Below are 71283 nucleotides of genomic sequence, written 5' to 3' on the forward strand. Positions count from 1 at the left end.
TTCGTGTCGTGTCTAAAATTGACACCCCTAACTCGAACCATTTAATAAACAACTCAAAAAGACTAACTCAAACTCGACCCCTAGGAGCTGAATGACCTGAACCCAACTCGCTATTCCGTTTTCATTAAAATAAAACTTTATAACTCCTAAATGCATTTCCAGTCATTACTTGCAATATCAATGTATTTCATGACCAATAAATCCACTACATATTATCAACCAACTATGATTCTTGATGTCAACACAAATAATATTATACTATAGTTTTTGGTCATTGGTCATCTCTCAAATGAGAACAACCTAGCAGCCAACTTGCTGCCAGTTTGGGGTGTTAATATCTGACACGACTCGAATACCTAACTCGAACTTGACACGAAAATTTAGGGTTATGGTCAACTTGTTTCGTAAATGGGTCGGATTCGGATTCCTGGATTCGACCCGTTTGGAAAAATGGGTCGGGTTCGGGTTGACCGAAAGCCCGAACTCAACCTGGGCTAACCCGAGAAAAATGTCGTTTCGTTCGCATTGTCGAGTCACGTGATGACGTCTCGTTGAGTGCCGTCGTTAGCCCACCATCCTATCCAGGTTGACGAGTTGCTGCATCGCTGGCCTGCGTGGCCGGTGTTCTCATGGAGTGTCATGAGGTTGGACCTCGCCTTGCCGTCCCGCAAACCGGTATACCGTCCAACACCTCCTTCGACGACGTTCATTCCACAATATTATAGAAAACAACATGCCTAATTTCAATGACAAAAATAATTTCAAATATTTTTCCATACCAAACATGACTTATTTTCATATAAAGAGTTAAAACCAGGCTGAGTTATATGCCCTTGAGTGCGCAACCACTTTTGAAGATCATCGTCTTTATCTTCGATCGACTATTTTCCTCTCTACAAACAGGACATGATGTTATAATACTAAATATCCATGTGTTAATATCTAATATAAAATTTTTGTGATGAGATCTTAAAAACATTATTTTAAACAATATATATATATATATATCTAATATTTTCCTCAAAAATAAATCTCATAAATTGCCATTTAAAAAATTAAATGGTAGGAATCAGCCCTACGGAACTCGTTTACCGTTTGCCTGGTTTTGCGATCCAATATTGCGGTGTAAATAACAACGGAAATGGGATACGCTTGCTCTTTGACGTTATCTATGAGATCCGGCTCGCTTCGTCGGACGGCAAGATGCGATACACGTGTCACTGTTTAAAAAAGGGATGTCGCAATTTGGGCAAAAAAAAAAAAAAGTAAAAGATTTTGGGAAAAGAAGCATTGACCAATTCTGCTTCCGTCATCCGAGATTCGCGTTTGAACTCTAATTTGATCGGATCGAAGCAACCGCCGGCGAGTCGAGAGATAAGATATTGAGCGGCGGAGGACCGGAGGGAGAGGAGCTTATCGACGGAGATGAGGAAGAAACTCGGAACTCGATTCCCGGCGGTACGTTGTTTCTCCGATCCTGTCTTTCTGATTTGTGATTTCTGCGAGATCGATTAGGGAGTAAGGCATCTTGTGTATTTATTCTGTTATTTTGTGTTATTGAATAGAAGTATGCGGATGTGTGGAAAACCTCTAGTCCGCTGGGGGCTTTAAGCGCTCGGATTGGACGATCCGTGGTTTTGGAATCGACTTCCCCTCCGAGATCCCTCGGCGTCTTATGTCGATACCTTGAACTGAGTATATGTGCTTTGGTGCCCTGGTTCCAGTCTTTTTAATGGCACTTTACTCTGTTTTTGGTTAGGAATCTGGTTATTAGATCTCCTCTTCGATCTAATTTTTGTCGCTGATGACTTTCGTTGGTTTTAATTCTATTATTTAGACGATTTCAATGTACGAAGAAATTTTGAGTTCGATTGCTTTGTAGCTTTGCATGATTTGTTGTTCAGTATGCTTGATGGATATTCTTCCATTAGATTTTGCTTGTTTATCAGATAGAAGCAAGTGTGAACTGTGCCGTGGTGAAACTAGGATATACGAGAGAGGCGGTGAATAAAAAAATCTATTAAATAAATTAAAATTAGAAGTTTAGCTTTACGAAATAAAATAAATGGACAAAAAAAAGAAGATTAAATTTAAAAAAGTAAATAAGAATAACTTACAAAAAAAAAAAAAAACACATATATTTAAAAAATCCAACTGTTGCATCGTGGAATATTCGCGATAGTATATAATATTCGCGACAATATAGAGATATAGAGTTTAGCGTTTTGACTTTGTACGAAAATCCAGCAAACACATAGATAAGAGCGAGTGAGGTGTCGTGTTTATAAGAGACACCAGAATTTTTATGCGGAACCTCCTGAAAAGGGGAAAAAACCATGGGGCTTGGCCCAATTTTACTGAATGTATTAGTATTTGTAATTGATTACAAAAGATGTCCTTCATCGAGGAAATGCGTCAGCTCAATATAGCACATATACATCATAAAGAGCACTTTAAATGGATGGAATAATCCAATGACATGAGAGATGCCCCCAAGAGAGTGTCAGCCTGTTCATCGAATTGGTAGGACTGTATTTTGACGATAGATGTCGGAGGGACTATAATCAGTGAATAACAAAGGTCGGAAGGATTGTAGTTAGGCGACAGTGGTCGGAAGGACCGTAGTCAACGGGCGACAAAGGTCAGAAGGATCATAGTCAGACGACAGTGGTCGGAAGGATCACAGTAGGGCGACGGTGGTCGGAGGGACCATAATCGGCAGATGATGGTGGTTGGAGGGACTGTAGTCGGCGGGTGATAATGGTCGGAATGATCGCAATCGAACGACAATGGTCGGAAAGAGTGTAGTCAGGCAACGGTGGTCGAAGGGCCAATAGTCGGTGGGCAATGGTGGTAGGAAGGATCGTAGTCGACGGGCAACAGTGGTTGGAGGGGTCGTAGTCGGCCGGCAACAGGGGTAAGAGGAAGGCCCCAAGCTCTGCATCCAACAATAGCCTGAAATGACTGCTAGCCTGAAATGCACAGCAGTCGAGCAATGGCCAAACTGAAATCTAGACATTGATAAGTAGTGAGAACAGATAAATGATGCAAGGGAGAGGAAACAGGAGGATAAAAAAAGCTGAGTTGTTGCATTTCAAATATAAATGTAGCAGTTCTACAAGAGTTTAAATATAAACGACTTAAAGAGGGGGAAGAAGTACTCATACCACTTGAGAGGTAAAAGGAAGCATTTTATCTGCCGGCATGCCTGCACATAAAGCTGGGAAGGAAGAAGAATAAATTTCTGCAGGATTGTAAACATAGAATAGGATACTGAAATAAGCTTATGAAGCATTTTGGATCTGGACTGACCTTAGTGAAACATGCATTCAACGCATTGTAAACAATCAGATAAGCAAATCTCTTTTTTTTTTTTTCTTTGAAAATCTTACTTTTAGTTAGGTTTGTTGTGGGATTAATTAGTCTTGGACATGAATGGTCTTTTGGGAAGTGAGGCTTAGTGTTTAATGAAGTTTGACCTTAGAAGAGGATTTGACTGTGGCTTGATTACTTGGACCAACAATCAAAGAGTTTAGTGGGGAGGTGAGTGATTTGATGATGAGTGGGCTAATTCGAGCTAAGGTTTGATTTTGGTGGCATTAGTGACAAGATGTATATGGGGGTAGAAAGAGTGTGATTCATTAAAACTGTTGAACACGAGCATTGTGGGGGACTTCCACAACAAAGCAAACAAAAAAATCATACGAAAAAGAATGAGATGAAGAAGCTTAACTTGAAAGATAATTGAAGTGGAGAGAGCCAAAACACAACAAGAGATCTGCAATCTTTATCCTAGCTATTAATCCACATAACCACTTGCATATAAAATGAGGGAGAAATCCAAGATAGGCCAAAGTTCTGCATCCAGCAGCAACTTGAAATACACAGCAGTCGAGCACCAAAATTTTATGTGGAAACCCATGAACAAACTTGAACATTTTTATGAATACTTGATTGTTAAACAAACAATCTTGAACATTCTGTTGCTTGATTCACTTATGATTATGAATAGTTTCATATAAAACTTGTAAACAAGCTCATTAAGAAGCTCGATTAATGCTAGATAGAAAGCTCGATTAAGGCTTGATATAATACTTGATACTACGGCTGAAGCCTTGATTTATAAATATACATAGATATAAAATTATTATAAATGTTAAGAAACATGAAATAATTCTATTATATGCATGTAACACATTTAACACTTAAAATTTTAACTAAAAATATGTTTTAATTCAAATGGAATATACTAAAACTTAATTTAAAATTAAATTATTTTGTTTATATAAAAATATATAAAAAGATTAAATAATATTGACTAATTAGTAAAAAATATAGTGTATATTTATTCATATATGGTTGCAACACAATTTTAATACATCATATAATAAAAAAATTAGCTCATTATATAGTATTTAAATATGTAACAAGTAATCAAATTTTCGCTATAGTAATTCTACCTGGAATGCTTCCAAATTTTTTTTTATGAAATAGTTTGGGTCTTAACATTTAAAGATGTAGCTATACCACCAGGATTATAATCCTATATTTTGTGGAGCTAAAACTTAGTATTGCTTAAATAGAAAGAAAGAGAAATACTGGTTATAAATTTTGGTGTGGTTGGGACATTCGAAATAGTTGAGGGGTATTCATACTTTCTTGCAGAATGAAATAAATGTGAACGTGGGGCCAAGTTCCATCTATTGAAAGTGCTATATGAAAAATTGGTTATCTAAACAATTGTTTAGCGGCTTGAGCATTGCGTAGATATTTATTTATTTGCTTTCTACTGGATTCATTAAGATTTTTTTTATGGAAATTCAAGAAGGGAAAAATCACAAGGTGTTGCCTAGTTAAATAGCTTTTAATAATGTGAAGGGCGTTACAAGGTTCTGCCTTTCCTCCTAGAATTAAGATGGCTTGACTATAATGCATGATGATAGCTTGTTAGAGCTGTCTGCAGATTGGGTTTAGGATAGTGGTTGGTGTACTCGAAAGTTAGCTATGTTAGAAATATTATTACAAGAGATGGCCGTGGCAGAAGTTGTGGGAAGATAGTTCAAAAGATGATTGTGACATAGGTTTATGGGAGATGGTAAAGGCTTAGTTTTGAAGGACATAGCTGCGATGTAGGTTTATTAAATGACGGCTACAATGCAAGTTTTTCTGGAGACGGTGACATAGTTATTGTAAGAGAGGGTTGTGATGTAAGTCTTGTAGGAAACAACTGCTTCATAAGTCTTATGGGTAACAATTATGATGTAGTTATTATTGGGGACAATAACAATACAAGTTCTATGAGAGATGATCGTGATAGGTAACGCTAATTCTCATGAAACTTATCAATATCGGAAGAAAACAACGAAAAGTCACCCAAAATCTCCCTCCAAATCAGAAAAAACAGTAGTTCTCTTTTAGAAACGATGGAAACGGAAGGAAAAATAACATGATAAAAGTGATCATCTTTTCGAGAGGAGGATCTATCTCTACAAAATCTCTAGATGCCGCTGGAGCCCAATACGCCAATCACCAAACAGCAAATTCAGCAATATTCAAGATGCCCTAAACCTAAACCAAAACACCTACAACAACAACAACAACATCAAGCCTTTATCCCACTACGTGGGGTCGGCTAGATGAATCCTTTTTCTCCATTGTGTCCTATTAAAAGTCAAATTCTCGTTTAAATCTAATAAAGAAAGGTCATTTCTAAAAATAAGCCAAAAGGACTAAACAACCCCCCTTTCTCTCTTCCCTAGGCAGTGGACTCCAGCCCCAAGGGGGCGGGATTTGGAGCCTGCGGCACCGCAGGCTTCCGCCTGCTCTATGTGATGAGCCGGCCCAAGGGCTGGACCGGTCCCTACGAGACCGGTCTAGGTGTATTAGCACTCCGCTCCCAAAAACCCACTTTGTCCTCAAGGTGGAAAGACTGGAATTAATGTTGCACCATGTCGTAAGGCACCCATGTAGCATCATTATCTGGAAGGTCCTCCACTTGATCAACACCTCCTTCATCCCTCCTTCTCCTTGGCGCACCCCTTGTAGCTCAAGGGGTTCCAATACCACTTCCAAATCTTTAGTCAATGTTGCTGAAAACTTTGAACTCGCTGTGTGATCCCCTACAACTCTCCTCAACTGTGATACATGAAACATTAGATGTATGGTGGCGGTAGGGGCAACCTCAAACGATACGTCATTGCTCCAATTTTCTCTAATATCTTATAAGGGTCAAAATATCTTGGAGTTAGCTTCTCATTTCTCCTATTAGCGACCATCCTCTATCTGTAAGGTCGAAACCTCAGTAACACCCTATCCCCTAATTTAAACTGAATGTTCATCATGTGCCCATTCGCCTGTTTCTTCATAATCTTATGAGCCCTCAACAGATGCTTCTTCAATTCTTCCAACACCCTATACCTCTCGCCCAAATACTCCTCTATTGAAGAAACCGGGGTGCTATTATGCCCAAAATGCACCAGGTAAGGTGGATCAAGTTCGTACAACACTTTGAATGGGTTCATATGAGAGGTCGAATGATATGAAGTGTTGTATCAATACTCTACCCATGCTAACCACTTGGCCCCACAGTCGAGGTTTCTCCAACACGAAGCATCGTAGGTATGTCTCCAAGCTTCTATTGACCACCTCCGTCTGCCCATCTGTCTGCGGGTGGTAGGCGGTGCTCCTCTTCAGTACTGTCCCTTGTAGCTTGAATAACTCCCTTCAAAAGTGACTTAGGAACACCTTATCCCTATCGTATACTATAGACTCTGGTTTTCCATGTAGTCTGACCACCTCCCCGATGAAAGCTGATGCCACTATCACTGTCGTGTAGTGGTGTCGTAGGAAAATGTAATGAGCATACTTGTTCAGTCTGTCTACTACCACTAAAATCACTGTGAATCCTTACGATCGGGGTAATCCATCAGTGAAATCTATGGATACCTCCTCTCACACCTGATCTGGTAGAGCTAAGGGTTGCAGTAATCCTCCTAGAGCTATGACCATGTACTTATTTCTCTGACAATCTCACATCTGGCTACGAACTCCACATCTTTGTGCATCCCTTTCCAGTAAAATTATGAGTCTAGTCTCATGTATGTCTTATGCACTTTTGAATGACCCCCAAAAGCGCTCCCATGGAACTCCTGGAGCACGTGTGAAATATGGACTGATGTCCTAGGTATCATAAATCTCCTTTGGTGCAGAAGCCTTTCCCCTTCTAAAGAATAGCCCAGGTAGCTACTCCCATCTTTCAATAAATCTGTCATAATTCTCCCAAGCTCCTTAGCCCGTGTACTCTCCTCCTTAATGCCCCCCATTCCAGCATCAGTGATATTGACACAGTTATCGTCTGTAACTCCCTCATACATCTGGACAAGGTATTTGCTGCCTTATTCTCTATCCCCGATCTATACTGGATTTTAAAATCATATCCCAATATCTTTGACAACCATCTCTGGTACTCCTTTGTCACCATCCTTTGCTCCAACAAATACTTCAGGCTCCGCTGGTTTGTCATGACAATGAAATGTTAATCCAACAATTAGGGTCGCCACTTCTGGATGGCTAGCACAATGGCCATCAACTCCCTCTTATAGACTGACTTAAGCCTGACTCTAGCTTTCAACACCTAGCTGAAGTAGGCGATGGGTCAATGGCTCTACATGAGTATTGCTCCCAATCCATACCCTGAGGCATCTGTCTCCACTATGAAGACATGAGTAAAATTTAGTAGATACAAGACCGGCATGGTGTTCATGGCCTTCATCAATCTCTCAAAAGCTGTCATGTACGTCCAATAGAATGTTGTGGACATGTGGGAGAAAGTTGCGGTGCTGGTCTTATGGACAAGGGCCACAACATAGGTCTTGCTTACCTATTAATTGGTGCAACTAAAGCCACTGCCACCCATTGCCTCCTTTTGTGCTGTACGAGTTGCATGTGATGAAGTCTATAATCTTAGTTGGGTTAGTTGGTTTGGCCTAGATTAGGTTGGTTCATTCAGTTTAAGGCTTCTTGATTGTTTTTTTAGGAGACTTATGGCATCTATAAATTCACTTTTATAAGCTAGATCTTTTACACGAGTTTTCATATTGTTACAAGCTGATTTGGTTTTTATTTAATCTAACATGAGAAAAAAAATTAGAGAGTTTCCTTAGATGGTTTGGTCACATAAAATTTCGGACTTCCGATGATATTGTTAGGAGAGCAAATGTATTGGATCTGGTCTATACTAAGAAAGGTAGAGGTAGACCTAAAAAGTCTAGATTAGAAGGTATTAGAAATGGTATTTTTATTAGATTTAAACGAGAATTTAACTCTTAGTAAGATGGAATGGAGAAAAATGATTTATGTAGCTGAATCAACATAGTGGGTTAAAGCCATAAAGGTTTGTTTGTTGTTGCTGTAACATGAGAAAAAATTAAGCACTTGATTTGCCTTGAGATGCGCGCTCTACATCGATATTCATGCACGGTTACATGTGTGTCTATATGTTCCCAATACTCTACTTTTTTTTGTGTTGACTTTGTACATCATTACAATTTTAATTTTTGATGTGACGTGGGATTATTAGTCAATGAGTTTAAAACTAATTTCGCGTTTTTCATGCTCAGCCACGAATAAAGAAGATAATGCAAGCAGATGAGGATATTGGCAAAATCGCGTTAGCTGTTCCTCTTTTAGTTTGTAAGTTACAAAATTAATTTCTATATTTCTAAGTAAAAGGCTTCATGCTTCTGAACTGTGACATTTTTTTAAAACAGTTATTACATGTGCATAATGTTTTTCTATATTGAATAATACTTTTTATTTTCTTTTTTATTTTTTGAATTAGTTGTTTTATGTTGTCTTTTTTGTTTTATATTGTCTTTTTTATGCTATTGTTCGGATAACATTTTTTACAAGTGGTGTTGATTGCTTAAGCTCATCTTGTTCATATTCAACAATTGTACTGTACAGTACCTAGCATGCAATTTACTAAGCTTAAATATGACTTAATTAAGATTGCTTTCATTTATGCTTTTCAGATAATTAAAATGACAGAACTTTAATGTTTATTGCTGTTAATTTAGCTCATATTGTTTCTTCTCTATATAGTGGTGAACCCTTTTATGGCACAAAACACATGGGCATTGTTGCTTTACATTTTCATGAGGAAAAGGTTCAAATAACTGTTATGAATTGATCCGTTGGTTAGTATTCATAGAAGTATCATTTAATATTACTGTGTTTTTTGTCAGAATTTTGCGTAGCTGATTTGAGCAATTTATGTTGACTCTATGTTTTAAGAAAGTTTTCCATACTCTTGCAGTGGGAGATGAGGTGCTTAAAACTGTGGTTTCAATGTTGTGATGCTGCAGAGGAATAACCTTGTGGGGGCTAGTCAAATTAGTTGTGTATTTTTCTACTTCTGGAAAATTAGAATGAGAAAGGAGAAAAATAAAAAAAAATGGGAGATGGTATGAATGTGTTTTATTCCCTCATTCTATTAAAAAAAAGAATTATAACAAGTTGTGCATAGATAGGTGAAGAAATAACTATTTAGAAAAAAAAAAAAACTTAAAACTAGTCTTTCATTCCTGGATCTAAATTATTTACACGAAAAAAATAGAAAGTTGTTGTCTGTGTAGTATTGGATTGTTGTAGATGGAAGGTTGCTGTCCATGGATTTTTAGATGATGTTCATTGTTGTTTGATTGCTATAGATGAAAGGTTCTTCACAAATTGATGGATTCTCTTACATAAAAAGGTGATGACCACATATTCATGATTATTTCGATAAGCCCCCTTATGATAGATTGTATATTTTGATTATATCCAGCTTATTGATTAGATTATCGATTTTGGGTAAAATTGTTGTGGATAGTTGAAGTTTGAGAGTTTGTTGGAACATAATTTAGTTAGGCTAGCCTTTTTTTTTTTCCGAGATGAAATATCCGTCTACTTCAATGTGCTTAGTTTAGTCATGGTGGATGTTTTTGTATTTTACTTATGTCAATTTGGTTGTTATTATCTAATTTTAAAGTTTTTTCACTTGATAATTTAATTATTCTAATAGTCTTTTCAATCATATCGTTTGCTAATTCCCCGTGTGGATGTCTTGTATTCAACTTTAATTAGGACTGCTTCTTAAAGCCAAAAATTGTTTCTTACTTTTGCATGCTACTAGGTCTCCCTATAAATACAACAACCAGATGTGATTTTTTGGTGCATCTTCAGGCTGATTTATATATGTGAATTTATTTCTTTATAACATGCCTTCTCATAGCGACATCTTAAGGTACCTTAAAGAATGTAATTAATAGCTTTCATATGGTTTTCAGCTGGGTCTGTTCTCTTATAACACTAGCAAAGAAGCCAATATTTCAAGATATATGAGAGAGAGGTGGCCCTTAAAGCGTTGATACCTATCTTTATCAACATGCATGTGAATGGTGATTTTAACTTTTTTGTTTGTTTAATCCATTGGAGTTTATGCGGACTTACACCCGAGCCTTAGTGTTTCTTGGAATAGACCAAGAATATACCTCCTCTGAAATAACACTATATTGTTCTTATCGTGCCACCTCCATATCGAGTATTTTAGATTCTCCACGCATTTTTCTTCAAAATTTATTGCTAAAACCCTTTTTATGGGTTAGTTCTTTCCATAAGCCTGCTTATTAATATAATTTTATCAACATAGAGGATTCATATCAAGGTTTTAAAAACTGGACTAGACCGGCTGGTTCGACCGGTTCAACCGCAAACCGGCCACAAGTCTAGTCCGATCCAGTCTGAAAACCGTCTCTGCATAGAACCACATTGAACCGGTTGAACTAGAGTTGAACTGTCGGTTCAATTGACATACTTTTTAAATAATTAAATAAATGATGTTATTATATTTAAGATTAAATAAATTTATTTAATAAATAAATGAATTATAATAAATATTAAATATATTTTAACATAAACTTATGGTAGAATTAAAGTTATATTAAATATGTAATATAAATTAGTAGCATAAAAATTAGCATATTTAATTATATGTAAAATATATTTAATCATATAACACAAAAATTAGCATGTTATTATGAGTGTAAATTCTTATAATTATAAGATTAAATTTTTTTGCTCTTATATGAGATTTTCAAATAATTCTTTTACTTAATTATGTAAGTTTTATGCTTTATAGTTTTTATTTCATTTAGTTTTTTTCTCATATTTGGAATGATAAGATTATTATTATTGTAATGTTATTAAATTTCAATAATATTATTATTTATTATATCATCTGGTTCTACCCCAACCCTGAATCTCTATTTCTTCCGGTTTGTTGTCCGGTCCGATTTTCACGACCTTGATGTATATATATAGAAAAATAAATAGACTTTTCTCCTTTTATGAGGGAGAATGACTATACACCTCTCATTGTTATTTTTTTATCTTCTATTTTATATAGTACTCAAATTCAATATCACACAATTAATTGTGCTCTACAGCTTTTAATTTGCGTCGCTAATTTCATTAGTTTTCATAAAAATTTAACCATTTACCAAGCAAGTAGAATAATGAGGTTTGTTGCATGACATAATCAGCATAAAAATTTAATTTATTATGCATTTGATGGTTTTGATTGGTTACGGTAGGTCTGATGAATAGTAAAATTATTATAAAATTGATGAAAATCTATTCATATGTAATTGCAAGTCATTGATAAAAATCAATAATGAGATTATTAGTTGGAAAATTGTATAAGGTGATAATACAAAGTTAATATGAGGAGAATGAACATTGACCTCTTAGGAAAAGCAAAATCCAATTTTCCTTCTTTCTCTCTATCTCTCCGTCTGTTTCTCTCTCACATGCACAGATAAATTCTCTTGATATATATAAAGAAAGAGAAACTAATATCCTCTTCTGTGGAAAAAGTTCATTCCCCACACAATTAAAGATCAATATTATTGATGTTGCTCTATGACCTAAGTCTGACTTGGTTATCAAATTTGATTACTTTCTATGAATATTTAATCATTGATTAAACTAGATGAACTAGACAACTTATAGTGCCCGTGCTACTAATTTTTGTGAAATTAAATTATTGAAAATAAGGTTTTCAACATCATAACCTGTATATTGTTTTATTTCATATTTTGTACTTGGCATATCGAAATGCAGAAAATTCTTGAGATTTATTTCATTTTATTTTCAGTAATATAGACTAAGATGATCAACAATCTTGTTTTTTAGTTATAAAAAGGTCCTCTTTGCTAAGGATTAGATAAATGATGCTATTCAATGAAGTATTCTATTTAAACAAGTTAAATGCACCTGTGAAAATATTTTACCATCGCAAATAGTCAAACAAATAATGTCATTCTAACAAGGCTATGATGCTAACAGTGAGCATGCATATGTAGTTGTTTTGATGAATAGGGATTTTTTTTTTTTTTTATTTGTAATTTTAGTTTGTGTTCCCCGCTGCTTCTTTTCTTACCTATTGTATTAATTGTCTGCTTGCAGCAAAAGCCCTCGAATTATTTCTTCAAGACCTATGCGACAGGACTTATGAAGTAACTCTCCAAAGGGGTGCAAAAACTTTAAATTCTTTGCACCTGTAAGTTTTATTTTGTAGTAATTGGTGTTATATATGCTGCTTAATAATTTTCAAAGAAGTCAATGTTGTTCTGTAGAGTTCTATTTTTTGTTTTTCATGGGATTTTTTTTTTTTTGAGTTAAAAATTAACTAATTTTGTTATTTCCATATATATATGTAAGCTTTAATACAAACAAGATAAACATGAGCTTCTAGGTGAAATGAGTGAATGAGAAAATCACGCGACGCTAACAGCTAATGTTAATATTTTGATATTTCTAGAGTTTAATTTTTTCTGCTTTTGTTCGAATAAACTTGTTATTTCATATATTGTTAAACTTGCTAATTCTAAGTTATGATATTTTAAGTAATTTTCTTTTTTTTCTGAGTATTAGAAAACAATGTGTGAAGATGTATGGTGCATTCGATTTTTTAACCGATGTTGTCAACAAGGTACCGAACCTTGGTGGCACAGAATCATTTGGTGATGAAAAGGGAATATGCCGAAGAAGGTAACTTAAGAAACTATGCTTGCAGTTGTATTGATCATTTATATATTTTAAGAATCCACGACTGATCAGATATTTAAAACTGGCAGAAAAACTATTGAACATGACGGGGATACAACGACAGATGAGTCAAGGTTTGCCAAGGTGGTAAGTTGCTCAAAAACTTTGTTTCCCTTGGTAAATTTAAGATCTTCTCGTATTCTATTTGCCTGCTCTGGTCTTGGTCTATATTCAGGAAAGTGTACTATCTGCGGTAGCATCAACATGTATCTGACTAATATAGGTGAAATTATTAGGTTTGGACACCGTACTGAGATAATCATCCGGATTTCTCTCTATCTATAATAAAAGCGCAACTGCTATAGTAACTACGCTTTTACTGTTGGCAGAGAAAAATCCGGATGATTCTCTCTGTCCGGTATCCGCACCTAATAATTTCTGTTAGAGGCCAATAATAGATAATCTTATGACATATTTGCATTTATTGTTGTACGGGATAATCTTAAATCATGAAGATCTGATATTATGAAATTTCTGATATGATAAAGGCTCAAAATCTTTTAGGCTAACCCCAGCATCAAATATTGTTATGTTAGTTTCAATCGGTCCAACTCTTGGACTTCCCTACTCTTATTTCAACTATTTTTTCTTTGCTTATTATCAAGTTGCGAAATTACCAGCATTTATATGTATGAAAGAGATTGAATGCTGTTGGAACTCTTCAAATTTGCAGCTAACCTGACAAAAAATGTTAATAATGACAGGCAATGACAAGCACAAATATCAGTCCCAGAGGGCGCGGGAGAGGCCGAGGACGGAGTAGAGGGCGACCGCCATTAAACAGGAACCTTGAGAGAGAATCATCTCTCATGAAATATGAGGACGAAATCGACTTATCACCAGAACATGAAGATCCTATAACTGATTCAGACGCAACAGAGAAGGCCAAAGATAATATTACCGATTTCACAAATCCTGCTTCCATTTTGAGCACAGAGGCCAACCCAGGAGAGTACTCTGCTTGGCCTTTACCTGACGAGGTTGTAAAACTCGGTATAGAGCCATCAAATCTTGCAAACATAAACTTGCATCTGGATGAGGACGAAGACTACGATAATGAAGATTGAAATGATGGGTGAACTCTGTGTTCTTCTCTTGCCATTGATGAAGCTCATATGATGTAATTAGTTTGTGCAAGTAGCTTTCCTAACCTAGTGTTCAGTCTCAAGTTTCTTTCTTTCTGGTCTTCTTCTTCTTCTACCTATTTCCCTTGCCTCAATTCAATTCAAATGTATTGAGAAATGTTGATGTATATAAGTTTAATGTGACAAGGCAGGGATCTTATTAGTCTGTAACCAACTAATCATTCATGTTGAGATGTTTCTTTCACTGCTGCACACTTAAGAGGATAATGACAGGTGAAATAAAAAATCTTCATTGGGATTTGAGTAATTAAGTTTGCATTGTTGTTGTTATATCTATCCTATCTAAAGGAGAAATTATTCTATGCGAAATTTAGATAGGAAGAATCATTCAGACTGTGAGTGTATACACTGTGTATATAAAAATATGATACACATTATGTATAAATTGTATATACTCACATATCCGGATGATTTTTTCTGTCTGAATTTCGCACAGAATAATTTCTCTATCTGAAGGGTCATAGATTTACGTAGATTAACATATAGCTATTTTTATGTGCATGCACTCATTTTCAATTTTGAACCAGTGTAATTTATATTGTGAAGTATTTTAAATTATTATAATTAATAAAATATGGCATAAGAGAAATTAATTATGAAATCAATTTATGGAATTTATTTGTAAATATTTTAAAGTTTTCTTTTGTGGTAAGAAAAATAGTTAGTACAAAAAAGAAGTGTTTGGAAGATAGTTTTTTCATTATTTTTTAAACTGTTGCCTTTTCAAAAAGTAAAATAAAAAAAGTTTAAGTTGCTCTAAACAAAATCTAAAATTGTTGAAAAATTTTATTGTGTGAAGCATTTAATTAATATCATGCTAAATTTTATAATAATATAAATAGAAATTAGTCAATTAATTAGGGAAAATTATTAATTCCAACATAATTTTATTCTTAACTGTGAAGTTTGAATGTTATTAAAATTGCAATAATAATATCGATCTCCTTAAATTTCAATCCAACAAAAAAATTTATTTCCAAAAAATTATTAATTTCGGCTCAAATTGAACGGCCATTATTTTTCTTTCTCAATTTTTAGTACAATGATAGAATATCTATAAAGCCAACATCATAATAATGAAACTTTCTAATTACAATTACTAACTAATAACAATACATGAAGCACATCAAATTATGCTAAACCAACAACTCAGATTTAGTTTGGGATGTCTTTTTTATTGCTTCTTAAAATAATTTTTTTGAACAAAAAAATTTAAGAAAGATGCTTTAAGATTCACTAAACTTCATTTGGGACGGCTTTCTTACAGCTTCTTAAAGTGATTTTCTAGTAAAAAAATTAAAATTTTTATACTAAAAAACTATATTAAAAAGCAGTAATAAACCCGTTCCAAAATAAGCTTAAGAAAGTCGTTCCAAAGAAAGCTTTAGGCTTCATTTGGGACGGCTTTCTTTCTGCTTCTTGAAGCAGCTTTCTAGTACAAAAATTTAGCTGCTTCAAGAAGTGGAAAGAAAGCCGTCCCAAACCAAGCCTTAATGCATCTTAAAGAAACTTTCTTATGACTTTGTTTGAGACAAATTTATTACTTTTTTTTTTAAGTAGCTTTTTAGAAAGTCATCCTAATTAAAGCCTAAGTTTTTTGTACAAAAAAATAAGTAAAAAAGTCATCTGAAGCCTTAGACAGGTTCTCCACCTTAACGTCAGAGCCATAGCAGCAAGGGAGAAGAGCCACTTTGATGTAGTGGATCGTCGGAAGACTCGACCTGCAAGAAGGATTTTGGAATCCCAATCTAGGGAAGAAGAAGAAACAAAAGCACTAAGGCTTCAAAAGAGTGTATATATCATTCAGTGTCTCATTCCTTACAATATCTTGAATATATAGCCATAATAGAAGACTCTAGAACCATACACTTAAGCTAATAAAGGATAGACTATTCCTAAGGATTAATTCTACTAAAGATGTTCCTACATCATACTCTCCTTGCTTGAAAAGAGCTCGACTCCGTCGAGGCGCATCATCGGAAGAGGGACATCATAATGAACCCTCCAGGGTCGAAGATTTTGCGTCTTCGATGCATGTCTGCAAGCTCATTCCTTAGATGCGAGAATGACTTGGACCTTCCACAATTTCGCATACCTCCATAGGTAGAAATCAGAAGTTGGCCAGCTCTTGCATTCCTTGATCCTAAACGTTGGATATAGAGTTGGACAACCCGGACATCTTGAAGTCTGTTAGAATTGATTGCATCAGTACTGAATAATATATTGTGCATATTTGAAATAAGGATGTTGAGAGGATCAACTAAAGGTGGATTCAGCCCTTCAATATCAAAGTGTTCTGCAATCGACCAAGTCAAACGGGCACATATCCACATATCCTTGAGCAGTTGTAGCTGTAAATTTTGTAGCCTTGTCTCATTCAAAATCTGATCCTCCAAGGCTGTTTCTGAAGCACTGGCTCTCCTTGGAAAAGGTCTCTGACCTCTTTGCACGGTCTTCTTTGCAAGAAGATCTACACAAATAAATGCATGACAATTGTTTGCCAAATCATACTTGATGTCTGACTCTTCCCTTAAGTTTCTCGCCCCGTCCCAAAGAGTGAGCATTGTAACAATGGAGGCAGAAATCTATCAGCTTTCGTCCTCTCTCTCTCCATTAGCGCGCTCTCTCTCTCTCCCTCTCGATCTCGTCTCTCTCTCCCAAGCCGGCTCTCTCTCTCCCTCTCTCCTCATCCTCTCATCCCCGTGGTCCATCCCTCTTTCATTATCTCACTATATAATTAAGCTAAATGCGGCAAATTGTTTGGGACATTCATAATGTGTCGAGCTATTTGTCGCATTCTGAATGCGTCAAACTCTTGCGAATTTGCTCGTATTTAAATTTTAATTAGTATTCGGTTCTCCTTTTGCTAATTATGTCAATTTAATCACTCATCTTAAAATAACTCGGTGGTTATATAAATAACATGATATAAAATGGTACGTATGTAAATTCTAAAAAAATGGATATATTTATTATAAGTGAAACATGATTAATGAGAAATTTATTTTATGATCAATTGCAAGTTGATAATATAGCTTGTAAGAGACCTGAGATATTTTATGTGAAAATTTGGGTAAAGGAAAAAATCATTATGTTTGATTCAGTTGAAATGATTTAATTATTTTGACTCATCTATAATTTTTTTTTTCGGGGCCAAATTCTTCTTAGCAGGAATTCTGCTTGTAAAGATACTGCTCATGGTGGAATTTTATCCAGCCACAAATGCAAAAAAATGATCATAGTGTTTTGATTAATGAGTTTGAGCGAGATTAATGAATTTGAGTCAAGATTTATACTTGGCCTTCATTTGAGATGACTTTCTTACTGCTTTTAAAATATTTTTTTAATAAAAAAATTAATTTTTATATTAAAAAGTTGTTTTAATAATCAGTAAAAAAGCTGTTCCGAACGAAGCTTTACTCAAATGAGTTTTAATGACATATCAAGAGTAAAAAAAAAAAAAAGTGTAATGCGTGTTTCCAGATGCCTGCATACTTTCATCACACTAAGGTTTTGTTTGGGATGACTTTCTCACTGCTTCTTAATATAGCTTTTTAGTACAAAAATAAAAATTTTTGTACTAAAAAGTTGTTTTAAGAAGCAGTAAGTAAGTTGTCTCAAACAAAATCTAAATCTTCAATTGATAAATCTTACATGTAATAATTTGGTTTTAAATTTATCATATTGTTTTTTTTTTTAAATAATAATGTGCATTATGTATACGGGCATTTAAGGGTTGTTTGATATGCGGATTTAGGCCTGATTTGAGGCAGATTTGAGGCGAAATCTAGCCAAACGGCCTAAAATGTAAAACCAAATCTCACAGAAAATGAAAGCCGCCGTAGACGGAAAATTCCTCCTTTTCGTCCTAAATCCTGAATTTCTGAAATCCTCTGACTCTATTGGCGCGGGAAGGATGAAACTCCGCCCAAATATTTCAACCTCCTTAAATACTGAATGGAATAGCCAAACAGTCACATGATTTATCATTATGGTTACCAAACAGTTTTTATGATTTAACCCCCTCAGAGTTTGATAAATTCGAATTTAAAGAATTTATAAAATTCTACTTAAATGAAATTTAGATTCTACCAAACAGCCTCTTAATTAGTATCTATAAAATTCATATTGTAAATATTTGAAAGTTGTAGAGTTCCCTTTCTACCGAAAATCATAGATTTCTTCGGTCTTCGAAACCCTAATTTTTCTTTACAAATGACCTCTAAGCGATCCAAAGGCATCAAATCCCTCACGTCGCCTTCTCCCTCGAAGCGCCCGAGGACATCTAACAACTCAGCTCCACTTTCATGTTCCAGCTTCTCATAATCCCATCAAACGACCCCGAACAATCCTCCCAAAAGAGCTAGGGTAACCGCAATGCCTTCGACTTTGTCGGAATCATCCCAAGCTCATCTGTCACCACGCTCAGCTGCGGTGCAAACAGTTTGGGATTACAACACTCCTCATGATACGGGATATGATGTCCAAAAGTTGCTAAAAGCGGTCGCATCCTTTCGTTTGAGGAACGGGATTACGCCGATGATGCGTAGAACCATACCTGACTTTTTGAAGGAGGTGAAGGATTTTGTTCCTGAGGGTCTGTCGGAAAGGCGGCTCTTTTTGAAGCTCCGTGCTCTTCAGGAACGTTTCCGGAATTTCCCTAGCCCTGGACCCAACTGCACAGATTTCGATCGGAGTTTCTATGAACTAGGATTGAAGGCATGGAGATCTCCCTTATTAAGAGCCCGGAAAGCCAGTGGCTCTGTGAAGTGTAATGAGAAGTCTGTTGGAATGAAGAATAAAAGTAAGGGTGCTGAGGAAAGTGAGAATGAGGACGATGATGATGCTCAACGGGAAACAGAGGAGAGCATGGAGCTGGGCATTGATGAGGAAGATGAGCCACTTGAAAATGGTAATGTCAATTTGCCGGACCAAGATGAAGCTGATTCTCCTTATAAGAATTTAAAGCATGCATTGGAAGATTTCTGGATAGCAAAAAACCTTGACTTGAATGTTTTGCAGCTTGCTCTGCAGAAGGTGGATTCAGTTCAAGCTAAGTATCTTGATGAACAATTTATGGAGATTGCAAAGGATGAGCTTAGGTTGAAGGTTAAAAAAAATAGGTTGTCCAATGAGATTATTAATTTTCTTTGCAATGCTATGAAGTAATGATAACTAAAAACTTAAACTCTTGATTAAGAATTTTTTTGTAATCCCACCAAGTCACCAATTAACTTAGATTAATAGACTAGTTTGCACGAGTAAATTTCTTGATTGCAAATTTTCAAGCAATGATTGATTTTTATTTTTATTATATTTTTATTTTTTTTTTGGACTTTTTCAAACACAAGGTGATTTGACCAAGTATATTCCTATTTCAGTTGGATAACATCAAGGATCAGCTGTAAGCCCATATCTTTTTGTGCTGGTTATGGATGGTTTACTCAAAACCATGGTGAGGAATATCCAAGAGGTGGGGGAAGGCTATTTGGTGGAGCTGCACATATTGGAGAATGTTAAATTGGAGGATGTAGGGGACATACCCCTCTCCATATAGCCATTGATCCATCAATTTCATATGGTGTTTCAGCCGCTTCAGGGATTTCCTCCACCTCGGGAGCAAGAGCATGCTATTATCTTGAGGGTAGGTGTGTCACCCATCAACGTTAGGTCTTACAAATATCATCAATTTCATAAGGATGAAATTGAGAAGTTGATTAGAGAGATGCTGGAGGCAGGAATTATCAGACCCAATATCAATCCTTTTTCTAGTCCAGTGTTAATGGTGAAGAAAAAAGATGGCAGTTGTAGGTTTTTTGCGGACTATAGGGCGATCAACAAGGAAATTGTACTACACAAGTTTCCTATTCTAGTGATTGTTGAACTATTTGATGAACTCAATGGAACAGTAATGTTCACCAAGATAGATCTGAAATCAGGATATCATTAGATCGTAATGAAGAAGGAAGATGTGCCAAAAATTGCTTTCAGGACTCAAGAGAGGCATTGTGAGTCCCTGGTGATGCCTATTGGCCTCCGGCCACATTTTAGTCACTCATGAACAAGGTTTTTAGGCCCTATCTCAGGCGATTTGTTTTGGTGTTCTTTGATAACATCCTAGTTTATAGCAGGATAGAGGAGGAACATTAGGAGCACTTGAGGGGGTGTTAGGGGTGCTGCAGGAACATCAGCTGAGCGCCAACCTAAAGAAGTGTTGTTTTGCCCAGACCAGTATGGAGTGTTTGGGCCATATTATATCCAAAGAGGGGGTGGCAACTGATCAATAAAAAATTGAGGCTATGTTGAGATGACCATTACTTAAGAATTTGAAGGAGCTGAGGGGATTCTTAGGATTGACAGGACACTACAGGAGGTTCGTAAATGGGTATAGCACTATCGCTTGACCACTAACAGAGTAGTTAAAGAAGGATGAGTTCCTATGGGGGAGGCATCTACAACAAGTTTTGAGAGTTTGAAGAAAGCTATGACCACTATACCAGTCTTAGCTCTGTCAAACTTTTCTGACAGATGCTTCAAGGTATGGATTGTGGGCAGTGCTCATGTAGGATCATCGACACATTGCCTACTTCAGCCAAGTGTTGATAGCTAGATCCCGATTGAAATCAGTTTATGAGCGTGAGCTGATGACTATCATATTAGCCATCCAGGAGTGGTGGCCCTACCTATTAGGTAGTCATTTCATTGTCAGAACAAACCAGCGAAGCCTGAAGTACTTGAAGGAATAATAAATGGTGATAGAGGAGCATCATAGGTGGCTGTCCAAATTGCTGGGATATGATTTTGAAATCCAATACACATCAGGAGTGTAGAACAAGGCGACAGATGCCTTGTCCAGATGTATGGGAGAGTTGCAGGTGACAGCAGTAGCGATCCCATTGATGTTAGATTGAGAGACCATCAAGGAGGAAAGTGCCAGAGATGAGGAGTTGGGGAAAAATCATAGCTAATTTACAAAAGGAAAGGAGTAGCCACCCGGGGTATTCATTGGAGGGGGAGACTATTATATCAGGGAAGGTCTGTGATGCCTAGAACATCTGACCACATTTCACACTTGCTCCAGGAGTTTCATGGGAGTCACTTAGGGGTACAAAAGACATGCATGAGGCTAGTATTAGAGTGCATTGGAAGGGTTGCATAATGATGTGGAGGAGATGACAGTCAGTTGTGAGACATGTCAGAGGAACAAGTGCATGACCATGTCTTCAGATGGATTACTACAGCTGTTATCTTTACCAGGGAGGGTATGTGAGGAGATATGTATGGATTTCATTGACTGGCTTCCCCAATTAGAATGATTTACAGTGATCCTAGTGGTAGTTGATTGATTGAGTAAGTATGCTCACTTCATTTTCTTACGACACCCATACACCGCAGTGATAGTGGCCTCAACTTTTATCAGAGAGGTGGTCAGACTGCATGGAGTACCAGAGGCTATAGTGCCCGACAGGGATAAGATGTTTCTCAGCCATTTCTAGAGGGATTCAGATTACACGGGACAATATTGAAGAGGAGCACTGCCTACTACCCACAGATAGATAGCTAAACAGAAGTGGTCAACTAGAGCTTGGAGACTTACCTCAGATGCTTTGTATCAGAGACACCCAAGTTATGGGCCAGGTGGTTAGCATGGGTTGAGTATTGGTACAATACCTCTTATCATTATGCTTCTCAGATGACGCCTTTCAAGGTGTTTTACGTTAGGGATCAACCTGACTTGGTGCACTTTGGGCATAGCATCTCTCCAATTAATCAGTGGAGTACTTGGAGGAGAGGGATAGGGTGCTGGATGAGTTGAAGAGGTATTGATGCAGCACACATATGAAAATATGATTTAGATAAGGATTTTGCACGCTTGATGATTAAGAACAAGTTAACTAAAGCTTGATGTTGATTTAGACAATGAAATAAAACAAAAAAGCGATAACAAAAGTTTAGGCCAAGTCACTTGCCAAAAGTAAAAACCACATAACAATCAATTACTCTTGACATTACAAACGAAATGGGTTTCAACAAAAAATCCCTAATTTAACAATAAGAGTAGTGCTATGCAAGATCTCTCACACAACTAATAAATACTAGGCTTTAGCGGGAAGAATCAACACAACTTTTCATGAGTCAATTAATAACTACAATTGAGAGTGACTAAAAGATAAAAGAGTAGGAGGAAAGTTCACCCAAATAAACACAATAAACAAGGCTTTGGTGTGGTGTTTATATGTTTGAGAGGAAGTAGACGACAACCTTTGATTCTTCTCGATGTCTTTGGACAGCAATCTGATTTTAAAACCAGCGGAACAGCAATAACAGATGGTTAGGAATGCTGGACAACAACTTTGACACTTGGGAAATTCTGGACAACAATCTCCAACACTTGTATAAACCTTGGGCAGCTGTTATTAGGCTGTTGGAGGCGTTTGAACAGCAATTTCAGACCTCCCAGGGTGCAGGACAGCAGTTGGTAACGGCAGGACAGCAAGACGAAAATCTGGAATTTCCTAGTCAATGTGCAGATTGTGCCCAGAAATCTGGACAGCACACATAAATCCAGTAGAGGAAGAAAACCAAGAGGTGGAAGGCTTGGGGAAGACAGCTAGGGCTGAGGAGAGTTACAGGATTGATTGGGGAATTAATTTTAGGGAAATTAATGGGATAGGAGAGAGGTAGGGGTGCGGCTAGATGATTGGAGCTTGATTGGATTCAAATTAGGGAAGGGTTTTAATGGGAAAGGAGAGGAAAAGGGGAAGGCTGGCCATGCATGAGAAAATTAATTGGGATTTGAATTCTTTCCAATCATTGGTGATTAAATTTGGAAAGAGATTTAAAGGGAAACCTCTTATTAAATTCAGATTTGGGATAATATGAAAGTTTCCAAATTGAATGCTTCTTAATTTAGGAAAGGATTCAAATTAAAATAAATTTGAATTTGGAGTATGAAAACTCTCCAAATTTAAGAGGATCTAAATTAGGCAAGCTTCCAATTCTTTCCTTAGAGGAGTCTTGGGAGAGAAAAGGAAGGTAGATGGGAAAGGGGCCGACGACATGGGGGGCCAAGGGAGAGTTTATGGAAGCATTTAATACCTTCTTGATTTAAGGAATTAAATTTGGGAAGAAATATGTCATCCCAATTTAATTTAAAATTCAAATAGGAATGGATTTTGAAACTTTCCTAAAATAGGATTTATATTTTAGGTAATAATTTCAAATTTTGTAATTATTTGAGTTACCTAAAATATGTAGAGCTAATTTAGGAAAGTTGTAATGGCAATTGATGAGGGAGGGGCAAGCAAAGTGGTGGTCGGTGGTTTGGAATAGGATTTGGTTAGGGTTTGTGGGTTGAATGGTTTGGTGGTGGGAGTTGGTCGGCGACAAGGTGGATTGTGGTTAGGGAATCCGGTGGCTAGGAGGTTGGGGATTGGATGGGGATGTTGGTGGCTTAATGGGGACGGAGGCAGGGAAAGGAAAAGGAACGAAAGAAAGGTAAAGGAAGAAGAACCACGAACCCGACCGTCTCCAAGGTTGGTGGGTGATTCGATTTCTCTCCCTAGGGATTTCTCTAAAGCTCTCTCCTAGAACTCTCACAACTTTTCAAAGAACACATGTGCACGAATTTTTTTATATTTCATTCATTAATTCTCAAAGAAGAAGAGGGGGGCTTTAAATAACCCATACAATGAGAAAATAAAAAGTATTACAATGCCCCCTAGGACTTACACATACTTAAGCCCTTAAGGGCAAAAAAGAAAAAAACATAATAAACTTTATAAAATAAAAAAAAATAATACATCAATCATAAATATGAAAATCATAAGTAGCGTGATGTAATCGTGGCCGTTGATTGACGACCATGCCTCTAGTATATTTTTCCATGTCTTGATGTCCTCATTATTCTCCCGGGGTGGAAAAGAGCTCGACTCCGTCGAGTACGCATCCCGGGTGCTCTCGTAGAAGTCTAGTGCATCTGGGTCGATGTGTTGAGGCTCCTTGCACTCTAACAAGGTGTCCTACGACTCGGGCTTTTCTCTCCACCTAATCAAATACCTTCATTGACCATTCTCTTTTGCAGAAATAATATCATCACTTAAAATCATGTCAATCTTCTCTGCTATAGGTATTTTAGAAACATTTAGGAATTGAGGTAAGCTTGAGTTCTCACAAGGTACGGTCACATAAGGCTCAAATTGAAGTGGATTTGGCGGGTTACACTCCAGATCCTCATAAGCAACAAGATCTTCTATGTTAAAGGAGGGATTAATGTCGAATTCTGTAGGCAGATCCACCCCGTAAGCATTGTCGTTGATTCTCATGATTATTTTGAATGGCCCCACACTTTTGGCATGTAACTTCTTAACTGTTCCTTGTGGGAATCATTCCGGACGAATCCACACCATCACTGAGTCTCCAACCTCTAAGGTTTTAAATCTTTGTTTAAAATCAATAATAAGCTTATAATTAATGTTGCTCTGCACCATTTTGCTTGCAATTTCCTTATGTAAGTCATGCAGATGCAATGCAAATGAGAATGCAAGAGACTCGGTGTGCATGATGATTGACATGGATTGTGGACTTACACAAAGTTTTAAACGGAGGAAAATTTTGGACGAAAACAGACACACACATATACTGACTCACAAACACACATAGATATGGATAAAGATTGATCAGTCACAAAATGAGAGGACATAAGATTTTCATGTTTAAGGGAACGAGTGTAGGAGAATCAATGAAGACATCCTTAGCAAAAAGGGTATTCTCATAGGGAGTTTCAGCTAGGGTCATGAATAGTCTCCTAGGGGCAGCAGGGTAATCTAGTAAAATTATCCAACTAAGAAAGAGATAGTCCTTAACAAGAAATAACAAGAATATGGAGGACATAACGGAGGAATCATGAACATGATCAGACGATGGTTCCTGACTCACAACCATAATGGGATAGCCCAAGAAGTCACCAGTAGGTATGAGACTCAAAAGATAGGATAGAGTGTCCAGAACAGAAGTGGGCACAATAGATAGAGAGGTGACATTAAAGTAAGGGTTAATACTCTCTCTAACATTAAAGTCGGTACAAGGAATGGTGAGATAAGTCCAATCAAGATAGATACACTCTTTCAAATGTAAATCTAAAGGAGCAACTCCTAAAATAAACTCCAATAAAACAAGAGGATGCTCATTTTCCAACTTAGGCTCAGAATAATTCAGATTCAGTTTACTATCTTCCAAATTCAATTTCAATATGCTCAAGGTCAGATTAGTTTCTTTTGTGATCAAATTAATATCATCCAGGCAGATCTTATCCCACGGGATATCCTTGATGAGATTAGGATCAGGATGGGCTAAGGTATCAACATTCAAAGGTTCTAAATTTCCTACATCATGGTTTAATTTATGCAGGGAGTCTAATTCAATCATTTCAGTTTCATCCTCAAAGAAGTTCTCGTCATCAATGATATCATTAGTATCCACGAAATGGATGCACTTCGTTTCAGGTTCAAGGGACTTTTTCTTTATAATGCATTTTTTGGTTGAAATTACACTGGCAGGGTCAAAGACTGGAGAGGCCAAAGGTCGGGTAGCCTCAGAATTCACATTAAATTGAAAGGTGGCAAGTCACTCACGAGGTGAGGTAAATTGGGTTCCACCACGCTGAGAGGATATGTGCTCAAACAAGGGGGACTGAGATGGCTAGGAGTCGGCCCAAGTGGGAATTATATGGGACCGATCCAACAGAAGACCCAATAGATGGTTGGCCATCAAGGCTAGGTGAAGACCTGTAGGGTGGGGCAGCAACCCTGATGCTATTAAGGAATATGTGATCTTGACCACAGTAATGTCCACGGTTTGTCCCAACAAAAAAGGCATGATAGTGTTCTAGATGAAGATTACTGGGTGTTGGGGTAAGGGGAGTTGGAGGTGGGAGAGGGAGATATTTTAATTCAAGTTCTTGTCTCATGTTTTTCCAATTAGAAGTAGGGTATTCACCACCAGACTCTCTATGATCTTCTACCCTCATCTAAAATTGAGAAGCATGACCGTTTAGGCGAGCCTTAGCAATACTCACCCAGTGGGACTCAGGAATATCATGTGTTTCAAAATAGTATTCTAACTGTCTAACCCATTTCTTAAAGTAGTAAGGATCCGAAGAACCATCAAAGGTTGGTAGACGGTTATGTGACTCTAAGTGAGGTTGTTGCGGCTTCGGCTTAGGACTAGGATGATAAGCTGAGTGAGTAATCTTCTGACTAACATGATTGAACGAATGGGGCACATACCTAGAGTGGGGAGAGTCAACATGTTTCTCTTTCATGGTTTTAGTTATAGAGCCCACTAGGTTAATTAGGTCATCTAACTTCTTTTGAAGTTTTATCGGGTCCATGGGAAGCGCTAAGTGTAACCTAATGAAGATTATGTGCAAGGGACAACACATAGATACTAAGAAACTAGCCTAACATTCAATAGATGTGTGCATGAATGATTTAGACAGCAAACATAACAGTAAGTTAAACTAGTTTAAAAGATGATATGCATGCAACAAAACATAAAAAGGGTTACGAATGCTCCTAGGATGACTTCTAGCACATGTAACGCATGCTAGCCATGCTCTGATACTAGATGATGTAGGACACATATGAAAATTTGATTTAAATAAGGATTTTGCACGCTTGATGATTAAGAGCAAGTTAACTAATGCTTGATGTTGATTTAGATAATGAAATAAAACACAAGAGCGATAACAAAAGCTTAGGCCAAGTCACTTGCAAAAAATAAAAACCACATAACAATCAATTACTCTTGACATTACAAACGAAATGGGCTTCAACAAGAAATCTCTAATCTAACAATAAGAGTAGTGCTATGCAAGATCTCTCACACAACTCCTAATAATTACTAGACTTTTGCGGGAAGAATCAACACAACTTTTCATGAGTCAATTAATAACTTCAATTGAGAGTGACTAAATGATAAAAGAGTAGGAGGAAAGTTCACTCAAATAAACATGATAAACAAGGCTCCGGTGTGGTGTTTATGTGCTTGAGAGGAAGTAGACAACAACCTTTGATTCTTCTTGATGTCTTTGGACAACAATCTTATTTTAAAACCAGATGGTTACGAATGCTGGACAGCAACTTTGACACTTGAGAAATTCTGGACAGCAATCTCCAACACTTGTATAAACCTTGGGCAGCTGTTATTAGGCTGTTGGAGGCGTTTGAACAGCAGTTTCAGACCTCCCAGGGTGCAGGACATCAGTTGGTAACGGTATGGACAGCAAGACGAAAATCTGGAATTTCCTAGGCAATGTGCAGATTGTGCCCAGAAATCTGGACATCACACAAATCCAGTAGATGATGAAAGCCAAGAGGTGGAAGGCTTGGGGAAGACAGCTAGGGCTGAGGAGAGTTACGTGATTGATTGGGGAATTAATTTTAGGGAAATTAATGGAATAGGATAGAGGTAGGGGGGCGGCTAGATGATTGGAGCTTGATTGGATTCAAATTAGGGAAGGGTTTTAATGGGAAAGGGGAGGAAAAGGGGAAAGGCCGGCCATGCATGAGAAAATTAATTGGGATTTGAATTCTTTTCAATCATAGGTGATTAAATTTGGAAAGAGATTTAAAGGGAAACCTCTAATTAAATTTAGATTTTGGATAATAGGAAAGTTTCCAAATTGAATCCTTCTTAATTTATGAAAGGATTCAAATTCAAAGAAATTTGAATTTGGAGTTTGAAAATTTTCCAAATTTAAGAGGATCTAAATTAGGTAAGCTTCCAATTATTTCCTTAAAGGAGTCTTGGGAGAGAAAAGGAAGGTAGATGGGAAAGGAGTCGGCGGCATGGGGGGCCAAGGGAGAGTTTATGGAAGCTTTTAACGCCTTCTTGATTTAAGGAATTAAATTTGGGAAGAAATATCTCATCCCAATTTAATTTAAAATTCAAATAGGAAGGGATTTGAAAACTTTTCTAAAATAGGATTTATATTTTAGGTAATAATTTCAAATTTTGTAATTATTTGAGTTACCTAAAATATGTAGAGCTAATTTAGGAAAGTTGTAATGGCAATTGATGAGGGAGGGGCAAGCAAAGTGGTGGCTGGCGATTTGGAATAGGGTTTGGTTAGGGTTTATGGGTTGAATAATTTGGTGGTGGGAGTTGGCCGGCGACAAGGTGGATTGTGGTTAGGGAATCCGGCGGCTAGGATGTTGGGATTGGATGGTCATGTTGGTGGCTTAATGTGGAAGGAGGACGGGAAAGGAAAAGGAAGAAGAACCATGAACCGGCCGTCTTCAAGTTTGGTGGGTGATCTGATTTCCCTCCCTAGGGATTTCTCCAAAAGCTCTCTCATAGAACTCTCACAACTCTCCAAAGAACACATGTGCAGGAATTTTCTTAGATTTCATTCATTAATTCTCAAAGAAGAAGAGGGGGGCTTTAAATAGCCCATACAATGAGAAAATAAAAAGTACTACAATGCCCCTAGGGCTTACACATACTTAAGCCCTTAAGGGCAAAAAAAGAAAAACTATAATAAACTTCATAAATAAAAAAATAATAATACATCAATCATAAATATGAAAATCATAAGTAGCATGATATAATCGTGGTTGTTGATCGACGACCATGCCTCTAGTAGATTTTTTCATGTCTTGATGTCCTCATCAGGTATCTATTGAGAGTTTAACAGATTATGAAGAAACAGACAGATGAGCATAGGAAGGATATCCAATTTGAGGTTAGGGGAGAAGTTGTTCTTAAAGCTCCGACCATATAGATAAAAGACATTCGCCAACAAGAGGAATGAGAAGCTTGCCCCTAGATACTTTGGGCCATATGAGATATTGGAGAGGATTGGGGCGGTGGCATACCGGCTGAAACTACCACCAACGACTACTATACATCCTGTTTTCTGTGTATCCCAGTTGAGAAGGGTCATTGGAGATTATGCAACCAGTTCGAAGTTATCGGTGATACTCACTGAAGATTTAGAGGTGATTTGAAACCTTTGGAGTTGATGGGGGTTCGCCAGAGAGGAGATGGAACTAAGGAGTAGAAGAATCTCCCGAACTACGATGCCACATGGGAGCCATACGAGAGGGTGAAACATCAGTTTTCTTGTTTTCACCTTGAGGACAAGGTGATTCTTTGGGATAATGGTATTGTTAGACCGGTACCTTAGGGACCAGTTCATTTTTACTCTAGGAGGGGCGATGGCAAAGAAAGATGGAGAAGAGTGGGGTCCTCCAATACTTCAAATTCAAACTCTTTGGAGGGATAGAAGGGGGGCGGCAAGAGCTCCTTAGTCTTTTGGCTTGATTAATTAATTGTATGTTTTAAGTAGGATGAGGGAATTAGGGTTAGGGTTATGTTTTGATTATTGTGTTCTTGTGAGGGTTCTTCTTGGTGTCTTTGGCTCTAGATTCATCTACAGATTGGGAGAGACGATCCTCCTCTCAAATTGAGGATCAATTGTATCTTTGCTTTGTTGTTTCTGTTAGTTCTCTCTTTTGCAATCTAATTTTAATTTGGAGATTTTTCCATCAGATTTTTGTGTGTTTTTCTTACTATTTTTCCCTATTCTTCTTGAAATATTCAAGTATTTCCTATCACACAGCAATACCAGCATGACTCATTATAAGAGAAATGGGTGTATTACCCAACATACAAATGCCATCTCTTTGGAAAAAACCAAAGATATGTGGCCACCAAGATTCAGAATACGCATGCTAAGGCGTATTCAAGCTCCATCCGATAACTTAGTATTCAACATTCTTTCAATGGTAGCGAGCATGTAGATGACGAAATCTAGGATCTTGTTGGGGATCAAAATCACTATTCCTTAAGCTAGATCTAATCGATCACATCACCTCTTTCAAGTCAACAATATCCCTATTTGTTGTTACTGACACCATGAAGTGTTGTGTATTGATCCATTCTTCTTTAAAGATGAATCACTTTGATGGCTATCATATCTCCAGCTTTTCAATGAAGGTTGTACACCGACTTTGCGAAATCTTTTATCACATAATTCACAAATGCTCATAAGCCTTCAAAGAATTCACAGGGCCTCCAAAAATTGTGACGAGAAATGAGAATGATGGAATCTCTCCACTTCTGAAGTGAGAGGCTCGAATAGGCTATGGCACAGCCACACTTACCAATGTCTTAGGGTTGAACCTTTTATACATGCCTTTGGGATGAAGCAACTCCAGTTGTTGGTCAAGTTGTTTGAACTCGCCAACAAGGACATCAATGCTAAAGATTATAACAATTCCTTGTCAAATGAGGCCCCACACACCAAGAACACCCTAGGAGTGTTAGAACTCTCCATTAGACCGATCAAATAGAGGATACAAACACCTTCGAAACCTGGTCAATGAGCTCGTTTGCACTAGTCAACTTAAGGAGTTCATTCTTACGAACCCAACAACAACGCATTGGTGATGGTAAGGATCTCTAATCACTAGCTAAATGATACATATCTCTAGTGAAATACCGACAATTTCTTGGCGGTGCCTGGATCAAGGCATCAAGAAGATCAAGCATTCACCAACTCATGGCAAATGAGATATGTTCCTAAACTTTGTTCGTTGTTGATTTTATGTTTGTCACACAATTTTCTTATGAAGTTTAGATTTTGGGTGATTATTAAATAATCTTCTTGAATAAACAATGCATCTTTGCATCTCTTATATTAAGACAAGTTTTTGTTAAAATTATGAGTTAACTTGCCGATTGTGATTTTTATTGTTTTCTTTTCTTGCATCTCATCTTAGCTTGCGTTAGAAACTCTACTCTAATAAATTATTCTGTAAGGAGACCGGATGGCGAGAATCATCCGAATTGACTGTCATTTAGTTTCCTTTTTGTTGCGCTTTTGCAAATACTCAGCAAAAGAGTAATAAATATGCATTCATAATTGTACTTTTCCTGCCCTTTTGCTGAGCATTTGTAAAAGTGCAATAAAAGGACAATAAATATTCTACTAATTGAATATTTGCTATAATGCATCCTAAATAATTTTGAGATTTTTTTAGATCTTTAGACGTTGAGGTATATTATGAATGGTTCTATTAGGACTGTCACATCTGTAATTGAAGTACCTAAAGAGGAATCATTAATGGTTTCTCTCAAGCATGATATCAAAATAATGAGATGTTGGGTTTGATATTAGGGTTAGCTAATGAATCAGCAAAGGTGTGAGTTTTTTATTATCTTGATTGCAAATTTTCAAGCAATGTATGTGTTATGATTCTCCATGGTTATTTCTTCATCTGAGAGATGCTTATTTCATTTACAGTGATTTTTTATGCCAATACTGATTTCTAAGCGCCATGGACAGTCCTTTTTTATTCCCTCAAGATCATGCATGATTGTAGTTTGTGGGATGGCTGATCCTTCTTTACTTGCTATTGATTTGCATTGACTTCTGTACCATGATTTGCAAATCCTCAAACAACTAGCAAAAGAAAAATAAGTTTCTTGTGCTGAACCAATGGAAATCCAATTAGGCAATTACTAATAGTTTCCCCTTTTTCTGTTGCTGACTATTATTGAGAGCTCTAATAAGATGGATATATTATTGAAGCATATAAGAGCTTGAATTTAGGCTTTGTTTGGGACGGTTTTCGTATTGCTTTATAAAGTTACGTTTTAGTACAAAAATCTCTTAAAAGTATGAAAACAATATTGGTCTAATGCTGTCCCAAACAAAGCCTTAAAAGTGCTAGATAATTTTGACCGTTTGGCAATCTGACTAGTGAGAAAGAAAGATTCTTGTAACCAAAATTTTTGTGCATGCTCTTTATCATTCTTTAATCTTATTAGTCTCAATATGAATATATTATGCGCAGGATTTGGAACTTTCAGTAGGCACAAATCAAATGAACCTGAAAGTCTCTGTTATTCCTTTGAATGAGATGACTGGGTTTGTGTGTGAAACATAGACCTCTTTTGCAGATAATTATATATAGATTGTTATAAGATAGCTCACCAAATGATCTGTCTGCAAATTATTTCAATTTCTTTGCCAATGTTTCCTCCAGTAAAAAAATAAGCAGAAACTTCATCAGTCCCTCCTGCAACCTCCATTCATGATATTTGATTTGATATTGAAGAGCTGAGGTTCGTTTTCATCTTGTTGAGGTGCTTCTGAGACTTTGAAGATGAATCCACTTCTAGCGATGGTACTTGGAGGACTATTGATTGAAGGATTGTAGTCGGGTGACGTTGATTAAATGATCTTATGTAACAATTCAAAATATGAACAAATATTTTAAAATGAAAATTTGAAGTTTTATTTGAACTGAAGCTCTCTAACATAGAAATAGATCACAGTGGAGCCAGAAATTGTCGTGCGACATTGAAGTATTTGTTTTATAGTAAGTTTAAATTCAGCATCTTTGTTGCGGCATTGGGTCGGAGAGTTGCGGTTAGGTCATTAATAATAATAATATTTATATAAATCAAATCCTAAGCACTAAAAGCCTCCACTCATTCCAATGTGGCTTGGTGTGGAAGAAGAGAAGGAAAGAGAGATGAAGAGGAAATGGGAAGAGAGAGAGAGAGAGTGAGTTTTGGTCATTTTCGCCCATGTTTTAGTTAGTAAAAGTTTGTAAGTAATTTAATCTCATTTTGATTTTCAATAATTGTAAATTTGAAGGACTATAGTCTAGTGATAGAGGTTAATGGATAATAGTCAAGTGACGGGAGTGGGAGTATTTAGGGGTGTCAATTTCGGGTCACGGGTCGGGTTTGACCCTGCACTATTCGGGTCAACTCGAATTCAATCCGTTTTTGAAAATGGGTCAGTTTTCCTGACTCTAACCCGTCCCGTTTTGGGTCCGGGTTATCCCGACACGACCCGAATGACCCGTTTCCAAAAAAAAGGCTAGTTTTCGGGTAAAAAATGTGTCCATCTCTTTTTCGGGTCAAAAATGGGTCAATCTTGGGTTGTCGGGTTAAAATCGGGTCAATTTCTAGTCAAAGGGTTAACCCAAACCTGACCCAATTTTTGAAACGGGTTGAAATGGTTAACCCAAACCCGACCCGTTTCGGGTTCGGGTTGACCCTAACTCGAAATTTTTGGGTCAGGTTCGAGTCGGATTTTCGGGTCGTATCAAATATTGACACCCCTAGCGAGTATCATAGTTGGGCAATAGAGTTCAAGGGACTATATTCATGAGATGGTAGTTGGAGGGCCGAACATTGGTCATCCCATCGAGGTGGTCAGTTCAACTATTAGTTTTTTGAAATCGGAGTTCATATGATCCTGAACTTAATTTTGTAACTTTTTTATGACATATTAAATAATAAACTTATTACTTAATCATCTTTCTTATTAAAACTTTTTCCTTTAAAAAAAAATCTTATTAAAAGGTCTTTCAAATTTTACTTCCCATTTATTTGATGCAGCCTTGTTTTACGGCTTTGAACACTTTGGTATTTTTAGCTTGTGAAACACGCGAACAACTTGTTCCTCCTGGGCCGGGACGCAACTGCAGACTCACGCCCAGCAGCGCTTTCTCCACAGCTTCCACGCCCGCCCAAACACTCCACCTCTCTTAAGAGAACAATTATTACGTCCTCCGGCCGAATGCAGAGAAACATTCGGTCGCAGACAAAAAACCACGGTACCGAGGTGTACCGAAAAACTCGTATTCGGTACTCTGTACACCTCGGTACCGCGGCTTTTTTTCCTGCGACCGAATGTTTCTCTCATTCGGTCGACCGAACCAAATAAAAGTTCGTAGAACCTATCTCTGCGTTAGCCAAATACACTCTCACCTTAGAAAATTCCATTTGTGGATGGGATTTTTCATCTATGGGCGTTTCTTGGCTGCAATCATCATAGGAAAGACATAAGGTTATTGATGTTCTTTGATCATAGTCATGTTTAGTTGGGCGAGTCTTCGGGCACTTTATATTATCCTATGAGTCAGAGTAGCCCCTAAAGGGTTCAAACAATGACACGATCTGATAACTCGACACGAATATGACCTAAAAAATATGGTTTGCATTTGGATTTTCGACCAATTTTAAAAATTGGGTCGTATCCGAGTCAACTTGGTAACCAAAATTAACCCGGATATGACCCATGTCCCAGGCCACCTGTAGCAGCCCAAACTTTTAATTATCAAGATATTGTTCTCTTTGGCCTAAGGGTCTCATAGTTTTGTCATGTTTGTGTAATTTTTCAGGAGGTAACCCATCCTAGAATTTTTTTATGATGAGCATGTTTAACTATGGAGTTTCTTAATAAAATTTCAACAATTATACCGAAATGCATCTTAATGTTTAAGAGTTTAGCTTCCTTTTATTTAAGGGGTTTCACAATCTCACTCACTTAAGTAACTGACGTCCTCGTCAGCATCTTTTTCCCAAAATCATTCACCATGCATATATGTTTTTAGAGGTGGCACTTATAAGTTCAAGTGATGACTTCCACCATGTATCACTTTATCTCATATAGGATTCAAGAGATGTCTCACATTGCATAGCACTTTGTCTTGTATGATACTTAATTCTCATCTTCCGGTTGGTATATTGCTTTGCTATTAATTGTAATAGTCCAAATTCTTAACTCTCGAGATATTGTCCGCTTTGGTCTAAGGGCTTCACGGTTTTGTCTTATTGGTGTAACTTCCTAAGGGGACACCCATATCAGGATTTCTCTTGGATGAGCACGCTTAACTACGGAGTTTCTTAATGAAATTTTAACCATTACACCAAAATGCAGCTCGATGTTTAAAGATTTAACTTCTTTTACTTAAAAAGTTGGATGCATAACAATCAGAACTAAAGAGCACCACATAGACGCTCCAGGGTCAGATAGTTATCTTAATAAAATGGTACAAAGAGTTAGAAGTTAGAGCATCTCCAACCGAACACCAAACGAGCATATGGCGTCGTTCGGTCGCTCCAGCGGAACGCCAAATTTTCCGTCATTTACTTGTGGGTGAACAGTGCAACGCCAATATTGACATCGCACTGTTCACCTAAAACGGAAAACGCTCGAAAGGGAGAAGGATCGTTACCTTCGCATAAGCACATAAAATGGCGTTTGATTGGAGCAGCACCACGACATTATATATATATATATTTGTGAGAGTGAGGAGATTCGAGCCCGGGTGATATAAAAAAAAAAAAAAAAACTCATAAATTTGTTAGAACATATGAGGCTTAGCCCCTTAGTGACCCTTATCAAAACTTATAAAATTGTTAATCTTAAGAGATATTTTGGCTTAATTATTAGGTGTCTTTGACTAACACTTTTGCCCTAGCTCTTCCTCGCGGGCTCTAGCTAACATTGCATACTTACCTATTAGCTTAGCTCTCTATGTTAATATTTGTATGCTTGATTGTACTATTCCATATATGATGATGAGTAGCCATTTGAGCCTTCATTTCATTAAAACAAGGAACATTGTTTAGTAAATCGATCTTTATGTACCAAATCCCGAAGGACAAATAAATAAACACCTTTAATCGAGAGCACTCTTCGGTTCTTTGTCAAAGATGTAACTCACCGTGTCGGCTTGCACCCATAAAAGCAAAAGCTCTAATTATCCAAAATAAAATAAATCCTATTAATCATTATATGTTAAATAGGGAAAATATATGATATATTCAAGTTACACATTTTAAATTTTTAGTATATAGGAGTGAACTGTTTCTTATGATAGAGCATAAAGACTTACGATCATTTGTGTTTTGGGATGTTATAATCTAATATTTTGTGACTCTCACTATCGTATGATTCTCTCTCGAAGATCATTAATTTTTAATTACTCAATAGGGGAAGATTTTTCTCTCCATCTTTAAACCCCTGTTTCTTTTCCTTTGTTAGTGTATTCATTGAGTTTGACACACCTATATTAACATAGGTTCAATCCCTTCCACCATGTATGGCTATTCCCCTTCTTGTTTGTTGTCATGTATATTCATGACTTCAAAGACATTATTTCCTAGTTCCTATTGATCACAAACTCAACCCTTTTTATTAAGAACTATATTATTATTTATGAACCATTTGTAGCTAGGATTTGCATACATAACAGTTTATTTCATGCTATTTACATATCTAACACTCAAAATATTAATATTACATGCTTCCCAGTACCCATATAACAAATATGGATGCATGGAATGAAATATTAAAATTTATAGGGTGATATGAGTGATATATTTGATATTAAAATGATATACATGTAATATTAACGTTTTGGATGTTAGATATGTAAATAAAATGAAATAAAGTTGTAAGTATGTAAATCCCCTTTTATTTATCATAATGTCTATATTTTTTTTTATTAAAGTCTAATGACAAGTTGAAGCAATATATAATCAAGAAAAATAATGATCCAAAGAAGGTATATATTTGTAAAGGGAAGACTCGTTCTTGGTATCAACCAATGACACTTCTTATTATATTTAATTATTTTAAACTTTAAGTAAAAAACAAGTTAATTATAATAAAAAATTAACTTATAAAATAAATAAATTAAGCATTTCTTTTATGATGCTAAATACTTGGGTTGACAAATGTTGGAGTCAAATTTATCAATGGGTGATGTCCAAACTTTTCTTGTAGTAGAATTGGCTCTAAAAAACAAAGAGTGGATAAGAAAATGAGTGAGAGTAGAGTAGAAGCTCTATGATTTTATTGCTCAACATAGAGATAAGTAATAAAGATATTGTGTATCGTTAAGCTTGTACGCTAACCTCCTATTTATGATGGGTACAATCAAGATTATATAAAAAGAATTACATTAAAAGTAAATATGTAAACGACATAATATGACCTAATTATAATTTGTGCGACCTAATTATTAAGTCTCTATAAAAAAAATTTTGTGCGAATTACAGAGCTTTTCAGATATAAGATGAGCCCATATATAGCTATTGATTGATCTAGTCCAATTTTATTAGTCCGTGAGGTCAACTTCTTTTAGCCACTTGGGTCAGCTCGAACTTAGCACGAGCGATTTTGATTATATATTTAAAACATTAGTATTATTTATATCAATGGATGAATTCAACCAAAAAAAAAGTTTGTGAGGGCAGTGATTAATTAAGATAGTAAATGGGAAAAATCATTAAATTTATTATTTATCCTAATCTATAAATAACTACTTGCTTTAGAAATTTAAAATAAGATGTAAGCTTCGTTTTGGACGACTTATTTTTTGCTTTCTAAAATAATTTTCTAATATAAAATTTTCATTATTGAAATTTTGTATTAAAAAAATCATTTAAAAAAAGCAGATAGAAAGTCATGATAAACGAAATCTTAATAATATTATATTAGAAATTACAAGCGCAATTCAAATTATAAAGGTGAGTAAAGCTCGCAACTCCTTCAAAGTTCAAAGCAAACAAAGCCTCACAGCGTTGCGTGTGAGCAGCCGGAAATGAGAGGAGGACGGTTGGCATGAGCTGCCGGCGAGACGGCAATAGCACGGTGACGTCGGAATAACGCTCAAGCCATTCGGGACGAACTCGTCAACACAATATACATACAGAAATTATTTTCTATTGAATATTTCAAAGCCAAAACATCAAAAAACAAAAAACACAGGCGATAAATAATAAGCTGACTCCATTGTCAGAGGAGGAGCTAGCTAGGCCTGTCATCAATGGCTACTCTCTGTTTTCTTCTTCTGATATCCATCTTACTCGTTTTGGTTCACAACTGCAGCAGCTCCAGTGATCTTGTGCTCACTGTTGCAGCAGATGGTTCAGGGAATTTTACGACGATAAGAGAAGCGATTGAGTTTGCTCCCAGCAGAAGCTCTGATCGTATAAGGATTATGGTGAGCAGTGGAGTGTATGAGGAGAATCTGGTGGTGCCGCCGGAGAAGGTGAAGATATCTCTTATAGGGCAGGGAAGCCGGAGAACTATAATTACTGGGAACAGGAGCCTGGATGGTGGGTGGACTACCATGACTTCTGCAACTCTAGGTAAATGCTCCTCCTTTATATATTTCTTCAGCTTAATTCCTTTGCTTAGCTATCATTCTTTTCTTATTTTGGTGATGAACAGGCAAAACCTCATTCAATTAGTAAGCAAAAAATGAAGATCAGTACATAATTCATATCAAAAATTTATAAATCTCATCATAACGGTTGTTTCATACTTTATTATAATTTGATTATGAAAATTTATTTTTTATAGATTTCAAATTAATTTAATTCAAATATGACAATCTCCTTTTTTTTTATTATCTCCTTTTTTTTAAGAAAGTTTTGGGCTTTTATGAAATTAATTAATTTTTAAAATGTTTAAAATGATACATTATTTTTAATTTAGTATATTATGTTAATCATTCGTAGAAATTTATAATTATTTTATTGAGTCTATTTAAATTTTTTAGTTGGCTTAAAATTTGTCATTATAAAAAAGGTGATCTGATATTTTCTTATTACAAAAATTAGTTATATTTGCTAAACAATCAATTGATGGTGATGTGATATTAAAAATAACGATAATTGGATGCAGCCATAAATCAGCTAAATATTTACATTTTATAAAAATATTTTATCTTTAAGGCTTTAAGCCACGATTAAATATGTAAATCTCATTTTCTATGAGAGAAAAAATTTAAGAAAAAAAAGAATAATATATAAAATTTATTAAAAAAGTTTACATATTCAATTAATTGATGGCTACATGTTGCCGATATATTTCATTATAGTTTTATTGTGTAAAAAAATATTAGCGCGATTATAATAAATTTAAATTCACCAAATAAATATTAATGAAACTGAAAAATTATATATCTATAATTATTTTTTTGAGAATTTACATATATACCACTTTATATCATATTAATTACTTATTCAACATACAAAACTTTAATATTTTATGTCTACCACTCATAAGTCAAATATGAGAGAGATTATTCCGTGCGGAGTGCGTATGACAAAGAACCGTCCGATGTGAGTGTACATTGTGTTTGTACATATTGTGTACAAAAAAAATCAAACTGTATATAAAATTATACTCAGTGTGTAACACACTATGTACCACTCCACTTACGAACGGTTCTTTACTGTCCGGACTCGGCACGGAATAATTTCTCCAAATATGGATGCAACGAATAAAATATTAAAGTTTATAGGATGGTATATATGATAGGAATAACATATAAAAATAACATATTTGATATTAAATTTATTTATAAGTGATATGCATGAAATATTAAAGATTTATGTGTAAAATATGTAAATAGTTTTAATATGAAGTGGTATATATATAAATCCCCTTATTTCCTTTTAGAAAAATTTACATACATACCACTTTATTTCATGCTATTTATATATATAACTCTAAAATATTAATATTATATGTCTATCACTCATATACAATTTTAATATCAAATATAACACATATATTTCATTTTTAATATTCATACCATCCTATAAATTTTAATATTTTATTTCATGCATCCAAATTTATTTTATGGGTGATAGTAATGTAATATTAATGTTTTCGGTATTAGATATGTAAATAACATGAAATAAAGTGGTATTTATGTAAAACCCCCTTTATTTTTTCAACCCACCGTGCAGCTGTCGAAGGGGCCGGCTTCGCCGCCTCCGACCTGACAATCCAGAACACCGCCGGGCCATCAAACGGCCAAGCCGTCGCCCTCCGCGTGGAATCCGACCACTCCGTCTTCTACCGCTGCATCATCGACGGCAACCAGGACACTCTCTACGCCCGCGCCGCCCGCCAATTCTACCGCGAATGCGACATCCGCGGCACCGTCGATTTCATCTTCGGCGACGCCACCGCTCTCTTCCAAAACAGCGTTATCCAACCTAAAGGACTCAAAGGCGGCACCATCACCGCCCAAGCCCGCGACCATAGAAGCTCTTCGACCGGCTTCTCCTTCGACAGATGCGTCATAGAGCCGTTTTCAGACGATGTTCCTGCGGGTTCTTTCTACTTGGGGAGGCCGTGGAGGTCGTATGCGAGAGTGGTGTTCGTGAGGAGTTATATGGAGGATGTGATTAATCCGGCGGGGTGGGTGGCGTGGGATGGGGCGGGGAAGGAGGTGCCGGAGACGATTTTTTATGGGGAGTTTGAGAACGAAGGGGCGGGGGCGGCGAAGAAGGGGAGAGTTCAGTGGAAGGGGGTGCGGAGGTTGGGAAGAGGGGAGGCGGCGGGTTTTTCTGTTGCTGATTTTATTCAGGGGGATTTGTGGATTCCGGCGACGGGAGTTCCTTTTGATCCTCAAATTTGAGATGATTATTTGCAAATAATTTGTTGGATGATGGATTTTATACCATTGGATTTGTATTGAGATTAGTGTTATATGTATATTATTAAAAAGTTATATTAATCTTATTATAAATGTGAATGGGTATCAAGTTCATTCTTAATTTTTTTAAATAAAATAATTACTAATTGTAATAAATTTAAATGTTAAAATAATTACTAAATGTGAATGGGTATCAAGTTCCGGCCCGATCCTCATGCCTTTTAAATTAAAGATTTGGAGACCAACAATATTCTCCTCCAAGGTCACAACCATAATAGCCTCTATCCACTTCAGCAAGCTTCAGTTTCGCTTCCTTCTCCAATTGCTCTCATCACTGCTTCTTCCACATTAGTAGTTTGGCACAAGCATCTGGGACATGCTCATACTATTGTTTTGAATTTTCTTATTATGAAGCATTGTTATATTAAACGTGCTTCTACCTCTATGTCTTGTCAATCTTGTTCTCAAGCTAAGTGTCATAGAATTAGCTTTCCTCTCTCCACCTCATAAACTTTCAAACCATTACAACTAATACACTTATATGTATGGGACCCTACTCATATTACCTCATTTAATGGTTATCGTTATTATGTGATTTTTGTTGATGACTTTACTCATTATTCTTAGGTGTATCATATACTTAACAAATCAGAAACCTTTCTAAAATTTCAACTCTTTAAAATTCTGGTGGAAAAATAACTCTCTCATTCTATTGTAACATTAAGAATTGATGGTGGCAAAGAATTTGTTAATAATGCCTTCAAAAACTTTCGTATCAGTAATGGCATCACCCATCAGATAACTTGTCGTTATACACCTGAACAGAATGGAATTGATGAACACAAGCTTCGTCATTTTATTGAAACTACACGTACCTTGATACTTGATACTTATCTACCTTATCAATTTTGGGTCTACGCAGTGTTAACAATAAATTACCTACTTAATTGTATGACATACACACTTCTACAAAATAGCTCTCTCTATGAATGTCTGTATGGTAAAGCTCCTAATTATCATCACTAAAGGGTTTTTGGATGTTTGTGCTACCCTCTTCTGCCATCTCAGTCAAAACACAAACTCTCTCCCATGGCTCTTAAAGCCATTTTCCTTGGGTATACAAAACCCACAAAGGGGTATTATTGTTATAATCCTTCCACTAGTTAGGTAACCATTACCATCAATGTTATTTTTTCATGAACACATATTTCCATATATATCAAACTTCAGCCTCTTATGCTTCAATTCCACCTTCCCCATATTTATACTATATTGCACCCCTTACACTTGTTCCCCATTCTCTACTTCCTCTTACAGCTTCAAAAACTTCCCCGATTCCCACCCGGCGGGGTTGCGTGGGGTCGCGGCAGTGGGCCATGCGGCGGGGTCGCTGCAACGTGGCGTGCAGCGGGGTCGCGGGCTGTCGCGTGAGGGTTAGGTTAAAACGGGTTCGCGGGTTGACCCGGCAACCCGTCGGGTCAACCTGAAACCGACCCATTTTTCAAACGGGTTGATTTCTGGAACCCAAACCCGACCCGTTTAGAAATCAGGTCGGGTCAGGGTCGGGTTTTCGTGTCGTGTCAAATATTGACACCCCTAACTAGAACCCTTATCACCTCCTTGCTCTTCCTCTTCTACTTAGTCTTCATCCTCAACTTCTCTGCTTTCATGTGTTACTTTGCCTTCTTTAGAAGCTCCAATTCAACTTTCTTCAAGTTACCTAATGCTAACCATATCAAAAATTGGTCATCAAAAGCCCAAGCAAATATTCACGCTGCTTCATAATTCAACATCTCCTATTGATCCAACTTGTTATTCTACTGCAATGAAATCAGCTAATTAGAGGAAGGTCATGTTTAAAGAGTTCCAGGCTCTTCAAACTCAAGGTACATTAACTTTAGTTCCACCAACACCATATCAAAATATTCTAGGATCTAAAAGGCTATTCAAAGCCAAATTACATGAAGATGGCACAATAGCCCATTATAAAGCTCATTTGGCTGCCAAATGATATAATCAACAATATGATTTTGATTTCATTGAGTCTTTCAATCCAGTTGCAAAAATCAAAACCATTCAAATCTTTATTTTAATAACTCACACTAATCATTGGTCAATCAATCAACTTGATATTTTAAATACTTATTTACATGGCAACTTGACATAAATCATTTTTATAGTTCAACCACCAGGATTTTCAGATCCCAATTATCCTCTTCATGTCTGTAGACTGAACAAAGCTATATATGAGTTGATGCAAACCCCTCATCACTGGTTTTCTACTTTCATTGAGCATTTAATCAAATGGGGTTTCAAGGCTAGTGATGTTGATTCCTCTCTATTCATCTATGCTAATCATAACAGTCTTATTTATCTATTGATTTATTTGGATTGCATACTTCTTATGGGTAATAATTTTGCTTTTTAGACCGACTTACTCACTAATCTACAATCCTGTTTTTACTTAAAGAATTTAGACATGCATTCCAATTTTCTTGGGTTATAGGTGGTATTTATTAGTTTCGGTTATCTTTTGCATAAAATCAATTATGCCACTACTCTACTCAAACATTATTCAGGCATGTTAGATTGTGAACCCCCTCCTCAGTCCAATGACTTCCAAAACTAATTGGTAACCTATATAAGATGAGCAATTCTTTAATCCCATGTTCTACAAAATTTAGGGGTGTCAATTCGGGTCAATGGGTCGGGTTCGGGTCGAACTCGAAACTGACCCGGCACTGTTCGGGTCAACCCGAATCCGACCCGATTCGGGTCCGGGTCAACCCGACCCGACACGAATGACCCGGATTGACCCAAAATTGCTAATTTTCGGGTCAATCTCGGGTTTTCAGGTCAATCTCGGGTCAATCTCGGGTTTTTGGGTCAAAAATGAGTTTTCGTGTCACTTTCGGGTCAATTTCAGGTTGGCGGGTCAACCCGAACCCGACCCGATTTTTAAAACGGGTTAATTTCATGAACCCGAATCCGACTGGTTTCGGGTTTGGGTTGACCCGAACCCGGATTTTTCCGAGTCGGATTCGGGTCGTGTTTCGTGTCGTGTCAAAAATTGACACCCCTATTCTACATGCATGTGGTTGGCTCATTACAATATCTAACATTAATTAGACCATATAACATATTATGTAAATCAAGTTAGTCAAAACATGCATTATCCTCATATTCAACATTTTACGATGCTCAAAAACATTCTGAGAAATATAAAGGATCTCTACATCTTGTTTTACCTATAACCTCTAGAAGTTTATATATTTCTGCAATTGCATTTGCATATGCTGATTGGGCAATGGACAAAATTGGCCGTACATTCACTACTAGTTTTTGTGTATTTTTTGGATCAGCTCTTATCTCTTGGTTATTTATTTTTATAATTATTAGAGACGGTCATAATCCTGAATTTAAGGACATCAGAAGAATTCGTAAATAGGAAAATTCATATAAAATTATATATATATTTATAATATGAAAAATTTAGCCATCACTGTCATTAATCTTAATTAGAAAATTAAGATTATAACTAAATCATTAATTATTGATTCTTGCCATAAGATTCTGATGCAGATATAGATCAGCATTCTTTGTCTTATTTAGTCGCATTAGAACATTTTGCATGTGATATAACAGTAGAGCGTCTCCCTCTCCTTAATTCTGGACGCGTTACAGTCCGCAGAGCTTGGAGCCAGCTGGCCGCCCTTTGGGTTCTCTTTTTGATCTGCTAGCTGGTAATGCAGTTCATCGGTTAGTTGGGAGATTTAGACGGTTAACTAAGAAATCTTTGAATTTGAAACTTGAATATTGAATATTATAAAATTATCTTAATAAGTATAAAATTATTAAAAATTACTGTGTCGGTTATAAAATGTTTCTCTAAAATACGGTGAAAATTATCTTTCATGATAACGGTTTCTAAAACAAGATTTGTTGAATTTAAAAATTATTGTGAATCACATTCAACTATCTTGCAGGCTAGGATATACACAACGATAGAGTTAGAATACTACGTTTTAGTGTTGCACGGATATCCAGGCCACACACAAAAAATACAAGATTTTTACGTGGAAAGTCCTGAAAAAAGGGAAAAGCCACGGGGCCTGGCCCAGTTGAAAATGATTCCACTAGAACTTGAGTTGATTACAATGGGCTGACTCGTCTCCAAGGGCGAACGGATTACAAGTAATAATTGTACGACAGAAGTCCAGGTGTCAGGTGATGTACCGGCAGAACTTAGGGCTTCACGTAATGGTTTGCCAGAACTCCAGGCCTGAAGTGGTGATGATCTGGCGAATGCGAGGGCCTCCGGTGGTGGTTCGGCGAATGCGAGGGCCTCCGGTGGTGGTCCGGAGAAGGCGAGGGCCTCATGTGGTGGTTAAGGATGAGCTTCTTCATTCTCTTCATTCTATTCTCTTCTTCTCTTCTTGCTTGGATCCCCTTTCAAGAGAAATGAGGGGTCTATTTATAGATTTTATGGAGTGGCATGGCCCGTAAATAGGTGAGAGATTAGGGGTAAATGTGGAGTGGTTGGATGAACGGCCGAAATTTAATCCCTTGATCACGGACCGTTCTTCAGACATTTGGATGTCTTAATGATTTAGGAATTCAGTAATCTTGAGCTCGTTGGATTCGTCTTGTCGAGCTGCTTGATTCGACTATAAGCTTGTTATTTCTGGAAATCATTTGGTAACTCAAATAATGGTACGAAGCTTCTAACAACGCTTCAGGTTCTTAATTTGGACTCATTTGGCTTGGATTGAGTTATATTTGGTGTCGTTGGATTCGTATTTCCGAGACGCTCAGTTTGACTGTAAGTTTACTGAAATCTGAGTTAGGTGATCCTGGATTTAATTTTTGAAGTTTTCGACTTGATTTTGCCTCGAGATTAGTGTCCGATCAAGACAATATTTTGATGATATATCAAACTACTGAGAATATTGAGTGAAAAAAATAATATAATACCTTGATGAAGCTAACTAACAATTTGACTAACTAAAGGAAAATGATTGTTTAATGCCGGAATTTCCTGTGGATATTTATCCGCCAGCATAGGATGTGTTCAAGGCGGCGTAAATTAAGCTGGACAATAAACGACAGAATTTTCGATGGAAAAACTGCCGTTAAATTACCGACTGAAAAAGCTTCTATTAAATCGCCGAAGTATATGAAGTTGGTGTAAAATACCAGCGAAAAATATGCTGAAGATTACCAAAGGGATTTCCAACGGATAATCCGCCAGCTTAATTAAACCTGATGAAACGTATATGACAGAATTTCCGCTGGGGCGAAAAAACATTTTGATATATAATAATCATACGAGGAGACGACATTTTTGTTTATATTTTTTCATCCGTAAGAATGCCAGAAATATTTCCGGTGAAAATTTTCCACAAGAATAAACTTTTTGAAGCGCAATTTACTGCCAGACAAACTTTCACGTGAAATTAGCTGGAAACGAAATTTTACAAGTGGATTTTGCCCGCCGGTAAAAATCGATTTTCCTGTAGTGACTTAAGCAGACGTCAATATTTTGATAGTAGTCTAGGCCAGCTTCACATATAATAATTGAAGGGGTGTACTTATGTTTAATTTGAGATCGTTTTCTTACTGGTTCTAAAAATAACTTTTTAGTACAAAATCAAAATTTTTGTATTAAAAAACTTCTTTACGGCGCATTAAGAAAAAGGGTCCCAAACGCAGCCTTAATTATATAGACGCGTTTAAGGTTTTGGAGGACAGTAGAGATCCAGCTTAAAGAAAGGGATTGATGAAGCATGCATGTCTGCATGAATTTACGTACCTTTGCATGGGACCCTTCTCTCTTACGTGGAAGCTTCCTGCGGGAATCCCTAACCCTAATTAACGGTTAATATTTGTGGATTGAGATTAACAGATGGTAATGGACTTACGGCTCTGATTGTATTGCTGGTAACATCAAGTTCTTGTTATACAAATTATGGTATAAGAATATGTCTAATGATTTTTACTTTTTGGATTTTTTTTATAAATGTTCTTCTAATAATAATAACATGTATTTAATCAGTATATATAGCTTTATTTTTATAAAAAACATAATACATGTTTTATTAATTAATGAGTTATTAATTAGATTCTAAGAAATTTTATCTATCATACTAAAATTTTAGAAGTGGATGTGCTAAATATATAACGATCAATAACCACTTTTATAAAGAAAATTAGTTATCATTTTTTTTTATAAGTTTTATATATCAAATGAGAAAATTAGTTATCATGTTTGAGATTTTAGTCATTGATATATTTACAAAAAATTCATATGACCCGTATGAATCTGAAAGAAATATTTAAATTTGAAACTTATGGAATTAAATTTAGGAACAATTAAGCTTTAATTTTAGCAAATTTAAGGTCAAAATGTCTCAATGAAATGAGCCTAATGACGGTAAAATTGGTCAACTCCGAGTCTAAATGAGTTTAAATTAAATACTTGAAGTACAACGAGTAGAAACTTCATATATAATTGGAAGGCCAAATGATTTTCAAATTAAACATGCTTATAATTGAATCGAGCGGCTTGAACGAGAAGAATTCATCAATCCAAAGATCACCGAATTCTGACATTATTAAGTTACTTAAATGTTGTATGAACGTTTCATGATCAAGATAATCAATATAGTTCATATGACTAAGTGTTTTGAATTTTGGTGCAAATTACCAAAATGCTCATCCTATAAAACCTATAAATGGAGTAGTATTCTCCATATTAAAGGGGGGAATGATAGAGAGAACTTGAGATAACTCTCTTTTATTTTCAAGCTATCACCGCCGACGACCACTTCTAGTTTTTGCTCATCGACAACCACCACCCACTACCACTGTCGAGGGCCTTCATCAATAATCACTGCCATTATCTCCAAAATTTTTCCAAGATTTAACATTGCCATCGTTTATGTGTGCTCAATTTTTGTCCAATATTGAGACATAAACTCTATTAACTCAAATTTTCTATCACATAAGAGTGGTAAAAGTCTTTCTTAGAAAGACTTTCAAAATATTTTAGAAAATTTCTTTCATAATAATTTAATTACTAACCATTTTTAAATATGGAATGTGCTTTTTTTCTTCCTAGGAGAAAAATTATCACCATTAATTCAAAATTATCTCTTAAATAAACTTGAATGAGAAATATATTAGCTCTAATATTTTTTATAGTTTTCTATGTGACAATTACGTTCTTTGCAATAATTATATCACTAATCCTATCCTACACCATGCATAAGAAAGCTATTATTACAATTTTTTAATGCTAATGACCCCCAAATTAGTTTCTAATGTTAATATTTTTAGCATGTTATAGTTAGCTTTTGTACTTTCTAATGCCCTTGAATTTCTCTCATTTTTATTAATTTTTTTAAAATAAAATAAATATTTTATGTACTCATCATAACTATCATTATTTTTTAAGTAATAAAAAAATTTAGAAATATTTTTTGTAAAATGCCACATCATTTCATTTCATAGACTTTGTGAAAATTTAATCATAATTTTTAAAAAAATTAGTGAATAATTTGCTTAAACTCCTCCCATAGCCTTAAGAGGCAAAGAATTTTACATTAAATATTATGAAATCCTTTTAAGATAATTTCCAAAAAGTCCAAATTTTTATTTCATAATAAAGCTTAAAAATTGATCCTCCATTGACTATACATTACCTCATTAATTATATATTAAAACATCTTTGTTAATTAAGTTCTCCCCAAATAAACCTTTTAACAAACCATCCACACCCCTTTTATATTCCCTCTATAAATAATCCCTACACCCCTCTTCTTTGCCACTCTCATCAACATCATCCCCTCCCATGAAAACCCAATCCCCTTCAACTTCCGGCGGCGGAGACGGCGCCGGCACCGCCAGCAAGAAGCCCTTGAAGGGAGTCAGAATGAGGAGATGGGGATCATGGGTGTCCGAGATACGAAACCCCCATCAAAAAAGCCGTATTTGGCTCGGCTCCTACTCCTCGCCCGAAGCAGCGGCCCGTGCCTACGACGCCGCACACCTCTGTCTCAAGAGCTCCTCAGCCTCCCTCCTCTCTCCCAAATCCATCCAACGCATCGCCGCCACCGCGGCCGCCGACACCGCCTCATCTCCGCCCCCTGCTGAGCTTATAAAGTCGACGCCTTTATCCGACAATAACTCTTCCTCCGTCGTCGCGAGTTCGGCGGAGGACTCATGTGTTGACTTTGGCGAGTTCCAGCTGTCGCCGCCCAAGTGGTTCGTGGAAGATCATATGATGAACCCATCGGGTTTCTCCACTACATGTCTTCAGGCCGAAGAGTTGAATGAGATCGCCGGCGATATCACCCTGTGGAGCTTCTTGAAATGACAGGGAAAGGGCGATGTGCACAGAGAAATTTTATTTTAAAATAAGTATAATACATAATTAATTAATTATATTTATGTTATAGTTATTTTAAAATAAATTATTTCAAAAAATGAGCTAAAAATTCAGATCAAAATTAACCTCAAAATTATTAAATTTATTTTGAAATGATAATAACATATAAATAATTAATTGCATTCATCTAAAAATAATTTATTTTTTAATATATAATAATTAAATTTTAAATTAAATATTCTAATTAATTTTCCTCTTTAAAAAATTAATTTTATATAAAATATCTTATTTCAAAATATGAAAAAATGAGTGATGTTTACCCATCCACTTAATTAATATATTTTATTTAATGATATGATTCATAATATTAAAAATGATAATGTAATTTATTATTTTGTGCGTGTTTAAAACATGACTTTCTAATAATATTTAAGAGCAGTGGGCTCTACTATGGCATCTTCAACCGAACTTCATACCTTCGTTTGACATCCAAAAACTTCTCTAATCGAACGACAAAAAGCTCGCTTTCTCTCATCTGTGAACAGTGCAACACTAATATATGCTTCACACTATTCACAAACATAATTTTGGCAGAAATAGAGAAAGCAGAGGGGAGAAATGTGATTGAGAAAAAATATACATAGAATATTCTCTTTGTCTTAAGAAATAGAGTCTAATTGGAAATTAATTACTGTATTTTGGAGTAAAAATGAGTTTTTCGATTGGAGATGAACTTAGTGATTATTATAGGAAAAAATAACATATATTTTTTACACTCCCTCAAATTAATATATTTTAAAGATATTCATAATATTCACTCGTAATTTCATTCTTGTCTTCTTCTTATTTTTTATTAATTAAGTTGAATGGTTTTTTACTTTTTTTTAATCATTTTCTATTAGTTTTGAGGGTTGCTCCATGGAGTTGTAATAATGCAAATTCTTTTGGGTATGTCTGCAAAGGTTTTGTTATTTGAACCAATTGAAAGACTTTTCTTGTAATAAATTTACTTTATGAGAAATATTTGAATATTCAATGAAGAGAAGGTAGGTTTTTAATGGAAGATATAAAAATTTTTGTACTAAAACTCCATTTTAGAAAGCAATAAAAAAGCCGTCCCAAACGAAGCCTGATTTATGATCTCACCTTCTATGGAGAAATGCTTTATAAGCTTATTTTTATAATAATGTATCAAACTTGAGCTTTGTTTGAGATGACTTTCTTACTGTTTCTTACAAGAATTTTTTAGTATAAAAATTAAAATTTTTACATTAAAAAATTTCTTTAAGAAGCAGTAAGAAACCATCCCAAAGGAAGTCTTATTTTTTGAGGTAGGTCAATCAATTTTTTTTTTTATCAAAGTTTTATATGGGACAACTTTTTTAATGATTTTTGAAGTAACTTTCTAGTACCCTAAATTTCCAGTTCAAGAAATAGTTGTGCTAAAAAGCTATTTTAAAAAGTAATAATAAACTTGTCCCAAACGAAACCTAAGACAAACTTTGTTGCATATTCATTGCAAACAAGTTCATCTCGATCATTGCAACCATACATTTGTCATAAATAAATTCATAAATTCGTCGCTAACTTTTGAGAAATTACAAAATGTGTCGGCCACAAAGCCAATTTTGCAACCCACTTTCAAATGCAAAGTCAATTTTTTGCAATATAAATAAATAAAAACATAGTTTGCGAGGCATCTTGACAAAAAAAAAAAAGTGCATCACAAAAAATCGTTTTGATTGAGCATGAATCTCAAGACATATTCAATTTAGAAAATTCCGAAATTAAATAATGGACCATCCTAACTTCAATTTCATAAAATTTATAATTGTATTGAACATCTCTTAGAGATGAAAAAAAAAAAAAACTAAAATCAATCAAATCTAAGCCCATATAGGCTCAAATCAAAAGACCAAAGTATATTTGGAAGCTTCAAAGCATGAATTGGATGATAAAATGATCTCTAAATATGACATGTTTATAATCAAATTGAGCAGTTCAACTAGAAAAGTCCAACAACCCCAAAATCACTTAATTATAACATCATTAAGACACTTAAATGTTGTATGAATACTCTATGATTAAAAGAATTGATATGGGTGGTCGAACGGAGCACTTTGAATTTGTCCTTGATCCTTTCTATATTTACATAACACACCACTCTAAAAAAAATTCATAAATAGACTATCACTTTCCACATGAAAAGGGGACTTGGATTTTTCGAGGCTTAGAGCTTGAGCTAGAGACTTAAGAGAGCTTTGAAGCTTAAAACACATCGAAGCTCCACCCCGACACCACCCCCGACGAACCCTCGTCGCCGAGCCACTACCATTGGACATCTCCCCAATCATCACCATCGTACCTTGGTCTGGCATCCATTGATGGTCCTTCATCCTAACTCTATCACCAAATGACTAAGATCCTTTTCGATCTCTTTTGCCTGTTGATTAATGTCCCTCCGACCACCATTGCTCGCAGACTAAGGTCCCTTCGACCTCTGTCACTCGCTGATACGATCCTGTGACCATCGTTGACCATCAACTACGATCCCTTTGACCTTTGTCACATGCCAACTATTGTCCTACTAACCACCGTCACCAGTTGACTTAGGGGTGTCAAAATCTAACCCGACCTAAACCCAACAAAAAAAAAAAAAAAAAACTCAGGTTCAGGTCAACCCGTTTGCCATACTGACCGGGTTCGGGTTGACCCACCAACCCGAAATTTCGACCCATTTTCCATATGGTTCGTTGGTTCGCGTAGCGACATAGGGTCTCTGTCCCCGTATGCGGCAGCCGGTCCTCGGCTCCTCGTGGAATGCTAGCCTTGCTGGCCCTCACACCTGCTGACTTGCGGTCAAGCCGAACCATCTGGTCCTTCACGGACCTCGCCCGAGTAGCACCACACGTAGTCGTTGTGGCTAGCTTAGCCTTCGTGCGTGTCAACACTACAACCTCCGGATTTGCATTTTAAGAATGGGTCACGGGTCTAGTCGGGCCAACTCGGTAACCCGTACGGGTCGAGTTCGGGTTAAGAAAACCTGGCCCATTTGTAAAACCAAGTCAGGTTTTGGTTGACCCATTTACAGCCGGGTCCAGTTGGGTTCTACCCAAACTCGACCCGTTGACCAAAATTGACACCCCTATGTCGACTATAGTCCTTCCAACCACCTTCACCAATCGACTATGGTCCCTCCTCCGACCATCGTCACTCGTCAACTATGGTCCCTCCAACCACCGTCAACCATCGACTATGGTCCCTCCAACCACCATCGTTTGTCGATTACAATCTCTCCAACCTTTGTCTCCTGCCCCGCCGACTATGGTTCGTCGGACCTGTGTCGCCCTCTGACTATAATTTCTCTGATGCCAGCCAACTATAGTCTCTTTGACCAAGATCACCTGACTAAACCCTAAACAAAACAAACAAGTCAATGTTCCCTTAAGAATAATTCCTATCTCTTATGACTTTTGCACTTTCTTTTTTCGTTCTTGCATGTGTCATTAATATTCATTCAAATTTAGGTTGGTAAGCACTTTATCTCTTTACAATTGCAAATGTTCCAAGAAGTAACAATTATTATAGCATTTCTCGTAGAAATTTGAATAGTTATGTCCATTTTATGGTGAATTTTTTTCATTAAAATTTAAAAATATTTTATTTAATATTCATCATAATTCTTTTTATAGATTTTTCATTAGAGTTTTTTTTTTTTTTTTTTTTTTTTTTTTTTTTTTTTTAATGAGACTTTGATTTACTAGTTTTCTATGACAAATTCTATAGAAAGAAAACTTCCAAATAGACCAGGTAAGGTCACAACCAGACATAGAACTTGCAAACAAAGACTAGTAGGGCGATCGCTAATCGTCACCGCCACATTGATGGGCAACTTATTCCACCTAAATATTAATAATGTATATTCGAATTCGACTCGATCGAATTTTTTTTTGTTTGAATTAATCGTAATGAACTCGCTTAACTCAAATTGGCTCAAACTAATTAGAAAAAAAATATATATTTTTTAGATTAAAAATGCATTCAATTCATCTTGATCTTTTGGTTGCGTGCTTTAACTATGTGATTACATAATTAAGAAAAATTGTCTGATTTCACTTGTAGGGATTACATAAGAAGTGATAGAGGGGGGAGACGAATATATAAAATTTATCAACCAATGACAGTGTAATAGAGGTCTGATGTCTATGGTTGGACAACAAAAATCAAATTATAGGATAAGATGTTAGTAGTTAGGTGATGGTGCTCACGATTGTTGATGATAATTTTTTATGATGATCGCCCAACAATTCAATAGAACTCTTCGGATCTCTTGGCTCTTGAACCTCTCTCATCTAGAAAATAGGGTATGTTATTCCTTTTTTGAGAGGGGCATTTTGAAAGATTTGATAAAAATAAAAAATAGCCCATCAAACGATTATTATCGATCCCCTTGATCTCATAGATTATTTATTCAACAATTAAGTATCTTAATGACCTTATAAGTGAATGATCTTAGGCTCGTTAAATACGCCTTGTCAAGCCAATCAATTTGTTTATAAGCACACAATTTTTAAAATCATTTGGTCATTCCATTAATATCTTCATGTTTGTAATGCTTTAAGTGTTTAACTTAAGCTCGTTTAATCACTTATTGGATCACTTCTGGTGTATTGAATTCATCTTGTCAAGATACTGAATTCCATTATAATTTATGGTACTTAAATCAAGCACTTAAATATATAATAGCTTGAATTGGATTCATTTAAGCTTATATTCGCTCATTTTGATATCATTAGATTCGTCCAAGTGAAAAGTTCAGTATGACTACAAATTTAGAAAGCAATAAAAAAGTTATCTCGAATTCGCTATAACAAAACCAGCCAAATAGTAGCCATTTGCCATCGACGAGAGGAGAGATTGTTCTGTATGAAGAACTGACGCAGAACGTCATCCGAAGGCCAACGAGAATGTGTCATGTCAGCACTACCAGACATGATACCGAGCATTGAGAGGTGGTTTCTAAAGCATCCATGTTAAATTCACCACCGCTGAAAAGCAATATCACTTTAGCCTGAGAAAGCCTCACCTCCTCACCGACGGTAACCGAATCAAGCTCCATCCGTTATTTCCATTGGCCATTTCCCAACCCACCAAGTCCCCATAAAAAATGTCATCTTTTTTCCATCTTCTCCGGCGATATCTCGTTGACTTGCCGGCTATCTCCTCCTTCGAATGGATCCCCAACGAAACTTTTGCCTCTTCCCTCACCTTCCTCTTCACCACCATCTTCTCCTACCTCTCCCTCACCCTCCTCCTCCACCTTCGCCTCCTTCCTCTCCCCTCCGTCTCCCCCTCCTTCCTCCGCCTCCTGTCCACCATCCATAACCTCCTAATCCTCCTCCTCTCCGCCGTCATGGCCATCGGCTGCTCTATCTCCGCCTTCACCCAAATGCCCTCCTTTACTTGGCTCCTCTGCTTTCCTCCCTCCACCTCCCCCTCCGGCCCCGTCTTCTTCTGGGCCCAAGTCTTCTACCTCTCCAAAATCTACGAGTTCGTCGACACCGCCCTCATCCTCCTGGCTGGCGGCAAACGCCTCTCCTTCCTCCACGTCTACCACCATGCCGTCGTCGTCCTCATGTGCTACATCTGGCTCGCCACATCTCAGTCTTTGCTCCCTGTGGCCCTCGTCACCAACGCCGGAGTACACGTGGCAATGTACAGTTACTATTTGTCTTCCAGCGTTGGGTGGAGGTGGGGGAGGCGGTGGAAGCGGGCGGTGACAAGGCTTCAGATCGCTCAGTTTGTTTTCAGCTTTCTAGTTTCCGGTGGCTTTCTGTGGGTTCATTTCACCGGCGGCGGGTGCCAGGGGGTGAACGGCTGGGTCTTCAATGCGGTTTTCAATGCCTCCCTGCTTTTTCTCTTCTTTGATTTTCACTCCGCCGCCTACGGAAAGGAGAAGGCGCCGTAGCCGTGGGGAGAGTTCGGTGGACGGAATGCCGTGGCAATTTCCTGATCTTGTCTTTTTATTTCTTTTATGATATTTTTTTAGTGCAAAAATATTTGAAAACAATAAAAATATGGATCAAAAGCTTTCCAGGAATAAATTTCTAGTTCATAAAATTTGTGGACAAACAAATATTTTAGGATACAGTAAGAAAACTTGTTCAAATAAAACCTTATTTGTTGATATGGCTTTTGGACACATGTTTTTAAAGATTTAGCATGAGGATCAAGACCTCCTTAACACACGTAGCCCAACAACTTGAGACAGTGCAGCCCATAAATTTTATTGATGGGTTGGGTTGTATTAAAGATGTACATACTTATTACATTTATTAATCATTTTAACTCTTAAAATCTTATAAGTTTGATATAAGTTTTGCCCAAATTAAACATAATGAAGGTTATCAAAACTTAATTTGTTGATGATTTATTATTGATTATTTAAGTTAAGTGATAATTATCATTGTTCAATTTAGGACATGAGATTTATTTCACGCTTATTAGGACTAACTTAATAATCTTGTAGGCTCAGATTATCCAACAATCAACTTGTTATTTAATTATCTATATATATATTGTTTAACATGTTTTACTTTGTGATTTTTATTTTTAATTGCTTGATTATCAATTTGAAGATTGATCATGATTTGATTGTTTATGTTCCACCCATTAATTCATTTTGGATAGCAAATGAACTTCAAAATATGGGTTCCACTCTAGGTTCCATCAACACAACTAAGCACAATACCATCCAAATTTTGGGTTGATACACTCTTTACTGTAGTTTATTTAATTAATCGATTACCCTCTCATATTACTCATAATATTTCACCATATGAACTATTATACAAGCAGATCCCAAACTATGCTCATCTCTGAGTGTTTGGATGTCTATGTTACCCATGGTTTCCTACTCAATTGTCACACAAGTTTGCTCCTCGCTCCACTCGCTATATTTTTCTTGGTTATGCTTCTCAAGCCAAAGGCTAGAAATGTCTAGATTTGAGCTCCAACAAAGTATATATTTCTAGACATGTTCATTTTCATGAAAATAATTTTCCTCTTCGAACTTCTCACACTAATACTTCCCCTCCAACCACAGAACATATTCCCAATCTTATACCATCAACCCTTGTACCTGTCTCATCCATAACACCCTTCTCTAATACAAACACTTCACTCAATTCAGCAATTCCACCATCAACTGAACCTTCTCCCATACATCACTCCATAGATTATATTCCTAAACACCACTTCGTTATCTAATATTTCTTCAGCTACTTGCCCACCTGCTTGTTCCACACCTCCTTGGCATTCCATGGTTACAAGAGCACAAACTGGCAATCTTAAACCGAGACAAATACTTGACCTACATACCACTATCATTCCTCCTAATCCCACGGGATTTGTACAAGCTAGTCAGCATTTGCTTGGAGAGCAACCATGAGCAATGAATTTGAAGCCCTTCAAAAACAAGGTACGTGGGTACTTGTACCACCAGCTCCAAATATTAATATTTTGGGCTCCAAATGGATATTCAAAACAAAATTCAATGCGGATGGATCTATAGCTCGCTACAAGGCTCGTCTTGTGGCTCAAGGATTCAAGCAAGAATACGGGTTGGACTATCTTGAAACGTTTAGCCCCGTAGCAAAATTTCCTACCATCTGCATTCTTTTGACCATTGCGGTGACAAATAATTGGCAAATTCTACAATTAGATGTTTCTAATACATTCTTGCATGGCCCTCTTCAAGAAGTGGTCTACATGAAGCAACCGCTAGGTTTCATCGACAAACAATTTCCGAATCATGTTTGTCTCTTAAAAAAGGCAATCTATGGGCTCAAATAGGCACCTCGATAGTGGTTTTCGACGTTTTCGTCATACCTCATTCAATATGGTTTTCGCTCTAGCACTGCCGACCCATCCCTGCTAATGATGCATCACAATTCAGCGCAGCTATACATCTTGGTATACGTTGATGACATTCTTCTCACTGGTAATTCTTCCATGGAAATAGCCAAGTTACTCGCTGCTCTATAGAATCAATTCTCCATGAGAAATTTGGGCTGTGTAAATTATTTCCTTGACTTGCAAGTCACATATACATCCACTGGCATTCATTTGTCTCAAATGCGATATGCCTCAGAACTTCTACATAAAGCTGCTATGGTGGACTGCAAGCCGGTAGGCACGCCTCTACCGACCAAATTTCTAACTAATTTTGAATATGACTCTGCTTATGAATGTCCAGAGCACTATAGGCAGCTCACTGGAGCTCTCCAATATTTGACGATTACTTGTCCAGATCTTCTGTATGCTGTGAACTATCTCTGTCAAAAATGCACAATCCACTCCAATCACATTATAACCTTCTTAATCGTGTTCTCCGCTATGTGAAAGGCAATTTATCATTTGGGCTGCCAATTCAATCTTCCTAACTTGTGCTAACGGGATTTGTTGATTCAGATTGGGCCACGGATCACTGTGACAGACGTTCAATAACAGGTTACTGTGCATTTCTTGGCAAAAACCTTATATCTTGGATTGTTAAGAAACAATCATCGGTTGCTCGTTCTTCCACTAAAGCAGAGTATCTAGCATTATCCACAGCTGCTTGTGATATTTGGCTTCGCCGCCTTCTATCTGAATTTCAAATTCATCAACCTGCACCAACAAAACTCTTTTGTGATAATGTCTCCGCTCTTGCTTTGACTAATAATCCTATTTTTCATGCAAGGACTAAGCACATAGAGATTGATGCTCATTTCATTAGGGATTGTATTAACTCCAAGTTCATCTCGGTGCAACATATTTGCTCTCAAGATCAACCTGCTGACCTGTTCACAAAATCTCTCAGTGCTGCTCGACATTCTCAGTTACGAAACAAGATAACAATACAACCATCTATTGTTACCTTGAGGGAGGCTGACAAGGAAAATTGATACATACTCATGCTTATGCATAAGTCGGCTTGCCTATTGTGAGGCTGCTCCACTTACTATGTCATTCCCTGTACTTTGTAATTCTCACCGTTTGATTACTGTTGTAGCATCACAACGGTTGATCACTAACCAACTGCTCTTATTTATACTCGTGTATGGCTAGAGGAAGTAACAAAGAAAGATGAACAGTAAAGTTTCTGCCATCTGTTTCATTATCCCTTTGATCCTCTTTGCTCTCTGTTTGTAGTATTTTGAAGGTTCCTACTGATTCCTTCAACATAATCAATGTATACTAATGGTTGAAGCATAAAACAATTGAAGTTATATAATATAATTACAAGCTTCTACATTTACATGATATCAAATATATATGTAACATTAAAGTATAATGTATGCAAATCTATTACCACTGATTATGATTCTTTCAAGAAGAAACCAAAAGATAAACTTCCATACATCGCATCTCTCTCAAAACACTAATGAAATTCACCAAAAGATAGACTTCTATACTTCTATACGATCATAGCATTTATACATTTCTTTAAAACATAAATTGATCATTTCAACCCAATTGTAAAAATATATGCAACTCGTGATAATCGAACATATCATGCAAAGTTTCTTTTCCCACTATTTACCAAAATTAGAACTTGAGATATACTTGGCTTCTCAATGCATTAACATAACATTTGGAAAGAAAATCACTCAACATATTCACAAGAAGAGAATAAAGCGTATTCATCTCTAATCTTTAGGGGAAGAGAAAGTAAATGTTGATATCCACTATCTTGTTCTCAAGTGAAAGGGGCAAAATACATCTCAAATTTCCATTTTAGAAAATATTAAGTGTGATATGTTTTTTTTTTTGGTTGAAATTAGTTATGAGGAGAGACAGGAGAAAGAAGTAAATGAAGAAGGGAAGAGGAATCAGAAGAAAAAGAAGAGGAAGGGGAAGAAGAAGAAGATGGAGATGATGGGGAAGAAAAAAATCAGCAGAAGGTGGAGATGATGGGGAAGAAAATCAGAATAAGGAGAAGAAATGAAAGAAGAAAAAGAAGAAGGAGAAAGAGGGGAGAAGAAGTTACCTGTGCGAGAGAGGGCCGACGAAAGGAGGTTTCCTGCTCTGGTCTTCGGCTCCTGTGCGTGAGAAAGAGGCGGAGGAAGAGTGAGGGCTCCGCTTGCGGCCTGGGGCGTGCGAACAAGAGAGCCGGAACCAGAAAAGTGCTTTGGCCTGGTCTTGTCCGAACAAGAGAGGCGATCGAATTATTTTTGATAAAATTACGTCCGAGTCCGAATCGGTGCGGATTTGGGTCAACTTAGATGAGGCTGACATGAATTAATCGAGCTTAATTAAACATAATCGGGTCAAATTTGATCAATTCAAGTTGATTTGAGTTCAATTGGGTCTGATCAAGCCAATTTAATAAAATTGAACTCGAATCAACACAATCAAACCTGAATCAGCACAGATCTGAATCGAATTAGGCTCGACAGGATTCAATCGAGCAAATCAAGCACGCTCGAGGGGAAATGCGCGAAAAATGAGGTCAATAGACAATAATTATTTGGAGAATATAATTAGGCGAAGGTGTTCTCAGGATTGTAGTGAGGCGATAGCGGTTAGGAGTTTGTAGTTGTGCGAACATAGTTGGACAGTAATAATTTGTAGATTGTGTTAGGGTAATGGAGGTTGAGCAACAAAAATTGGGATTCATTGGTTAGGAGTACAAGTGTGCATTTGATATGTAGCAGAATTTGTTAAATCAAATTAGCTAAATCATACACTCAAAAGGAAAAGTAAAAAAGATTAGGATTTGCTCCATAGTTGGATCATTTGATTAAACAATTGAATGTTTGATAAAATTGATTGGGACTCCCCCTTAATAACTCTATTTATATAGTTTATTTCTACACATCTTTGGAAATTGATCTAATCATCTAATCAATCTCCTCAAATGCCTTATAAATTGATCTATTCATCTAATCAATCTCCTCATTTCATATAAAAATACTGAGTTTGCATTCACTTCTACATAAAACATGATTGATATTTATAATAAAAATCATAAAAAAATTTGACATAAAATCATGATAAGTACAAGTTGGTGACTAATAATTTCTAGAGTGACATGTGGTTTTCCAGTTTAGCTTTATTCCGGATGATTTTTTATATCAACTATCTAAAAAGTTATTAACAAATAACTAATGAGTTTACAAAGTGATTAAGAAGATAAATATCACTACATATGAGCAGGGGCGGATCCAGCTTCTTTTTTAGGGTGGGCAAAAAAAAAAATTTTTGGTAGGGGATGAGCAAAAATGATTAGGATTGATAAAATTATGGCAAAAAAAATTTTTGAGAGGGGGCAAAATACTCAAAATACCCAAAAAATACCCTCTAAAATTTAAAAAAAAAAAATTGAGGGTGGGCATTTGCCCCCCCCTCACTAATATGAGGATCCGCCCATGCATATGAGTTACAACTTCTCAAAGTTATTTGCATATGGCATGACCAACTCTCTATTTTATTTTTCCTATATGTATTTCATCTCCAATTTCTTCTTTCTACTTCCCATATACTTATAAGCACTAAGTATGATAATACCTATGTACTACATTACTGATTTAATTCTTGAGATTACTTGCAACATATCTAATCATAAGTAATCAAACCATCACCATTATTGATGATGGAGTTCAAAGATATCTTATTTTACATCATAAATTTATTTTACTACAAACCAAACATCGAAATTCTCAAAACCATTGCATTTGTATTACTTTAGACTAAATGTAGCATACCAAACAACCCTTAAACAAAACATAAATTTCAAAATCTAATTGACTCTAATTAAAATGATATAATTGAGGAGCAGCTCTTAGGTGATTAAAGATAATAAGTGAGAGAGATATGAAGATAATAAACAAGGAAAATGTCTATGCATTTATGAAATATGTATTTAAGCCATTCAAATTACTTCAACACCTCCTCAAATGCCTTATCCTATATCCATATCCTCCTCATCACCTCCTATTTCTCAATGATATTGCTTCTTTCATCACCATAAATATTAGAATATTATATATAAGTGCCGTTTTTATTTCTAACGTGAGGAAAAAATTATTCTAGATTATTCTCATAGAAATTATATTGAGATATACATATGAATAGTTAAATTTATTTTAAGATTAATATTGTACATAAAAAAAGTATATTATTCTACTTTTAAATAAATTAAATAATTTCTATACTCATTTTATTATAATCTATATAAAATATATATTTTCATTATTTTAATTCTTTTCTTGATTGTTATAAAATATATAGTACTAATTTCAATTAATTGGTTGAAAGTAATTTTAACAAAAAATAATATCCCTCATTATATGAATGATTTGTATGATGTTTACAAGTAAGATAAGTACTATCTTAAGTACATCAATAATAAACATTATATAATACTATGTAGATTTTAATTCTCCCAAAAAAGAAATAATAGATATATTTTCTTTATAACTTTTATTAAATTATTATTATTTTTTATGATAAAGTATTAAGTACTAAGATACAATACGCCTATAACATACACTAATTTCAAATTTAAATATTCGCGGAAGAGCCGGAGGTCCTTCCAACGGGCTACTATGTCAGATTACTGAAAATTCAAAAAAAAAGACCGGAGATAAGGACCATCGTACACGTGTCGTTGCACATAGTCTTCGATCCCATTATCAAATATGATAATGTATTTTAACTTTTTCATATCTAATCAGATGGCTTCCGTCAAATCGATAAGTCGTTAATATATTTAGAATGCACACAAATTTGAACCACACGTGATACCAGTTGCATAATGTGGGTGAACTAGTGGGTGCAAGAAAATGAGATCAATTCACCTACTTAGCATGTGACGGCAGTATTTCCGCGCCCGGTCCCACTTTAATCCGGGAGATCGAACGGCTAGTGTTACTCCGTACTTTGCGTTTGTCCGTCCGATCGTTGGACGGCGGTTCTGATAGAACCGGGCCAAGATATTGCTGGATTACAGCTATGTTACCCGTTCGATTCAAATCTGACGGTCTTGATTAAGCCATCCCGCCGCCTCTGTCAAAATAAAATGCTCTGCGTAACCTGCTCTAAGTCTGATCTCTCACAGACCCATAGGATTAAAGGCAAAAGCTTTCCCGGTTGGCGCGCGCCCTCTCTCTCTCGGTTTTGCTTTGATTAGAGTGGTAATGGAAGGGCAGAACACGAAGTCGAAGCTCACGAGGACGCCTTCCTCGCTTCTACGTTCACCGACCCTTCGCTCCTCCGTTCACAGTCTCTCCGCTCTCGAAGAGATCAATTCCGACCCTGAGGAGGCCAAGCCGCATTTGCCACCGGTCTCGTCAGCCGCTGCCTCCAGTCTAGCTGGTTACTCTGGCCACCGTCTTGCCATCCTTTCCCTTCTCCTATTACTCATTCTCGTGTTCTCGTACTTTTTCCTCCGCTACCAGTCTCCCTCTCTGTGGTTTCTCTCCATCGCCTCCCCGGCTGTCGTCGCCGCCTTGAAAAGGTCCCGCCTTTCCCTCTTCCGTCGCCGCGAGACGGTAAGATGGTTCATTGGCGACGAGGAGGGGGACGTGGAGAACCCGAGTCCGAAAAAGGAGGGGAAGGCCGTGCGCGAAGGGATTGAGGTCTACAGCAACGGGGATTTCTATGAGGGAGAATTCCACAGAGGAAAGTGCAACGGGAATGGGGTTTATAATTTTTTCGGACATGGGAGGTACGAGGGCGATTGGGTTAATGGCCTGTATGATGGCTATGGGATCGAACGGTGGGCGAAGGGGAGCCGGTATAGCGGTCAGTATCGCCATGGACTGCGGCATGGGTTTGGGGTTTATCGCTTCTATAATGGTGATAGCTATGCGGGCGAGTGGGTGGCTGGGCAGAGCAATGGCAGAGGTGTGCAGAGATGCTCGGATGGGAGCTTTTATGTTGGGGAGTTCAAGTGCGGGGTGAAGCATGGAGTAGGGTTCTACCACTTTAGGTATGATGATGGATTGTTTGATTATGATTTGTCTATTTTTTGAATTTTTTTTAAGATTAGCAGTTGCCAAGTTTGTATTTTTAGTTGGTGAGTTGATTTCTTAGAATCTTTTTGCTTTCGACTGAATTTCATTTGGGTTAGATTTGATTGTTCTTTTTTGCTTTATTAATGTTTATTTCCTTTCCATAGTTCAGTGATCCTTTTCAACGTTATCGAGTAAGATATAAATGAAATTTTTGATTGAGATGATGTTACTGTTTGATTGGTTTTGTTGTCTTGTTGGATTTTATTGCTTGAAATTTAGGATTTAGGATTAAATAAAAATTGGAGATGATAGCACTATACTCATATTATGATGTATGTAATGTTTGTTGTCTTTACCTCTCTTTTCATAATAGAGTAGCAGTTGTATAGGAAATCGCCTGCAAAGTTTGAAACTTTTCCTCAACCTTTTTGATGGTTTCTCCTCTCTTTTCTTAAGATTATCCAATAGCGAAACAAGGTTACTTTTGCTTTGCTTAAAGTCATCTTCTTTTACTAATTACTTACTGAATTCAATTAAGTTGTGGCTAATGAGATAATATCAGTAGGTGTACACACAAATTGGCACTCTCATATTGAGATCTTGGTTATTGACACACTCTCTTTTATATTTGTTGAATTGATTTTCCTTCATACTTCTATGTGTCTTAAATGTTGCTTTAAGCCAATTGTAAGTCATCCTTCTCATTGGAAGCCTAGTTATAAAATTAACCTTTTTTTTACCTAAATTAGAAATGGTGATAAATATATGGGCGAGTACTTTGGTGACAAGATTCATGGTTTCGGAGTGTACCATTTTGCCAATGGGCAATGCTATGAGGGTTCATGGCATGAAGGAAGAAGGCAAGGTTTTGGAACATACACTTTCAGAAGAGGTGAAGCCAGATCAGGAGAATGGAACTGTGGAGCTCTAAAGAGCCCTCTCCCCTTTGCTGACACCAATGTTCAAAGAGCTGTGCAGGTATATAAATGTTCAAAATGTCATTAAATTGTTATTCCCCCTTAAATTTGCACTCTTGACACCTACATTTTCTTTAAAAATTAGTCTGCTAGAGAAGCTTCAGAGAAAGCTATTATCCTTCCTCGTGTTGAAGAGCAAGTAAACAAGGCAGTCGCCATGGCAAATAGAGCGGCTACAGCCGCTCGCGTAGCGGCTATCAAAGCCGTGGAGAATCAAATGAACGGAAAATTTTGTAACACAGAAACTTGAGGTGAACGATATTACATAATCCATCTTCTAATTGTATATTTTAATTATGATGTTTTAGATCTATTTAGCATGTTAGTGATCACAGGGGTAAACCCTTTCTGATCATCCTGTGAGTGAGGGAAATAGATTTTTATTCTAAGGTAAGGAAGATAGTAATACTGCCTTTATCTCCAAGATGTACATATACCCCACAAGTTTTCTTTTTTGAATCATATTGTGGTATTTTCTTTATTGAAATGATGTAATGATGTATGGATGGTGCTCATGTGCTTCTATTCTTTTTATTCTTAGCGATTCTATTTGGATTCTCCACATGGGTAGTAGTAACTTTAATTAGCACTTGCACTTATTTGTCCTTTTTTTAACACCAAAAGCATTTCAGAGCCTGGATCTTGGGAATGCTTGATAGAATAAAGGTTTCTGCTGCATTTCCTCATGACAGTCACAGTCAAGATCCAACCACTCTTCCCTGTATTATTCTAAGCTAGTCAAGAACAAACTGATTATGGCAGTGACGTGCCTTCTGACCCTCATCATAGTCGAATTTTTTATCATAAAAGAACACATCATGTATGTTACTTGTTTTCATGTATTGGGTCTATGCTTTTTTATTATTCTGTGTGGATGTAGGTCCAAATTCCTTAATGGAAATCCTGCTTTCTTTATCTATTTATTTCAAAATTTTCAAGTGTTCTTTATGTTTTCTTCATGAAAAATCAACTTCTGAAGGGAGGTTCCAAGGTTGATCGACCTTGTGCCTACTGTAGGAGTTATGAGAGAGAAGACCGGAAATTGAACGGACTCAAATGTTTCAAAAGATCACTAGTTGAATCTCTATTTAACTTTGTTTACCTTGTTTTTATTTCACGACGATTTACTGGAGCTTGCTTAGGCTTGGCTTGTTGGATTGACTTGCAGCCATGAAAGGGCTTCAATGTTAAGGTTTCTTGGAGTGGTTGTGCTTTGACAAGTCCATGAACATAATTTCCTTAAAGGCTCTCTGTTCCTATACATGCTTGCCTCCACATTGACCCTTGAGCTTTGATGCATCGATGGGATTTAGAGAATACAAAGGGTTAACAATATTGTGATTTTAGCTACCTTGCTAGGATTGACTGGTAATGGTCGTGCATGCAAGGTTTCTTTTGGCATGTTGGCCTAGTGAGGGAGAAATTATTCCATGTAGAGTCCAGACAGGAAGAACCGTTCGGACATGTGAGTGTACACACTGTGTACACTTACAGTAAAACAGTCCGGACTCCGCACAGAATAATTTCTCCTAGTGAAGGGATATGGTCTGTTCCTATATATGCTTGGTTGTCTCATGCACCATTGTTTCTGCCTTTCATGATGTAGGCGGTGTAAGCTTTTGCTAACAGGCTGAACAAATTGTGACTCTTACAACATCACCGGTAGCTTTTGCTAACAGGCTGAACAAATTGTGACTCTTACAACATGACCGGTGGATTCTGCGAATTGCTATTGAGAACAACATGACTTGCATTTAAACATATAGAAACTTTATAACTTGATGAGTTAAATGTGTAAAACTGCTCCGAAGAACTGGTAAAGTGGGCATAATATGAACAAAATAAACATATAGAAAAATTGGCTTCTATGTACTTATGCAGGCTCATTGCTGTGGTCAGAAGAGTGGAACTTGAATTAATATTGTTCTTGTTTGGAGTTCTTATGCCTCTAATTTGGTTGAAAATTTCAAAAAAATATCAATGATGTGGCATCAACATATTTTTCCATATCACTCAGTGTGACAGATCTTGATCATTATATCATATTGGGAGGTCTAGCATGAGACATTATCATTTTCTTAATTATTTTTTTAATTAAAGAAATTTTGTGAACTATCTTTAGTGCTCTATAACATGTTATCATACTTGTTTCACTTTTATACTAAACATAAGTTATATAAATTTTTAAAAAATAATAAAATATTATAATTCTGCTATATCTTTTCTTTGGGATCTCACCATATATAAATCACGTTTCTCACAATCAGTTAAAAAATCGATTATGCAAAAGCGATTACAAAGCAAGTATAATCTTCATTTTTCTTGCTAAGATGTTTTGGACTTCAACGCCCGGATTAGAAATCCAACTGTTTCAAAGAAGAAGAGCCAAGATGAACAAAAGTACACATACTTGCTTTTGAATCATTTGTAATAATTTCTTTATATATTGTTGGAACTGATTCTATATTGGGATTCGACACATGGGTAGCACAAGCTCTTAAAAAGCACTGATTTGTTCTTACTTCTTTAGCATAGCAAATAATGAATTCATTGACATTTCTTTAAGGTCAAAGCATAACAGAGTCTTCATCTTGTGATTGCTTGCTGGAATAATGGTTTTCCTCATGACATTCATAATCAAGATCCAATCACTCTCACCTGCTTCCTTCCAAGCCATTCAACAAGAAAATGATAATGGAAGTGCTAGACTGCTAGTGCTCTGAATCCTAGGCGTCAGCTCTACGGTTTAGAGGCCCCACTGTCTTCTGCATTATTTCATGCATTGATTATGCATGTAGGTCCGAATTCCTTCTCAGAAATTCTTGTTTGCTTTCGCTATTGAAAGAACTATGGTTGCTCATTTGCCAAATGCAGATATAGGGGTGTCAATTATTGACACGCCCTGATAATATGATTCAAATCCGATCCAAAAAATTCGAGTTAGGGTTGACCAGTTTAACAAATGGGTCGGGTTTGAGTTTCAATTTAGGGTTTAGTTAAAAAATGGGTCGGGTTCGGGTCAACCCGCTAAATTGAAATTGACCCGGGATTGACTCGGCTGCTAACCCGCCTCGCATATTCGCATCGCATATGCAAGACTGGAACTATGCAGTCTACACTGGCCAACCCACGTCTCTACACACGTAGAACCGCACAGGCGAACTCAACGTCTCGTTGAACAGAAGATCTGCACTGGTTTCACGACTCTTGCCCCGTCGCAGCATCACCCGCCATCGCGTCGAACCACGGAGCTGCACCAGGCTTGCCTGCCCTAGCAACAAACCAGGAGCCTCACCGCGCTTGAAGCCTCGTAGGCGGCGGACACGCCCCGGCCTCGCATTAGGCACGCCGCAAGACAGCTCTCGCCCTCGCTCGAATGGCTGAATCCCGATCACAAATCTCATTCATGGGTTCACGGGTGGGGTCAGGTCAAACCGGTAATCCGCACGGGTTGGGTCCGGGTTGACAAACCTGACCAGTTTGCAAAACTGGGTCGGGTTAGTGTCAACCTGTTTACAACCGGGTCAAGCGGGTTCGGCCCGAATCCAATCCGTTGACCCGATTGACACCCCTACGCTGATATACATTTTGTGTTTTAGTCAGGCTGTTAGCTGAGCAAATTAGTCATATTTGAATGTTTCAAGTATTCATTAATCATTATGTTTTCTTGATAAAGTAGTCATTCAAGACTGCTTCAACAAGGTTAGAAATTATAAAAGTTGACTTTGAATGAGTGAAGGCTGGCAATTAAAGGGGTATTAACTATTAATTGACCTTTCCTGTACCGATTTGACTTGGTAGAACTCTGAAACACTCGGTTTCTACTTGGATTTTCTGTGCAAGAAGAAAACTTGATTGCTTTCAATATCAAATGTAAAGCTCACCTGCTTGTAAGAAAAAAAAAAAATGGAGTTTGAACTCTTCTTATTTGGCTGAAAATAGCTGGGAGGTTTACTGTATGTTGTAGGCTCTCTATTGCATGAAAGGGGGAAAGCTGAAGGCCCTGCATTTGTCTTTTATCTTAGATTGGCTTTGTTTGTATGGACTGTTAAGTGAACAAACTTTACAGCTAGATTGGCTTATTGAGGATGTCTCTTTCTTTTGATTATGTTTTTGATGGTGCAATATGAATGGCTGATATGTATCCAAATTACACAATCAACCACTAGGAATTGAAGCAATCAATGATTTTTAGCTACCTAGCTTCAACACACTTGTAATTAGGGATGTCAATATTGGACCCGTTTCAACACTCGGTTTGGGTTGAGCCGAACTCGAAGCGGGGCGAGTTCGGGCTTAGCAATTTGACCCGTTTCAAAAATCAGGTTGGGTTCAATTGACCTGTTGACCCGAAAATGACCCGAAATTATACCAAAAACTTGTTTTGACCAGCCAACCCGAGATTGACCCGTTTTGACCCGAAAAGTGGAATTTGATCCGTTTTTGGACCCGAAATATAGCAATTTTTTGTTTGACTTTGGTCATTCGAGTCGGGTCGGGTTCGGGGCCAGAAAACCGACCCGTTTGCAAAAACGGGTCGTGTTCGAGTTGATCCGAATAGTGCCGTGTCAGTTTCGGGTTCAACCTAAACACGACCCTGACCCAAAATTTACACCATTACTTGTAATCAATAGATCTTCTTCTGAGGGACTATATATAGCTATATGCACATCAGTCTATAGGTCTATCGTTATATATTACCTTCATTGAATTTCCTTTCCCAGTACTCTCTTGAGATTATTGTTTCTTTTGGGATGATCTTTTTATTGTTTCTAAAATCATTTTATTTATAAAATTTTTTAATTCAAAAATTTTTTATATTAAAAAGTTACTTTAGAAACAATAAAAAACCGACCAAGTTGAACCCTATACTCCATCGCCTTTTCTGTTAATTCAAAAAAGCGAAGCGCCACTGATCTCCAAACCAGACGACACGATGGTACCTGTGAGTCGAACTTGACAGTTTTTTTTCTCATTTTCATATTTATCTTGAACAACTGCATCCCTTGGGATTGTTAATGTGCATCGCTTTGTCAGTTCTATATGAGAATATTTTTGTTACTGTTTTGATGTTCTCCCTACATCATTTTTACTAATTGAGAATTGGTAACCCATGATTTTCATTTTACCATTTATATCATACTCAGTCATCCTACATCAAAGTAGAGATTTGCTAAGACATGTAAGGCTTCGGTTAGAATAACTTTCTTACTGTTTTTTCGAGCAACTTTTTAGTACAGATTTTTAAGCATTAAGAAAGCCGTCCAAACGAATGCTTCGTTTGGGACGGCTTTCTTACTATTTTTTAAAGCTGCTTTAAGAAGTTGTATGAAAGATGTGCCAAACGAAGCTTAAGTGTTAGAGTTAATTAGTCTTATGTCAAATTAGTGAAAAATATAATACCATGTTGATTGTGCTTCATAGGCAAAAATTTTTCAAAGAAAAGGATTTGACTGGCTATGTGCAAAGCTCAGCTGTGATCCCCTCTTTAAAGACTGGAAACTCTCAGTAAAAATCATGATACGAAGACTCAAATCCTTCATTAAAAATTCAAATGTTCCAATTTATTAGAATTAATACATGCAAAACTTATATGAATATTGCATCTTCTAATACGGATTTATAGGTTGATACAGTTGAACTGTCCTATCCTTTATGGCCTGCGAGGGTCTCGCATTCTTCTCAAATCCCTGTGGAAAATTATATGTATTTTATTCAGATTCTAACTAAGAAAACAAAAAAAAAAAAAAAAAAAATTCTTCTGAAACTCACATCTTCTACAGCTTCTTTCAGCAATCTTAACTGTTCCACTGATACTGTCCTCACCTGTTCAGTAATATTATTGATGATTTTTATAAGGTGATTAACCAAGATAAAATCTTCATTAAGTCATTAATTAATTAGTTAGTTGATTAAAATATGTAATTTACCTTTCTAATGATGGTCCAAACAACACCTTCAGTGCATGGAGGAGTAGTGAGAGATCCTATATACCTGTAGTATTTCCTGCTTCCTCTTTTAATCTCCCTGGGGTCAACACTGCCTATCTTCACCTCCAAATCCTTCTTATCGCTCACCATTTTTATGTATTTCATCATCTGAATTATCACAAATGATAAATGATTTTTAATATTATAAATATATTAAATAAATAAATAGATATTATAATTAATTATTACCTTGGAAAGAAAAGTATCAGGTCGGCCAATTGTATATAGGATCCCCACCACTGCGTATTTTTGGTCACCTGCTCGTTGATGAACAATGTGCAGCTCCATTGAATATCTGGATTGATAAAGAGTTCATCATTATATATGTTTATGATAATTTTTCTTAATTTTTTTTTCAATTTTTTCTTGATAAAAGTTGGTTTGGTCACATGAAACGGCGGTCTTCCAATGATCCGGTTAGGAAAGTAGATATATTTGATTTGACTTATATTAAAAAAAGGTAGAGATAGACGTAATATAGCTTGGTTAGGAAATATTAGAAGTGACCTTTTCTTTATTAGATTTAAATGAGAATTTAATTTTTAAGAGGAAAAAATGGAGAAAAAAGATTCATGTAGCCAACACCACATAATGGGATAAAGGCTTGATGTTGTTGTACTGTTGTTGATAAAAGTTGACATGTTTAGATTTTGTTTGGGATAATTTTTTATTATTATTTTTTGACTATTTTTAATAGATTTTTGTATTTAAAAGTTATTTCATAAAGCAGGAGAAAAAAACTGTCTTAAACAAAATCTTAGGCTTTGTTTTGGGCAGATAAAGTTTTTTTTTTGTCTTTAAAAGTTCTTTTCTCGATCATAATTTCAAAAATGCTTTTCTAAATACAACTTTTTTATAATCAGAAGTTTGAAATAGTTATGAAAATATTGTTTTCCAAACACATTGTTTTTTACAAATTATTTTCATATTATGAAAGCATTCCAAAAGCTATTCCAAACAAATTCTTAAGATCTGTTTGGGACGGTGCATCTTTTTTTAAAGATGATTGTAAAGTTGTTAAAAGAAAAAATAATTTTTTTGAAAGTTGATGTGCCAAATAATAGCTTCTTAACACACAAATTTCTCAAAAAATATAGCGAGAAAGTAACATTCAATCAAAAATTATGATTTTGGTCGGAAAAGAAAACTAGTAACAAAGTTGTCTCAAACATATCCTTAATCCAATCACTTGGTATTTACTTGCTTGTAAGGAGTAAGAAATTTTTATCAAATATAGTTAAGTAATTTTTTAATATTTGATTTTTTTTAATTTGGCTTTCACTTTCATGAGTGAAAATATATTAATTTTATTTAGTCTCTATAATTTAAAAAAGTTGTTCATGTAGTATGA

The 71283-nt window shown here is 36.4% G+C and overlaps 7 protein-coding genes across 17 annotated transcripts in view; 6 read left to right on the forward strand and 1 right to left on the reverse strand.

The window, feature by feature from the left end:
* Nucleotides 1-1280: 1280 nt before the first annotated feature.
* On the forward strand, nucleotides 1281-14541 carry LOC110101577 (dr1-associated corepressor). Of its 5 annotated transcripts, none has more exons than XM_028699035.1 (7): nucleotides 1303-1458; nucleotides 1566-1766; nucleotides 8619-8691; nucleotides 12508-12601; nucleotides 12976-13092; nucleotides 13179-13236; nucleotides 13854-14541. In XM_028699035.1, the coding sequence occupies exons 3-7, from the start codon at nucleotides 8637-8639 to the stop codon at nucleotides 14214-14216; spliced, it is 687 nt and encodes a 228-aa protein (XP_028554868.1). In that variant the 5' UTR covers nucleotides 1303-1458; nucleotides 1566-1766; nucleotides 8619-8636; the 3' UTR covers nucleotides 14217-14541. The 5 variants fall into 5 exon arrangements, with proteins under 5 accessions (XP_020685196.1, XP_020685195.1, XP_028554868.1 ...); XM_020829538.2 differs by having other exon boundaries at nucleotides 1566-1695; XM_020829537.2 differs by lacking the exon at nucleotides 1566-1766 and having other exon boundaries at nucleotides 1281-1458; nucleotides 13179-13233.
* A 3906-nt stretch (nucleotides 14542-18447) lies between these two features.
* LOC110101566 lies at nucleotides 18448-32553 on the forward strand. 7 transcript variants are annotated; one of them, XR_003702221.1, is made up of 3 exons: nucleotides 18448-19417; nucleotides 32159-32249; nucleotides 32388-32553. XR_003702221.1 is itself a non-coding variant. In XM_028699039.1 (3 exons), the coding sequence occupies exons 1-2, from the start codon at nucleotides 18672-18674 to the stop codon at nucleotides 32221-32223; spliced, it is 600 nt and encodes a 199-aa protein (XP_028554872.1). In that variant the 5' UTR covers nucleotides 18448-18671; the 3' UTR covers nucleotides 32224-32249; nucleotides 32388-32553. The 7 variants fall into 7 exon arrangements, 5 of the variants coding, with proteins under 5 accessions (XP_028554872.1, XP_020685175.1, XP_028554871.1 ...); XR_003702222.1 differs by having other exon boundaries at nucleotides 18448-19206; nucleotides 19317-19417; nucleotides 32159-32553; XM_028699039.1 differs by having other exon boundaries at nucleotides 18448-19206.
* Nucleotides 32554-37888: 5335 nt separating this feature from the next.
* On the forward strand, nucleotides 37889-40555 carry LOC110101606 (probable pectinesterase/pectinesterase inhibitor 12). Its single transcript, XM_020829572.2, has 2 exons — nucleotides 37889-38267; nucleotides 39879-40555. Exons 1-2 carry the CDS (start codon nucleotides 37943-37945, stop codon nucleotides 40553-40555), a joined length of 1002 nt encoding a protein of 333 aa, XP_020685231.1. The 5' UTR covers nucleotides 37889-37942.
* Nucleotides 40556-48421: 7866 nt separating this feature from the next.
* Nucleotides 48422-49082, forward strand: LOC110101604 (ethylene-responsive transcription factor ERF014-like). Its single transcript, XM_020829570.2, has one exon. The coding sequence runs from the start codon at nucleotides 48426-48428 to the stop codon at nucleotides 48948-48950; it is 525 nt and encodes a 174-aa protein (XP_020685229.1). The 5' UTR covers nucleotides 48422-48425; the 3' UTR covers nucleotides 48951-49082.
* Nucleotides 49083-53712: 4630 nt separating this feature from the next.
* Nucleotides 53713-55031, forward strand: LOC110101603 (elongation of fatty acids protein 3-like). Its single transcript, XM_020829569.2, has one exon. It carries the CDS (start codon nucleotides 54130-54132, stop codon nucleotides 54928-54930), a length of 801 nt encoding a protein of 266 aa, XP_020685228.1. The 5' UTR covers nucleotides 53713-54129; the 3' UTR covers nucleotides 54931-55031.
* Nucleotides 55032-62117: 7086 nt separating this feature from the next.
* On the forward strand, nucleotides 62118-64423 carry LOC110101554 (phosphatidylinositol 4-phosphate 5-kinase 9-like). Its single transcript, XM_020829490.2, has 3 exons — nucleotides 62118-62940; nucleotides 63715-63943; nucleotides 64028-64423. The coding sequence occupies exons 1-3, from the start codon at nucleotides 62147-62149 to the stop codon at nucleotides 64190-64192; spliced, it is 1188 nt and encodes a 395-aa protein (XP_020685149.1). The 5' UTR covers nucleotides 62118-62146; the 3' UTR covers nucleotides 64193-64423.
* A 5037-nt stretch (nucleotides 64424-69460) lies between these two features.
* Nucleotides 69461-71283, reverse strand: part of LOC114580693 (alpha carbonic anhydrase 4-like) — a 6113-nt gene continuing 4290 nt past the window's right edge. Inside the window, exons 2-5 of the mRNA XM_028699054.1 lie at nucleotides 70122-70227; nucleotides 69873-70040; nucleotides 69715-69768; nucleotides 69461-69632 (exon numbers count right to left, since the gene is read on the reverse strand). Of these exons, the coding sequence (XP_028554887.1) occupies nucleotides 69552-69632; nucleotides 69715-69768; nucleotides 69873-70040; nucleotides 70122-70220 (402 nt within the window). The 5' untranslated portion in view covers nucleotides 70221-70227 and the 3' untranslated portion in view covers nucleotides 69461-69551. The remainder of the gene's footprint in view (nucleotides 69633-69714; nucleotides 69769-69872; nucleotides 70041-70121; nucleotides 70228-71283) is intronic.

The sequence above is a fragment of the Dendrobium catenatum genome, unplaced genomic scaffold (assembly GCF_001605985.2).
Source record: "Dendrobium catenatum unplaced genomic scaffold, ASM160598v2 fragScaff_scaffold_1209, whole genome shotgun sequence".
Taxonomy (NCBI): Eukaryota; Viridiplantae; Streptophyta; class Magnoliopsida; order Asparagales; family Orchidaceae; genus Dendrobium; species Dendrobium catenatum.

Bases quoted from the DNA above. Each gene is read 5' to 3' on its own strand.
- LOC110101577 (XM_020829536.2), top strand. From the start codon at position 1,426: ATGAGGAAGAAACTCGGAACTCGATTCCCGGCG. The intron at 12,602-12,975 runs GTAAGTTTTATT...TCTGAGTATTAG, and splicing joins ACTTTAAATTCTTTGCACCT to AAAACAATGTGTGAAGATGT. The intron at 13,237-13,853 runs GTAAGTTGCTCA...TAATAATGACAG, and splicing joins AGTCAAGGTTTGCCAAGGTG to GCAATGACAAGCACAAATAT.
- LOC110101566 (XM_028699037.1), top strand. From the start codon at position 18,672: ATGCCTTCGACTTTGTCGGAATCATCCCAAGCTCATCTGTCACCACGC. The intron at 19,418-19,675 runs GTTGTCCAATGA...TTCCTATTTCAG, and splicing joins TTGAAGGTTAAAAAAAATAG to TTGGATAACATCAAGGATCA.
- LOC110101606 (XM_020829572.2), top strand. From the start codon at position 37,943: ATGGCTACTCTCTGTTTTCTTCTTCTGATATCCATCTTACTCGTTTTG. The intron at 38,268-39,878 runs GTAAATGCTCCT...CCCACCGTGCAG, and splicing joins CATGACTTCTGCAACTCTAG to CTGTCGAAGGGGCCGGCTTC.
- LOC110101604 (XM_020829570.2), top strand. From the start codon at position 48,426: ATGAAAACCCAATCCCCTTCAACTTCCGGCGGCGGAGACGGCGCCGGC.
- LOC110101603 (XM_020829569.2), top strand. From the start codon at position 54,130: ATGTCATCTTTTTTCCATCTTCTCCGGCGATATCTCGTTGACTTGCCG.
- LOC110101554 (XM_020829490.2), top strand. From the start codon at position 62,147: ATGGAAGGGCAGAACACGAAGTCGAAGCTCACGAGGACGCCTTCCTCG. The intron at 62,941-63,714 runs GTATGATGATGG...TACCTAAATTAG, and splicing joins GTAGGGTTCTACCACTTTAG to AAATGGTGATAAATATATGG. The intron at 63,944-64,027 runs GTATATAAATGT...TTTAAAAATTAG, and splicing joins ATGTTCAAAGAGCTGTGCAG to TCTGCTAGAGAAGCTTCAGA.